Source organism: Microtus pennsylvanicus, chromosome 10, assembly GCF_037038515.1.
Source record: "Microtus pennsylvanicus isolate mMicPen1 chromosome 10, mMicPen1.hap1, whole genome shotgun sequence".
NCBI classification, from domain to species: domain Eukaryota; kingdom Metazoa; phylum Chordata; class Mammalia; order Rodentia; family Cricetidae; genus Microtus; species Microtus pennsylvanicus.
This window is the reverse complement of record NC_134588.1, coordinates 80,944,953-81,016,558: the sequence shown is the minus strand read 5'-3', so window position 1 is coordinate 81,016,558 and position 71,606 is coordinate 80,944,953. Positions and strand designations below refer to the sequence as shown.

The 71,606-nt window shown below is 46.8% G+C and overlaps 2 protein-coding genes across 2 annotated transcripts in view; both read left to right on the top strand.

Annotated features, from left to right (window-relative positions):
• The first annotated feature begins 21,418 nt into the window (after window positions 1-21,418).
• On the top strand, window positions 21,419-55,718 carry Tmem273 (transmembrane protein 273). Its single transcript, XM_075987524.1, has 5 exons — window positions 21,419-21,522; window positions 44,053-44,106; window positions 44,954-45,085; window positions 46,512-46,557; window positions 54,583-55,718. Exons 1-5 carry the CDS (start codon window positions 21,477-21,479, stop codon window positions 54,605-54,607), a joined length of 303 nt encoding a protein of 100 aa, XP_075843639.1. The 5' UTR covers window positions 21,419-21,476; the 3' UTR covers window positions 54,608-55,718.
• Window positions 55,719-69,758: 14,040 nt separating this feature from the next.
• Window positions 69,759-71,606, top strand: part of Fam170b (family with sequence similarity 170 member B) — a 2,129-nt gene continuing 281 nt past the window's right edge. The window contains exons 1-2 of the mRNA XM_075987350.1: window positions 69,759-69,870; window positions 70,983-71,606. The exon at window positions 70,983-71,606 is cut by the window's right edge and continues 281 nt beyond it. Of these exons, the coding sequence (XP_075843465.1) occupies window positions 69,759-69,870; window positions 70,983-71,606 (736 nt within the window). The remainder of the gene's footprint in view (window positions 69,871-70,982) is intronic.

The window sequence follows — 71,606 nt, the reverse complement described above, 5'->3', positions numbered from 1 at the left end:
CAGGAATAGTTCAGTCTGGGATCAACTTGGATCAGTTTGTGCACCCCCTTCCAATAATGTGCTTGATTGTCTAGCTTCTTTGCCCACACAAACTATGCACACATATCCCAATGCACCGAGCAACCTTGGGCTAGCCCTTGCATTGGGCCATACCTACAGCCCTTTCACAATGGGATAAACTTCTCCACCCATAACAAGAAAACTTAGGATGTCTTGTTTCATATGTATCTCTAGTGTTCCCAGGTACCAAAACATAAGGAAGGCTGATCCTGCCTAAACAGATCTGGGTATTCACAATAAGGAAAACCTGTGTCTTCAAGTAAATCTTAAGGAAAAATTCCCTATTGCCTTCTTATACCTATGTATATAATTCAGCATATATGATTAAAATCAGACACATTATGCAAAGAGACATGCAGAGTAGAAAAATTATTGTATGACCCCCATGTCACAATCACACCAGAGAACCATGTTACTATAGTAACCGCCTTCTCTTAAACCCCCTTTAAAAAGTCCCAAGCAGTAACTGGGCCTCTTCAGCATGTTCGCTCATGAGGCTCTCGCTCCTTTGCAGTATCCTCTTATATCTTCTGTTGTTTTGATTTAAATAAAGTTCCTTGGAATTTTTGCAAATCAATGTGGTACTTATTTCAATTCTAAGTAAGAGGCCAAGAACCCTGGAGCAAGCATGCCAGCCCTACAGTCTTGGAAGTATGAGCCATTGTGCCCAGCTGAATTACCCACTCTTATGATGAAGTTTGCACACTGGAGCATCTTGCTAGAAAAGACCCCTCCAGAAGGAAATTTGGCATGCTGAAGAGCATACCTACTTGTTAATAATGGGCACCTGCCTGCCTAACGACAGCCTGCTTACAGCTGTGCAGCCTGCGACGGTTAGGACAGTCAACCTGTTGGGATTTAGATTTACCGTAGACACGCATCTATGAGATTATTTCTCTTAGTTCTATGAGATTATTCCCAAAAGGGCTTAATTAACGGGAGAGAGAAGATCTATTCAGAATGTGAGCTGAGGTCCCAGGCAGAATTCAAAGGAGAAAGTGAAGGGAGCATCAGCACCAATGGTGCTTGATTCCTTGATGGTGGATTCAACGCGCTCAGCTGCCTCCATCTCCTGCTGCTGTGTCTTCCTCGCCATGGTGGCTGTACTCTCAAAGTGAGTAAAATAAGCTTCCGCGCATTGCTGTTGTCCATGGACCAGTGCTAAGCCTTAAACAGATCCTGCCTTCCAGTGTTGGTTTTGGCTTTTCTTTTGCCCCCTTCCCTCTCTCTCCTTTCCCTCCTTCTCTCCCTCCTCCTCTCTCCTCCTCCTCTTTGTACTAGGCATTGCTGTAGTGGGGGGCAGTAGAAACAAAACTGAACATTTCATTTGGGTGTGCTGGGATGTACCCATACCCATAATCCTAGCACTGCAGAGACTGATGCCAGAGGACAGCCGTTAATCTGAGTTTGCGGTCAGCCTGGGCTACTGAGCTGGAGAAATACAGTAAGACTGGAGAGTACATTTCTGCTCCATACAGACCCCTCTGTTGGAAGGAGGATGGGGACTAGGCAAAGTGGTGGGAAAGAAACTCTTTCATGTTTTTCAGGCCCTTCTCTGCCAGCCCCAGAATCCCATTCCCTAGTCACAGTACCTCTAAGGGACTCCCCCATACTTCTTCCTGGTGCAGAAACACTGATCCCTAACTTCTTGCCTGTCACAGATTCTTGTACGCCAGTGACAGGATGCTCACTTGCCTAGGTCCTTGGTTATGTCCCCGGCTTCCTCCCTAGCCATTCAAGTGTCTTCAGACTGGCAGTGAGGTTGGACGGTCTGCCCCATCTTGTCTTTCAAAGCTTCTGTCCCTTTCTCCGCACTGGAGCTCAAGGACAGCTGTGTCAGTAGGTCCTTTCCCTTCAGCAAAGGATGCAGAGAGCCTACCCTCCTTGAGGCAGCAACAGAACACTCTAAGGCACAGAGTCCCTGTAGAACATCTCCACTGTTGCTCTGTACCTCACACTTGGGAAGAGCCAAGTGCCCTTCAGAGGATCCAACACATGGATATTTCAGGGCCCAGAAGATTGCTTCCTTGTAGCTTTGTTAGTTTCAAGCTGTTGGACCAAAGTTTTAACGTGTTTTTAGTTCTTCTCTGTCATAACCTGTTTTGGAGCGGGGACTATTCATTCAGTTTGATTCTTTTTCTCCCTCAGCTCTTGCACAGAGGCAAAGTTGATAAGGAGGAAGTAGCTCTGCTCATCCCCAGAAGACTGTAACGGTAACACTTTAGCTTCTCTCTAATTACAGCCACCATGACAGTTCATATGTTGTAGCAATAAAAATAACCATAAACCTTACATAATCATTAAAGTTAAGCAAACAGCCCCGCACTGCATCATAACGTACAGGTAGTTGCTAATAATCCGGGAACAGCATTGGGGCATTCAAGGAGCAGCTTTCCTATCTCCACAGTTTCTTAAACAACTTCAGAGACATATTTTTATTAAGTATATGCAAGGCAGATGATCTTAAACCTCAAGAAGAGTGTGCATAATAATTGTGTACTCTTGTAATGCTCTCTGAAGACCTATTCAGAGTCCATTCGGAAAGACAATAATATATCAAGAAGTTCTGCAAACTTCCTCCTAATGAAGACGTGCCAATTTGAGACCAAGAATGTGGCCTCCAAGGACAGAATAACCACTGCTCTCTGTCTCTCGGTATTTTGCTACTTTATTTCAGAGTGATTCAAAATCTAATTAAATTTCTAAACTCTAATGAAATTACAGAAGAAAAATCATTTAGGATTATATTATGTACAATTACTCACGGCTGAAAATCACAACTACCCTCTTTCACCGGGATGGAGTCTTCAGGGAAAACCACTGTTATTTATCCACCATATAAATCTGAAGCTTCTCCCACTCTTTACAGGTTGGAGGCAAAACCTAATTAATTAAATGTATATATTCTGAGATGCAATGGATAGGTGGAGAGGGAGTTCACGGGAAGAAAGCATATGAGCTCAAGTCTCCTGATGCAGCATGGGATCTCCTGATGCAGGACACGGGGTGGGTGAGTGTCCTCCAAGGGTGGGATCTCCTGATTTAGGACACGGGGTGGGTGAGTGTCCCCCAAGGGTGGGATCTCCTGATGCAGTACACTGCCCACCACAATTACAGAAAGGCTAGGCAAAGTTGAGGGACTGGGTTACTATGTGCTGTTGGGCTTCAACAATCTTAGCTTATTTTTCCTCTAGAGACTAGAGAAGGAATTATCACCAGAACACTGCTGAGAGATAGTGGCTGGGATTTCTAGTTTGAAAGGGTTCAATGACTGGATCAACCCGGATTCATGTAAATAGACTTTTGGAGTGTTCCAGCAGCGGTTCAGTAATTTCGTGAATGCCTCTGTTTGTGATCTGTCTCTCCATGCATAGAGAGCTGGGATGATGCTCCCATAGCTGCAAATACTGACATCTGCTGCAACAAATTTGACTCGGGTTTCTAGAAACACACACTATGTCATCTGTTCTTTTGTCCTTCTTAAGAAGGACCAAAGGAACAAGTCACAAAACCTTTTTTTAAACATCTGTTTGGAGATATCAGAGACCTACTAAAACAAGGAAAGGGAGGAATTTCATCTATAATGAGAAATAAAATAAAATAGTCTTACATTGGAGGAGATTTTCTTCTAGAAGCATCTCTAGTTCCAGAAGAGGCGACAAGAGGCTTCGGGGTAACGAAAGGGATGGGATTCTTGAGCGCTGCCCTTCCGAACTTGTTGGCCACATCCTTAGTTTCAGGCCAGGATGACAAAGGGAAAGTCCCTAGCAGAAATGGTGACCATGAAGTCCTTCAAAGGCACGAAGTCCAATTCATTTATCGTACTCTGAAACTGTACTTAAATGTTGGAGTCTTATAGAGAAGAGGCAGAAGATGATTAAAGACACAGGGATCCAGTGGGAGAAAGTGTGACCTTAGGATTCAAACTATTTTGCTTTTATAATTTTTTTTTAGTTTAAGAGACTCATTAAAAAACAACCAGGCCCTGAACGAAGTGACTGCGATTACTACCTGTGCACCTGTCATCCTGCAGAGGGTGACTGACCATAACCTGCACACCCGTCATCCTGCAGAGGGTGACTGTGACCGTCACCTGCACACCCGTCATCCTGCAGAGGGTGACTGTGACCATCACCTGCACACCTGTCATCCTGCAGAGGGTGACTGTGATCGTCACCTGCACACCCGTCATCCTGCAGAGGGTGACTGTGACCATCACCTGCACACCGGTCATCCTGCAGAGGGTGACTGTGATCGTCACCTGCACACCCGTCATCCTGCAGAGGGTGACTGTGATTGTCCTGCACACCTGTCATCCTGCAGAGGGTGACTGTGACCATCACCTGCACACCGGTCATCCTGCAGAGGGTGACTGTGATTGTCACCTGCACACCCGTCATCCTGCAGAGGGTGACTGTGACCATCACCTGCACACCCGTCATCCTGCAGAGGGTGACTGTGACCATCACCTGCACACCTGTCATCCTGCAGAGGGTGACTGTGATCGTCACCTGCACACCCGTCATCCTGCAGAGGGTGACTGTGACCATCACCTGCACACCCGTCATCCTGCAGAGGGTGACTGTGATCGTCACCTGCACACCCGTCATCCTGCAGAGGGTGACTGTGACCATCACCTGCACACCCGTCATCCTGCAGAGGGTGACTGTGATCATCACCTGCACACCATTCATCCTGCAGAGGGTGACTGTGATCATCACCTGCACACCTGTCATCCTGCAGAGGGTGACTGTGACCATCACCTGCACACCTGTCATCCTGCAGAGGGTGACTGTGATCGTCACCTGCACACCTGTCATCCTGCAGAGGGTGACTGTGACCGTCACCTGCACACCCGTCATCCTGCAGAGGGTGACTGTGACCATCACCTGCACACCCGTCATCCTGCAGAGGGTGACTGTGACCATCACCTGCACACATGTCATCCTGCAGAGGGTGACTGTGACCATCACCTGCACACCCGTCATCCTGCAGAGGGTGACTGTGACCATCACCTGCACACCCGTCATCCTGCAGAGGGTGACTGTGACCATCACCTGCACACCCGTCATCCTGCAGAGGGTGACTGTGACCATCACCTGCACACCCGTCATCCTGCAGAGGGTGACTGTGACCATCACCTGCACACCCGTCATCCTGCAGAGGGTGACTGTGACCATCACCTGCACACCTGTCATCCTGCAGAGGGTAACTCTGACCATCACCTGCACACCCGTCATCCTGCAGAGGGTGACTGTGATCACGACTTGTACATATGTCACTGTGGTAGAGGCAAGGTTTTCCGTAGTTCTTATAGTACTTGTTGCGAGAGTCCATCATGACATACGGGTGTGAGTTGAAGTAGTTCATAGGCTAAGATTTATTCATGTGTGTGTGTGTGTGTGTGTGTGTGTGTGTTGTGTCTGTCGTCTGTCTGCATGTGTCTGTGCATACCTGCAGAGGTCACAAGAAGACATTGGGGTTTGTCCTCTCACTCGATGACTATTCCTTTAGGCAGGGTCTTTCCCTGAACCAGAAGCTCACATTTTCCCAGCAAGGCCCCTTGGCACTGAGGCGACAGTTGTACGTGCAAGGGATGCCCAGCTTGCTACACAGGTCTGGGATCTGAGCTCTGGTCTTCATGATTGCTCTGCAAGCACTGCGCCCTCTCTCTGGCTGGCACTGAAGGTCGTATCTTAGCGAGGAGCATATCTTGGGGCACTGTAGGTAGACAGTAGACACAAACAAGAACACAGATTATTACATGTACAGAATTCAGAAGCTAGCCTGTGAAACTCTTTCCGAATCTCATGGCTCACATAAGAAAGAAATGTGCAATGGTTTTCCCAGTTTGGGCAGCGCTATGCACACTTCTTCATGCATTGACAGTAAAATCACGCTAAAGAAACTTTTGTAGGCATTATAAAAAATACTGGAAGCTAAATTCAGTCAAAGCAGTGGATATGTATTCCTTGTTCGAATAAACATTGCTATGTGATGACGCATGAGGCAGGTGCATGAAAGAGTTTCATACAATCTCGTCAGCCAGTTAGTCAATGAAAACAGGCACACAGTTTCTAAAGACTTTTACGTTCTATATTCTTTTTTTAAAAAATAATTTGTACCTTTCTGTGGTTTTGTATTTCACTGTGGATAAATACTCACCTTCGAACTTAATTTTTATCTGTTACTTTGCATTCTTCTTAAATCTAGCTTTTACTATTTTGAAATTGTGGGCGTGAGTGTACACACTCATGTCATGATAAGTGTGTGGAGGTCGAGTACAGCCCTTGGTGCTGGTTATTGCCTTCTGCGGTTTTGAGACATGGTCTCATTGCTCACCGCTGGCCCTGGGCCTAGGGAATCCTCCCGTCTTCCTGGAGGAGCGAGGGAACACATGTCTGTCATTGAGCCTGTCCTTACATGGGTTCAGGAGATCTGAACTCAAGTCCTCACCCTTGACCCATTTCTCCAGTCCCCTTTTTATTTTAAACCATTTAGCCACTTCACTTACATTTTATCGTCTCAAGGTTATACAAAATCTGGATCTTTCATGAAGGAGAGCTGATTTTTAAAGAAAAATAATGAGCCAATAAAATATTGTAAATAAAAGAGGGAAATTACCTATTTCTAATTCTAATGAGATCCAGAAAAAAATCCTATACACATGAAAGTATGATATAGAAGCATTTTCAGAGGAGATGGATGGAAGGAGGGAGGGAGGGAGGGAGAGAGAGAGAGAGAGAGAGAGAGAGAGAGAGAGAGAGAGAGAGATAGAGAGATAGAGAGAGAATGTTGCCAGAGAGTTACCTTGAAAACAAGCAAAGGTGTTCCTCAGAAGTGAATGGAATGCTGTCACATGACCTTACAGATGCAAGAGGTCAAGGGGCAACAAAAGAATGATTGGGAACATGATATCAACACCACAAATAGGGGGACAAGGCCACCTGCAAGGCTCATCCGTCCCTCACCCTCTTAGGTCTTCAGGAGTTCTGCCTTCTACATAAGGCTTAAGATCAGGGCACGGAGGTCTTCTGAATGGCTCTTCTCAGTGTTTTGAGCCCTTCCATGCAATTTCAGAGAACTGTCTTATCTGTCAATTACTCAATTTATAAACATGATGGTCACTGTATTTGTTTATGTTTTCTTGAATGTCAACGTGGAGATTTATGTGTCTCTATAAATAACCCCCCCCATTTATTTTTATTTTGACAAATAACATGATAGGGTTCCTTGTAGTTCAACCTGGCCCGGAACTTTCTATGTGGTCAAAGCTAGCCTTGAACCCTTGAGCATCCTATCTCCACCTCTGGAGTGCTGGGATTACAGGTGTGGGCTGCCATGTTTGGTTTAGGACAAAGACTACTAGGATCAGGAGTTGAACCCCTGCCACAGCAGCAAGAGTACAGAACCTAACCACCAGGGAGCATCATTGGGCTATTTCCATGAAGGGCACTTCTAGACTATGAATTGGGTTGCTATTTTGAATAGAATCTTAAAACTTGAATGTCCTTTGAGTTTGTTTATAAGAGCAAATAGTTTTTACAGTGGTTTGTATTCAACTACATAGCTTAGATCCCCCATTTTTGTTTTTATGTATTAATTATGTTGCTTTCTATTCAGATAATCAATTGGTGTGCAAATAATGTCAGTTTGCATCTTCTTTTTAGTCCCAAGGCAAAGGATTTTTTTATTTTGCATTTAAGGACATAAAGAGTTTTTAAAATTTTTTTAGATCATTGCATATTTTTCTCTTTTGATCAGCTAATACAGTGAATTATATTTGCAGATTAATTTTTCTACTTTCAAGCCGTTTTAAAATTCTTTGGTTAAAATTTAGTTGATATTGTGCATCAGGTCTTAAAATAAGTAACAAGGAGACTTCTGGATAAATGATGGATTAGAAGGGGCATCCATGTGAGCTGGTGCAGGAGGAGTGTGGGCTTAAGAAAGGATATACTCGGTTCCAAGTCGAGCCCTAGTAGAAGAGACCAGGAGTTCACAAAGGAAAGAGGACAACTGACTAGTGCAGAGACAGAAGCAGCGTGTGACTGCAGGAAGCACAGACAGCTCCTGTGGAGGCTGTGTGCACAGGAGTGCAGGTGTCTGCTGAAGCCAGAGGAGGGCGCCAGATACTTTGGAGTTACAGGCAGTTGTGAGCCTCCTGATGTGGGTGATAGGAACTGAACTCCAGCACTCTGGAACAGCAGGAAATATTTGCAAAGGCTGAGCCATCTCTCCAACCCCCAGCTAGATCTTTATTTTTCCTCTTAAAAATGTCATTTGATACACAGGCTTTATTTTTTGGGAGGGGGGTTTCAAGATAGGGTTTCTCTGCAGTTTTGGAGCCTGTCCTGGAACTAGCTTTTGTAGAACCGGCTGGTCTTGAACTCACAGAGATCCTCCTTCCTCTGCCTCTGCCTCCTGAGTGCTAGGATTAAAGGTGTGTGCTACCACCACCCAGCTTACACAGACATTCTTAATTTCAGTAAAATACAATTTATCCATTTCTTCCAGTACAATAAATATAAATTCCTATTGCAAAAATCACAATATATTCTTTCACTTTACATTTAATTATATGTAATTATTGCTGTTAGGTTCCATTTTATTTTTGCTCTTTTTTTGTTCTTCTTTTTCTCTATTGTTGGGGAGTGTAGGGAGTTCTTTGGACAGACTAAGTCTTCCGCTGTTGATTTACAGTTTAGGCAGTTCAGCCTTAGGATTTGTCTCTAGCCTATCATGTCTGTTCCCATGACGCTCTTCTCATCATTTGAGCATAGGAACACCCACATCTTTCCTGGACTATGGAGATCAGTGGCTTTAGCACATGCCAACTCTCACCAGATACCATCCCAGCTTCCTACTCCACACTTGAGTTAACATCACTGAGATTTTAGTTCTGAAAACAGGGGTGTTTTACAATCATTCTTTAGATGAAAACAATGTAGAATGAAAATGAAGAACAATTTGATTTTTTTAAAAAAGTAGGAAATACAGATTTTAATGAAGGTGCAGAGATATGACCTTATTCTGGAGTTTTGTTAAGTTCAACCAAATACTCAGAGGAAACGTCTCCCGTGGGACTGGAAATTAGTTTCTTTTAGTCTCTGAAGTCTGATAAACTAAACCAAAATGTCTTCATCTTTTTGGTATGGGTTGCATACAAATGACTAGCTATTGATCCAGCTATATCCATTTTGTTCCATCCCCCAGAATGGATTTTTGAAAAGAAGTATTTATTTTCTTCATTCTTTTGGTAATTGACTAATTGATTGATTTTTAAAGTTGCTTTTAAAAATAACAACAACATTGAATTCCAATATCTTCCTTGGTGTTCTGAATTTTTTTCTGATTATCTTCAGATTTTTCACACCACTGAGACGGTATCTTTTTATCTCAAGGGACATTTGCCTGGTGTGAAGCCCTGGATCCAGTGAGCGTTTGTCTGGGTGTGAAGCCCTGGATCCAGTGAGCTTTTGCCTGGGTGTGAAGCCCTGGTTCCAGTGAGCGTTTGCCTGGGTGTGAAGCCCTGGTTCCAGTGAGTGTTTGTCTGTGTGTGAAGCCCTGGATCCAGTGAGCTTTTGCCTGGGTGTGAAGCCCTGGTTCCAGTGAGCATTTGCCTGGGTGTGAAGCCCTGGTTCCAGTGAGCTTTTGCCTGGGTGTGAAGCCCTGGTTCCAATGAGCTTTTGCCTGGGTGTGAAGCCCTGGTTCCAGTGAGCGTTTGCCTGGGTGTGAAGCCCTGGCTTCAGTCTTCTGTCCCAGCTATTGTTTCACAGGTGTCCCCACCCCCGCCCTGCTGCTTCAGCCAAGATACACAATACAATCGAAGTTTTATCCACAATGTTTATTTCTCTTAAAGCTTCATGAATTATCCTTTTTTGTGATGGGAATAAATTCGTTCTCCTGCCATGTTCTTTAGTTATTTCTTTTGCAATCTTTCATCTTTATTATCGAGAAATATCATGTATCATTTCTGCAAGTATTTCTTTGTTCTCATAGCTTTCTCTCTTTTTCTAATACCCAGTTATAGCAATGTTGGTGTTTTGCCCCAACTTCCTCCACACTCAGTTCTCCTTCCCACAGCCTTTCCTGCTAGCTGATACGTTTTGGAAGAACAAGAGACTCATTCCTCTGAAGCTAATTAATTTTCCTGCCGTGTTCAATCTTTTATTTTTCTCCCCAGAAATGTTTCTTATTTACATGTTTTCATTCCCAGAGGCTCCAATTTTTAGTCCCTGTTTTTCCATTAAGTGAGTTCTTTGACAATTTTATACATATACGTTTTGCATTCTGATGGCTTTCTCCCTGCCCTTCTGAACCACCTTCCTGCCCGTCTTTGCTCTCGCTCCTACTTTTTGTCCCATTTCCAGATTTATGAATCTTGTCTTTGTTGTGTGACCCGTTTAGTAGGTTCACAGGTAAAAACATTAATTCCCATTTTACCTGAATGCGTCCACAGGAAATAGCCCCACAGAGAGGGGCAGGGCCCCCTGAGTCTCTCCTCCATCCTTTTCTGGCTGTCTGTGGGCCCACTCTCATGCAGCCCAAGTCCAGTCACCCGTAGTGGTTGGGCATTGATGGCTGCAAGGGCTTTGTATTGTCTTGAAGACGGAATTTTGCAGTCCATCTTCCTATCTTTCTGCTCAGAAAGGCTCCTGGTCTTTTCTTCTGCCATCTTCTCTGAACCTTAAGGAGATGGCATTTAGGTCTTGTTTAGGGCCAGGCCATCAATAGCCACTGAATGTCAGTCCCCTGTGTAGACTTGGGTCTGTATCCATCACAGTTCACTGGAAAGAGGGGTTTCTCTGTCGAAGGCTGAACATGCTACCGGCGCAAACACACATATATTTATGAAGAGGTTTGAGGCTCGGGCAATTTGACTAAACAACAGTATCAAGCCCGTCCACCCAGTCTCTATGACCTGACCTCTTCTGCCGTGAGTTTGTGAGCAGGTTTCCAGTACCAGGTGTGGACTCTCTGCTGTGGAGAGGGAGGGCTGTTTCTATTCATCTTCATAAGTAAGTGTTTGTTGTACCTAACCTTTCCAATCTCCTTTCTTGTCTCAGGGTGTGTGTGTGTGTGTGTGTGTGTGTGCAAGTGCTTATGTTAGATTACAACTTTTCCTGCTCTGTTATCTCCAGTTGTTCTATCTGTGCCTTATAGAGATGAGGGACTTGTTTTTGAGGATACTGTAATTCATGGTTCTGAAGACAGCAGTGATGTGGGATGCCCCTCTGTATGCTGTGAATATGTATCTCTGCAATTGGCTAATAAAAAAGCTGATTTGACCAATAGCCAGGCAGAATAGGGCCAGGCAGGAAATCCAAACAGAGATACAGGGAGAAAAAGAGTGGAGTTAGGGAGACACCAGCAGCCTCTGAAGAAGCAGGATGCAAGGTAACAAGCCATGATCCCTGTGGGAAAATATAGGATAATAGGAATGGGTTAATTTAAATATAAGAGTTAATTAATAACAAGCCTGAGTTAATAGGCCAAACAACTTGTAATTAATATAAGCCTCTGAGTGGTTATTCGGGAACTGGTGGGCAGGAGAGAAACTTCCAGTTACAATGAAGAGTTCAGGCTCCATGGGCACATCAACGAGGGCTTCATATTGCATGGGAGGATGGGAGAGGGTTGGAAGGGAGGGCAGGGTGGAACCCTTGTGAGAGTGAGCACTAGAGGGTGCAGACGGGGGTCAGGGACTGTGATGCCAGGGACTGTGACTAAGCCATTCGGTGGGAACTATCCCACTCTCATGAGAATGACAATCCCTCTTACCAGCTGTACCTCCTAATACCCCTACCCTGGCAACCAGATTTCAACATGATATTTGTGAGGGCAAAATACACCCAAACAATTGCCCCAGTAACTACGCTGGACCCTACTCTCAGGGCTTGTATCTAGAGGAAGCAAAGCCTCAGAGATAGATGTGTTGGGATGCGGAGGGCAAGCTTCATGAGCAAATGCTTATGGGCAGGCCAGCTGGCATCCGCCTGCCAGTGTTTGTGCCTTCGCTAGAGTCTCCTTGACGTGAACTCATGATCTTCTACCACTGGTCTAGCCATGATGAGCTTTTGCCTCAGCCAAGCAATCGAGTCAAGACAGCAAGTAAAGGGCTCGATACAACTAGCGTTTGCTTTTGCTATGGGCTCCTACAACCGTATGCTGAAACCCAAACACACCTGAGCCACAAGGGTTTCCTGCAGTTTCAGTTTAGATTGGAGCGATCCACTTATCCCCCTCTTCTCTGCTAGAAGCCCCGTGCTGCTAAACCAAGAACCCTGTATTAGTCTCTGCCGGAGCAGTGCTAAACCTGCATTTATTGACGTCTCCTATTGTCTCCCAGAATGGGTTTGTAACATTTGGGTTATATATGAAAACTGAGTTTATTTCCGTAAGTCAACATTGCAAGAAACACTAACAACAAAGATGGCTTACGCCTTGATTTACAGTGTGCCAATCACTGCCTAGGAGGTTTGCTGGTGATTAATTGTCTCATTGTCACCCCTAGGAGTACAGTTTCTATTCTCTTTTTACAGATGGGGAAAAAGAAACCAAGGCATGGAGCAGCGTAAGATAAAGAGCATCTGGCTTCTCCAGTCTGTGGTCTGATTCATTAGTGTTGGTTCTAATACGTACTGACATACAGACATACATACTACAATGCACACACACACACACACACACACACACACACACACACACACACACACACACATTGGAATGTGGGGGGGAGCGAGAGACAGACAGAGACAGAGAGAGATGGATTCAAGCTAAACACTGGTTACTTTTCTTAAAAATTTACCTTCTTCTTCATCTCAAACCATGGCTAGTGTGACGGTCTAGATGCATGGCTTTGACGGTGCTGCTCTGCTCTCTGGGAGCCTCCCTGTGCACTGAGCACACAGAAGGTCTTGCCCCGAAGCCCAGTTACATGTCTCCTTGGATGTAACCCCTTCTACCACGGAATGTGTTTGGGTCTACAGCCTCCCCAAAGTGACATCAGTGGACGACCAGCTCATTGGCTCTCACTGGTCCCTGGCAAAAAAAAAAATGAGGGTGAAAGTAGCTTTTGGATTTGGGTGCTTTCATTATTTCAGGATGAATGGCTTTAATAATGAATCTTGTATTAATACCTTAATGGACTGTATACTTTTTTTTTTTTATCATGACCTGGCCGTATTTGAGGAAATTTAGAATCACAATATTATTCTTGGGTCAGCAACAGAAGTGTGCATAGCCATGAGGGATAGGGAAAGAAATTAAGCCATGGATATGTAAAGGCATAAATATAATTTTTACATTCGGGAAGTAATAATAAAACACATATATATGTCCACACAGTACATTGGGAGCACATTTATGTGTAAGATTCCCTTGAGGCTGCTCCCAAGTGCACTCACATTTTTATATCACCTTATTACTCCTGCTAAGCACACTCCAAGGTCACAGTGCTCTTCCAATGCAAAGGGTAGGGCAGGCAGGCTGTAGCCACCGGCCAATTCCACTTACAATCTTCACTTTCTTTATTTCCTGGAAAGCGGGTCCCTTCCAGTTTGCAGGGCAAAAGGAATCATCTTGCTGGTGATTACTGTACACAAAGATTTCCTGGGAATATATAGCACCCCATCTGTGCACCCCAGACAAGGATCCTATGACAGGCCAAAGGACAGATATTACCAAAGTCCAACTTGGTGAATCAATAGATTTTATTGGGGTTACTTACAGGAGTGTGGGTGAGGGGGTACTTATAAGAGCAGAAAAGACTCAGCTGGGTGCATCACCCGTCCTTGCATGGGTGGACAGCTCACAAAAGTTGGGAAACCTCAAACACACTGCAGGCAGCTCAGTAGATTGGAGAGTGTCCTTTCCAGGTGACGGAAGTCCAGACCAGGCAGCCGGTCTGGTCCCATCGTCTTCTTTCCAGCTCAGCTTCAATAGTTGGAGAGGGACTCCCAGCTTTTATTGTTTACTCCAGCAGTGGGAGGGGGGCTAGTGAACCTGGTCAGCTTCAGGGACTTCCTAAAGCTATTTTGAAATGTTTGTCTTCCTTTTTAAAGCTCTCCCTGCAGGATGGAACATTTCATCCTCTAGGACATGGCTACACAACACATCCTCAGAACCAGCAGTTCAGCTTCTTCTTTAAACTGTTTTTCTTCCAGTGGGATTCATGAGTGAAATCTTGGGAAAAACCTCTTTTTCTGTGGTTTTAGAGAACGGACCCAGGACCTCCTGCACCCTAAGGACTTGTTCCACTCCTAAGGTCCTGTCCTAGACTCTTGGGGAAACTTTCAAAGCAGCCATTGCTTCTTACTGGAGTTACATTTCTGTTACATAACCTTGATATTTGTTCTAATTTTTAATTATTTAATTTTGAGTCTATAATAAATATAGACTTGCCATGTATGTGTTACATGAAATAATTAACCAAAGTCAGACTTTTATCAAATTTTTGCAAGTGAAGTGGGGTGCTAAGTTGCACAGAGACAATGTTCCTGTTCTAGGCTCTGTCAGGAAACAGCAACCTTCCCCTTAAGGGAGCATAGGACAATGTCGGTGTTCCCACTGCACAGTTAAAGGACTTGAACATCACGTCAGCAGCCCAGGCTCTTGTTTGCCTTCTCTGTCTCCTCTCTCAACCTTACTCCCTGAGCGGTCCTCTCTCCAGTTCTGAATCTACCAGTCCCTATGTCCCTATATAACCCCACCCTGGAAACATACACAATTCAAGGAAGTGTTTCTGGACTCTCTGCTGTCTAGCTTGCTCACGTCTATGCCTCATGAAAGTGGGATCATCTTGTCACCTTCTACCCTTTGTTTTCTGACACCATTTTCTGTTTCTGAGGTTTACCCTCCATGTCCTATGTAGCTGCCGTGTGTTCACTTTTACCACAGCACGCCGTTCCAATCTACCCATTCTCCCATGGTTGGATCTTTGACATTCTTTTGAGGTGACATCTTTTTTGCAGCACAAGCCATGCTTTGCACGTGTCCTTTCCCATATCGCTGAATGTCCAGGCAAGAGTCCCTTGGACTACATCCGGGAGGGTGGCTGTGGCCTGGGACCTGCTGGTATTCAGCTTTATCCAGAGAACTGGAAAAGTTTTTTCAAAGAAGTATAGCATATTGCTTTGCTTTCTCACTTAACTCAGGCATTATCTAAGGGTTTTCTTGTTGGCAATCAAAGAATATATAAAATATTACCTCAATGTACTCGTGGGTTTCATGTCTCTAGTCCCTAACCCCTGAGTATAGGACTTTGCACAGTCAGGGTCTTTGGGATTTTTGAGGCCTCTCTGCTTTCCATGAGGACATAGCTTTCATTTATTTAGGTCTTATTTTCTGTTGCACACCAACATTTTCTTGACATTAATCTAGAGTAACAATTGTCGGATCACCATATATTCTATCTGATCCATGTAATATATTCTATATATGTTGTTCGTGATAATGGTATCATTTTTAGTTTTTGGTTGTTTTTTTGTTTGTTTTGAGATAGACAGGGTTTCTTTCTTTTTTTTTTTTTAGACAGGGTTTCTCTGTGTAGCCCTGGCTAAGCTGGAACCCACTCTGCAGACTAGGCTGGCCTTGAACTTACAGAGATCCACCTGCTTCTACCTCCCAAGTGCTTGGATTAAAGGTGAGTGTCACCATGCCCAGTTTGCGGATAATAGTTTTTATAAAAATATTCTCTATGTTATTTGGTTAACAGTGGAGTTTTTTGCTCCTAAAAAAATTTCTAAAATTTTCTTAAAACTCTTTAAAGTTTTTAAACGTAAACTCTAATCAGTAACAAAGCTTTTAACTACTTGGTCCCATCTGTTGAAGGGTGCTGGGTTTTCCTGCTTCCTGTGCCTCTCGTGTGTTTCAGAAAGTTATATTTTCCTGAGATTATGTTCACTTCCCCCAAGTTTTTAAATCTTAAGATTGTTAATAATGCCAGCAGTGCATGATTGGTGTTTCCTGTATTCGCATTCTCCCTTCTTCTTCATATCCTATGCTTGTAAACTCTGTTTTCTCTTTGAATCCATTCTTTGAGAAGTTTGTCATATTATTAGTTTTCTTAGAGAAAGACACTAGAGTTTACCGGTCCTTCCTGCTGAGCCTTTCATTTCTGGCTCATTATTTTATGTTTTCCTAATTTTATTTATTCTTGAGGGGGTGGTGGGGAGAGAAAGGGCGTGTTTTTATCACCTCGTCACACTAGCTCTGCAGCTCTTTGCTTTCTCTGCCCGTCTTTCCCTTTTAGTTTTGGTCTTTTTACTCTACTGAGATAGGATCCTGCTGACTAGCCCTGGCTGGTTTGGTGTTTGTAACCCTCCTGTCCCTGTGTCCTGAGTGCTGGAGGTCACACACTAGCATGCAATCTTTTGCCTTTCTTTTAGGCATTAGCACCGACATATTTCCTTCTAATTATTAACTTTGATGTTCTATGAAATTTGATATGTAATGTTTTTATCACCATTCGACTCCAGCTACTTTTGACCTCAGCGTCACTTAAAAATGTTTTTGAATTTCCCAATCTGCTGAACTTTAGCTTCTCATTACTGCCACAGTCCAGATTCAGTTCTACTGTGCTAAGGAAAAGGACCTTTATGTCACAGTCCTCTGACATTTTTAAGATTTACCTTGTATGTCTCCCTTTTCATTTCTGATCCTATTAATTTGCATATTCTCTCTCTGCCATTTGATTAGTTTGGATAGGGGTTTATCAATCTTGTTGATTTTCTCCAGGAACCAGCTTTTTGTTTCATTGATTCTTTGGATTGTTTTCTGTGTTTTTATTTTGTTGATTTCAGCCCTCAGTTTGATTATTTCCAGTCTTCTACTCCTCCTAGGTGAGTCTGCTTCTTTTTTTTTTCTAGAGCTTTCAGGTGGGCTGTTAAGTCTCCAATGTGTGCTTTCTCTGTTTTCTTTAAGTGGGCACTTAGTGCTATGAACTTTCTTCTCAGGACTGCTTTCATAGTGTCCCATAAGTTTGAGTAGGTTGTTTCTTTATTTTCATTGAATTCCAGGAAGACTTTAATTTCTTTCTTTATTTCTTTCTTGATCCAGGTGTGGTTCAGTAGTTGACTGTTCAGTTTCCATGAGTTTGTAGGCTTTCTGGGGGTAGCATTGTTGTTGAATTCTAACTTTAATCCATGGTAATCTGATAAGACACAGGAGGTTACGAATATTTTTTTTTGTAACTGTGGAAGTTTGCTTTGTTACCAAGTGATTGGGATAAAGGAAGGCTGGATCGGGGAGCATGGAAGCACAATTCTTAGTTAAGGGAGCCACCTTAGGGCTGGCAAGAGACTTGAACCTAGAGTGGCTCCCAGGAGCCCAAGCCGAGGTCCCCAGTTAGTTCCTTGGGCAGCTGAGGATAGGGAACCTGAAACGACCCTATCCTATAGCAATACTGACAAATATCTCGCATATCATCATAAAACCTTCATCTGGTGATGGATGGAGATAGAGACAGAGACCCACGCCGGAGCGCTGGACTGAGCTCCCAAGGTCCCAATGAGGAGCAGAAGGAGGGAGAACATGAGCAAAGAAGTCGGGTCCACGAGGGGTGCACCCACCCACTGAGACAGTGGGGCTGATCTATTGGGAGCTCACCAAGGCCAGCTGGACTATGACTGAAGAAGCATTGGATAAAACCGGAATCTCTGAACATGGCGAACAATGAGGGCTGATGAGAAGCCAAGGACAATGGCACGGGGTTTTGATCCTACTTCATGTTCTGGCTATGTGGGAGCCTAGCCAGTTTGAATGTTCACCTTCCTAGACATGGACTGAGGGGGGAGGACCTTGGACTTTCCACAGGGCAGGGAACCCTGACTGCTCTTTGGACTGGAGAGGGAGGGGGAGAGGAGTGGGGGGAGGGGGAGAAGGGTGGGAGGATGGGGAGGGAAATGGGAGGCTGGGAGGAGGGGGAAACTTTTTTTCCCTTTTTCTCAATAAAAAAATAATATAAAAAAAATTTACCTTGTAGCTCATGTATGGCCATTTTGGGTTAGGTTAGTGGTGATTGTGATCTGGATACTTCTAATCACTAGGTGATGAGCTCTCAATCAATCTAACAGCCCACTTTTGCTTTTGCAAGTATCCCTTAACACTGGCAATTGACGGTTCCTCCCACCTTACACTGAAGGTGTTTGGGGCAGGGCTGGGGACACAGGAGGAGGGCAGGAGATTCTCTGGCATGATGGAGTTGGAGGTAAGCAGCAGCTTGGGCATAGGGCAGAGCGTCGTGACTGCTGAAGTGGTACCCTCTCTTCTGACTCCTGGTGAGGTGACCTAAAGACCTCAGCTAAGTTCCAGCCCATTCCTGCCTGTTGAACCTGACTCTGCGAGCTGGGCCAGGCTTTGGTTCCTACATTAAGAAGTTGTGATACTGAGCCCCAGCTGTGTAGGTCACCAGGTGAGGTTCTGACTCTGCTCTCACACACTCATGAGCTAGTGTAGTAGGAGCCACCATGACACCTGCAACAGACACAACCACAGGTTATGCTTGACAGCCTTATCAGATAGGGCAGCTACTCCTGCTGGGGGCAGTGTGGCACACCAGAAGGGCAAAGCCTCTGTCTTTGGAGGTATCAATCAATCATTGCAGACTCGAGCCCAGCAGGCATCTTCAGGCTCTGTGCTCCATTTTTTTCTCCAGCCTAGCAACCAGCAGGCTTCAGCTCTCCAGCTCAGGAAGTGAGGGCAAGTGAAAAGAAGAAGTTGCCAAAGCTGCATGCCTTCCTGGGTAGCAGGGACAGGTTGTGCCCTGGGAGGAGGGGCAGGAGGCAGGCTGCTGTCTGTGTTAACTTGCCGTGTGGAGACACTTGGAAATTTGAAAATGAGTGTATTTATGTCAACATAGAACCACTTGCTCCATCTTGTTGCTGGGTCTCCTGTCATTGGAGTTGTAGGTGGTGGTAAGCCACCATGTGGGTGCTGGGAGATGAACCTGGGTCCTCTGCAGGGATAGTAAGTGCTCTTAACCACCCAGCCATCTCTCAAGCTCCCACAATATTTTACAGCCCTCTCAGAGTAGGTGAAATATTTTTCCTATGCACCATTAATAAGAAGAATTATTTTGGGGTTCATATGTGTTTAGAGAAACAGGTGTGAGCATTTTAATTGTTGGGGTGTGGGGTTCAAGCCCAGAGCCTTGGGCTTGCCAGGCACATGCTCTACCACTGAGCTTCACACTCAATTCTTGCTTTTATTTTGACCTTTAAGTTTACCCAGAAGTTGAACTTGACTCTGTTCTTGTCTGTCTAGAATCCTTTTTTAAAAGCTTTCTCAGGCTTTTTGGGGGAAATTTTTTCCTTACATTGGGCAACATTTGTAGATGGAAGTTCCTGTCCTGCCTGGTCCCACAGCCATTCAGTCCAAAATAAACAGAGGTTTACATTGATTATAAACTGATCTGTTGTTAAGGCTTATTATTAACTATCTCTTATAACTTAAATTAACCCATAATTCTTATCTATGTTTAGCCATGTGGCTTGGTACCTATACTCAGTAAGGCATTCTCATCTTGCTTCCTCTGCTTCTGGATGATGACTGCATCTCTGCCTTTCCTCTTCCCAGAATTCTCCTAGTCTGGTTGCCCCGCCTATAAGTCCTGCCTGGTTACTGGTCAATCAGTGCTTTACTAAACTAATATGAGTGAAAAATCTTCATCATTCCACAGCAGTAGAGTCTCACCATGGAGCCCAAGATGGCCTGAAACTTTCTCACCTTTGTGCAGCAGCATGACATGGGATTATACATTAAGACCATATAAATTTGCCATTATGTGTGGAGATAGGAAGATAGGACATTTTTAGGCTGCTAAAATGATGCAAGCTGCATTGCTCCTGATGCAACCGCCCGTTCTTTCATGCCTGGAAGGAGAAAAGTGACCACGCCAAAGGATCTAATGGACATGTGTCCACCACGGTAGTCTGACCACCTCAGTGTAGACATCTGGGTCTCCATCAGTAGTAAGAGGCAGGCAGGATGGTGACACAGGCTGCTGACTGGGACGCTCAAGCCTCGCTTTCACACATACCTCTGTGTAGACTGTGGTTTGGTTTCTTCCTCTCTGGTCAGAACTGACAGTCAACACAGGAGGCTGTGATGGGGTCAAGTAACTGTCACATCCTCAGAGAGCACCAGGAACAGGAGAAAGTGCTGCTGTAGTTGGCTGCCACTTAGAGGTTTGACAGGGGAGCCCAATGGATAGGCCATGTTCTGCCAGCTCAGTCGAAGGCTCCACACTTGTTATTATGTGGATTTAGTACCTAAAAAGTAACATTGCTTACCCTCTGTACTTGGATCCTCAAGTCAGCTGGCTGAGCTGGCGAGGCAGCGAGACTTGAGGTCTGGGAGCTTGAATAGGAAGTCCACACTCTCTTCCATCAGTGCAGAAATGTCCCACACTCGGACTGCAGAGAGGTCACCATGTGGGTGACTGTTATGAGCAGGAGTCAGGAATTTTACTTCATACTCTTGCCCTTTAAAGTATGAGGTGGTGTCCCCCACTGATCTATGAACAGATCCTGCTGTTTGCTGTACAGTAAGAAACACACATTCTTCTTCATCATGAGTTCCTTTTAGAAAGCATTTACACCCATGCTTCAATGCTTCTGACTCAGCTCACAACCCTTATCTACTTTCGTGTGGGCATCTAAACTGTCATTCAGGTGGACCTGGTTGCACACATCTGTAAATACAGCACAAAAAGGTCTCAGCGGGTGATCAAAAGTTTAAGTTTAACCTGGGCTACACAATGAGCTATCTCTGGAAAACAAAACGGCACGGAACAGGAGTCAAAGATGTAGCCCAGAGCTAGTCTTGGTCTCACATGCTGGAGGTCCTGGTTTCGACCCTAGCAGCCCAAGAAAACAGCCGCCAAGCCTGTCATTCTCAAAGGAGAATAAAAGGCCTCCCAGATTCTGAAGCGCCCGTGGTGTGGCTACAGAGTCAGGGTTGAAGGGGAGGTTGCAGAGGCCAACACTACTGTTCCTACCCTAGGGCTGAGAGGTCGCTCAAGGTCTGGCTCAAGGTCTGGCTTTTTCTACACAGCAGGCAATGTCCTGCTTTAAGACTTGCCAGCGGGGAGCCTTTGGGAAAGAAATCCACCTGAAGCGATGCTTCAGTCTTAGAGCTATGGAAAGAGCCAGAGTACTTATAGTGACTGCTTCAGCGTCCAGCGGTGGACCCTCATCAGCATATGCTAACTTCGCACTACCCGGCAGACCAAGTAACAGGACTTCCCTCACCACACCCATCCCCACCCACCCCGCCTGCAGAGGGCCAAGAGGAACTGGCTGCAGCTGGAGCTTCCTTCCTTGTCAGTCACGTGGGGCTCGGCTCCCATCCCTGGAGCTGGGGTTATTAGGCTCACTTGGCTGCTCTCTCGGGAGCCAGAACAGAATACCACCATGAGCTCTAGGGTCCCAACACTGAGAGCCCTTCTGGTCCTCTTGGGTAAGTGAAGGCAGGTGGTGAAAATGGAAGTGGGTGTTACCTCAGCCAGCCTAGGAACCTAGTGAGCAGAAGCTGCAGAGAACAGCCATGGGCTTCCCCTCTGAATCATAACACATCCCTCAGGATAGGAGGTGGCTTTGTTGACTCTGGTGGACAGTGAGCAATGTCCCTGTTTCAAACAAGTGATGGCTGGGCTGAGGGAGGAGAGGAGGGGTGGCGTTGGGAGGAGAGCGCCAGGCTATCTAAGAACAATCTGCTTCCACTGTGGCTTTGTTCATCACAAACTGGGATATGCTTCTGACACTCTGAGCTTCAGTTTCTGACCTAATGAAATGGAAGATAATAATGTTTACTTTGTAGACTCGCAAGAGAATTGAGTTAAACTTAAGTGACCCAAATCAAGATAATTGCACAGCAGAGAGAGGCAGATGGTGCTGCCCCAGTCCTGGTGACTTTCTGTGGAGTGGACCCAGAAGCAGCTTTATTTTTAGAAATCACCTTTATTGCTAAGCCCTGAAAGGTAGAAGGATGGAGCCAGTCAGGGGTAAAGTGGTCCCAACAGGAAAGAAAAATAAAATATCCAGAGAAGCATAGAGAGGAAACGTGGAGAACTGGAGAAAAGTTCACCAAGATGGTTAGAAATTTTCAGAGATGTGGACAGCAGTGACGGGGATGCAGAGATGTGGACCACAGTGATGGGGATGCAGAGATGTGGACAGCAGTGACGGGGATGCAGAGATGTGGACCACAGTGATGGGAATGCAGAGATGTGGACTGCAGTGATGGGGATGCAGAGATGTGGACAGCAGTGATGGGGATGCAGAGATGTGGATAGCAGTGACGGGGATGCAGAGATGTGGACTGCAGTGATGGGGATGCAGAGATGTGGACCACAGTGATGGGGATGCAGAGATGTGGACAGCAGTGACGGGGATGCAGAGATGTAGACTGCAGTGATGGGGATGCAGAGATGTGGACCACAGTGATGGGGATGCAGAGATGTAGACAGCAGTGACGGGGATGCAGAGATGTAGACTGCAGTGATGGGGATGCAGAGATGTGGACAGCAGTGATGGGGATGCAGAGATGTGGACCACAGTGATGGGGATGCAGAGATGTGGATAGCAGTGACGGGGATGCAGAGATGTGGACTGCAGTGATGGGGATGCAGAGATGTGGATAGCAGTGACGGGGATGCAGAGATGTGGACAGCAGTGACGGGGATGCAGAGATGTAGACTGCAGTGATGGGGATGCAGAGATGTGGACAGCAGTGATGGGGATGCAGAGATGTGGACAGCAGTGATGGGGATGAAGAGATGTGGATAGCAGTGACGGGGATGCAGAGATGTGGACTGCAGTGACGGGGATGCAGAGATGTGGACCACAGTGATGGGGATGCAGAGATGTGGACCACAGTGATGGGGATGCAGAGATGTAGACAGCAGTGACGGGGATGCAGAGATGTGGACTGCAGTGATGGGGATGCAGAGATGTGGACTGCAGTGATGGGGATGCAGAGATGTGGACAGCAGTGATGGGGATGCAGAGATGTGGACAGCAGTGATGGGGATGCAGAGATGTGGACAGCAGTGATGGGGATGCAGAGATGTGGACCGAAGTGATGGGGATGCAGAGATGTAGACAGCAGTGATGGGGATGCAGAGATGTGGACAGCAGTGATGGGGATGCAGAGATGTGGACTGCAGTGATGGGGATGCAGAGATGTGGACAGCAGTGATGGGGATGCAGAGATGTGGACTGCAGTGATGGGGATGCAGAGATGTGGACTGCAGTGATGGGGATGCAGAGATGTGGACAGCAGTGATGGGGATGCAGAGATGTGGACCACAGTGACGGGGATGCAGAGATGTGGACAGCAGTGATGGGGATGCAGAGATGTAGACAGCAGTGATGGGGATGCAGAGATGTGGACCACAATGATGGGGAGAAGTGCTGCTTTGCAGATTGGATGTCAACTGTTTTTCTTTGGAAGGCAGCTATGCTCACGTCTAGCAGCACACCATCTTTGTTTCTATGGAAAGACAGCAGCCTTATAATTTAAGAGGTGTTTTCCAGAAAACTAAACAAAAACGGAGAGTCAAGCAGACTGCTTCCTAAGTAGACAAAGATTCCCACAGCTGCCCTCCATGTGTGCCCGCACCAGGCAGGGGCAGCACAGACCTAGATCTTGGGAATTAGCATGTCAAGACAGGCACTCTCATCTACATGTGGGCGTGGCTCCCTGGTAGTGACAGTGATGAGATGGTAAGAACCAGCAAGCAGTGAGTGAAGGTTCTCAGGACAGCTAACTCGGTGTTCCTGATGAGCAGAGGCCAGAGCCAGCGGAATCTCTCATTTCTGCTTTGGGCCGACAGAAATACAGACCGGTTTGCCCCCAGGGAACCGGGAAGGGAGTTGTGAATTTAAGAAAAGCAGTAAATAAAGTAAAATTCCATAAACAGGGAATTCATTGAAGAATTGCAGACAATAGCTTTGGGGATACTCAGCTGGCAGACCCTAAAAGAAGTAATAGCATGTGGCAGGTTTTGGTGCTTTTGGGTTGTGAAGTACGGGCTAACATTTACCTTGGCTTAGTCAAGTCCTCAGCTGCGTGGAAACACACCTCGGGTACTCAGTCTCCTCATCTGTCAGAGGTAGCTAATGGTCCATCCCACTTCCCACTGAAGTTGAGAGGATTAACCCTGTTACCGCCTTCTGTCTTCTTAGCACAGTGTCTCGTGGTGTACACACAGGATCAGGCATTAGGAAGATTTACTGATTCAACTTCATGGAGGCATTTGGTGGGTGGAGAAGAAGCTGAAGCTGTTCGCAGCGTTTGACCCACAAATTCCAGGTCAAAGAATTTACTCTAATAAAATAACAGGGTAAAAGTTTCCCACAGAGGGAATCTCAACGAAGGGAATGTCCGGATGGGATTGGTCAGTGCCCTGTCTGTGGGAGAATTGTCTTGGTAGTTGATGATCTCACAGGGCTCCCTGTAGGTGGTGCTACCTCTGAGCAGGTGATCTGGGCTGTGTCAGAAAGCCTAGCAAACACCAGGTAGAAGTTAGCCACTAAGCAGCTTGTTTAAGTTAGTAAGTTGGCAGTGGTCATGGTGTTCATTACAGCAACAGAAAAGCAAACTAGAGCATTGTCTGAGAAACATTCTGAAAGTCACCTTATTCAAACAGGCCGTGCCATTCAAGGGTAGTATGTGAAATGCATTTGTGTGTGTGCCTTCACAGAAAGGTCTAGTGTTATTTTTCTGTCTGTAATATAAACATCTCTCATATTTGCTTTAGAGTCTTTCATTTACGACCTCTTTGCAATGCTGCTGCCATCCAGTCCCCATTTAATAGTCACGAGAACTGCCTGTTCTGAGCCCTGGTTCTAGATCTGTCTATATTTGAACACTGTAGTGCAGGTTTGATAAATAGCTCATGACACTTGGCCACGTACGGTAAGGTTGCACAGAATCTTCTTGACCCTGGTCACTCCTTCTTGCTCTGCAGCTTTTCCTCACAAGCATGATGAAGCCCTCTTCCTGAGGCTTAACCTGTGTCATGCTTCCCTAAGAGCTGCCCACGGACCTTTTTTGCCTCTCAAATACAACCCAACAGGGGCTGCCCTTGTAGCCAGGCCCATTTGGACGGACGGACAGAGAAGCACACGATGGTGAAGTGGCCTCTCAGAGGTCACAGAGCAGGAAAGTGGCCGCTGAGTTCAGATTCAAAATGGGGCATTCTGACACCTCCAAGCTATCCTTTCACAGCCTACAGCAACGGGCCTCTGAGCTCAGAATGGAAATGGGGTCACCATGAAAACACCCCCATGGTTTTTAAAACGCGTTGTTCAGATTTCCATTTCAAACTTAAAGAAAAGCGCGAACAATAAGAAGTACGCGTATACTCAGAAGGGTTGACTGTTGAGAGCAGTTCACCCCACTTTCTTCATCGGGGTTTCTTTCTGTGTGCCCTGTTCTATAAATCATTTGAGGCCAGGCTGCATAACATCAGGGTTCTCTTTAAACCCTAGATGCATCAGTGTGTGTTTCCCAAGCCTAGAGACAGGCTCAGCCGTGTGGGTGGAGCTGGAGGGACATCACGTGACATGAAGAAGGCGGGGCACAGGGACCAGATGCCACAGGTGACCACACCTGCAAGCTCTGAGAGAGTCTTCCTGAAGAGCAGAGCAGTGAGGGCTGAAGAAGAGACACAGTGCGTGTCCAGGGCAGGAAGTGGTGCTGGTGTTCTTACCCTTTCCATGTTTATGGTTCTGAGTGTAAAACTATGCTATGAGATTTTGTGGTCTCAAAGTATGTGGCTAATTAGTATTCAATATTCCTGTCTCTTTTGTTTACTCTTTATGTACCTGTGATATGAAAACTATGAAGAGACCCCCCCCCTCCCGCCTCCAGGGTGCAAGCAACCTGTCTCTAGTTTATTTGGAACATTGCTGGGCTATTTTTTATACCATTTTGGAAGAACCCCTTGGCCAAGAGTTTTAAAATGCTAAATTTCAGAGCTCTACTGCTTGAGTTTATTTTATTGTAACTCTGCTCCTTAACTTTCCCCAGGGAGCTGTTCACTAATGTGAACCAGAAATCAGTCTGCGTATGTACCCTCACCAACCCTATAGCTCTCAGTAAGTGAGTTACTGACAACAAAACTTACTGCTTCGTAAAGACAGTCATCTCAGTTCCTTTTCCCCAGGGCTTTAAACCTATTCTTTACCCTCAAAGAACCAGGATTTCCAGCTAAGCCTTTTAGAACTAAATAGAAGTCTTAAGTTTTATCCTTTATGACTTGTTTATGTTTAGAAGTAGCCTTGTAGAAGATGCAGTGTGCCTGACCGCATCTCTGAGGAATTTGGCATATTCAGTTGAAGCTGTGCATGTATCATGGCTTTTCCACAGTTCTGAAGCAACGGGTTTGCATGCTGATTAAAATCAGACCCGGTTGAAAGTGTAAGCAATAGCAGCAGGCCCATAACTGAATGCTGACATTCTAATGCATGGTTGAAAATTTTTGTTATGAAGTAGTTACTAGTGATTTTCTATATGCATTTATCAGTAATAAAGCAATAAATATGCTCCAACCAATAGCTTGATTTTATTGTTTGAATTATTTTTATTTTCTAATTAAAGATTATCTTACTTCCCTTTCACCAATAACTGGAGCCCCTACATTCTATAGTGATGCAAATAAATTAGGAAAGGCAAGTTACAAATCAGAAAATTCAAGTAAAGTGTATCAAAGCCCTTATTATTCTGTTCAAAAGTCAGAATTATATGTTGTTCTTCTGGTACTAAAGGATTGAAAAGAATCTCTCAACATAGTTACTAATTCACAATTTGCAGAAACCGTTGTTTTGTATATTGAAACCGCTGAATTTATGCCAGATGACACAGAATTGACTTATTATTTATTCAGTTACAAGATATAATCAGGAATAGGCATCTTCCCCTATACATAACACACATCCGATTTCATATGGGTCTGCCAGGTCCTTTAGCACAAGGTAATGCAGAAATCGATCAATTATTGATTGGAAATGTACTGAAGGCCTCAGAATTTCATAAAGAAAACATCATGTCAAGGATTTTTCCATTACATGGCAACAAGTCAAGGAAATTATAAGGAAATGTCCTACTTGTTCTTTATCCAACCAAGCACCACTACCAAGTAACCCAAACGGTATTCAAAGGAATGAAGTATGGCAGATGGATGTGTTCCATTTTGTAGAATTTGGAAAACTAAAATATGTACACCACACTATTGATACCTATTCAGGTTTTCAATGAGCAACTGCTTTGAGTTTGGAAAAGCTGATTGGATAATCACATATTTGTTAGAAGTTATGGCCATCATGGGTATACCTGCACAAATAAAGACAGACAATGGTCCAGCATATGTTTATAAGAAAATGGAACAGTTTTTTGCTTATTATAATATAAAGCATATTACAGGTATACCATAAAATCCTACAGGGCAGGCAGATCTACAGAAAGATCAAATCTAACTCTAAAGGATATGTTAAATAAACAGAAAGGGATGATAAATACCCTTAGAAGTAGATTTCATAAAGCATTATTAAATTTGAATTTTCTAAATACTAATGAGACCAAGATGAGATAGATGACGGAGTATTTTCTCTGAATTTGTCAAATGCAAATGAACTAGACATTGTTGATGAATTTTTGACTGTATATATTGTATATAGTCATGTACTTATTATATGTAGTTTTTCTTTTATCAGTTATAGCCTTCTTTTTATTTTAGACAAAAGGGGGAAATGTAGTGATAATTCATTTGTATTTTAATAAATAAAGCTTGCCTGAAGGTCAGTGAAAAGCAGCCACACTAGTCAGCCATAAAGGCTAGTCAGTGGTTGCACACACCTATAATCCCAGCAATCACCCCAGTTAGCCATAGAGGCTGGGCAGTGATGGTGCACACCTTTAATCCCAGCACTAGAGAGGAATATAAAGTGGTATGAGACAGGAACTCTCTCTCTTTCAGTCTGAAGATTTCATTAAGGTAAGATTCTCCAGCGGCTTGACTGTTTTGCTTTTCTGATCTTGAGGTTGAACCCCAATATCTGTCTCTGGGTTTTCATTAGTTGTGCTACACAACAGGGTGATTGCAATCTTCAGCAATTTGTGGAACATTTCAGAATAGCTAGGGGAGTGTTGAGTTTCCAGTTATAGGGACACGAGAAGAGGGAAGAAACTGCCAGTTTTCCCTAGCTGACCATTGCTCATTGTACGTGTATGTTGAATCGTTATACTGTGCCCTATAAAGACATGCAAACGTACCGTGTCAATTGAAAATGAAGACTGAATCATTCCCTTACATAACTATAATATAGTCACAAGCCTTAGGAACTGTAATGCTAATAAAATACTTTAACCATCTGTGAATGGCATTTCAGTATTTCCCACGATGGTTGTTACCACCTTGATGTAGGGGCAGGTACTGCCTGGAGTAGCCATATCACTTTAGCCTCCTTTAGGCTGAGGTACACATGGACTTGGTTGTTCAGTCCAGCGATGTTTTTGTCAAGCCAACACGGTCACAGCAATGCTCACTTTGGGGTTACCTGATCCTCCATAATGATTGCATTCAAATGACCCATTTTTCTATTGAAAAACAACATGGCAATGCTGTTACCTTCAACTTCATGGGTGGAGGTACAGATTGCATGAGAAAGGCTGAAGCACTGTTGACCTTATATTAAAAGACCCCAAACTAGGTCTTGGACTGTGGTCATCAAAACTTCTACTTAAATACTAGATGGTCAATATGTTTAGGTTGTGCTAAATATTGACTGAAGAATACCCATTGGTAATATCTGGTAAGAAGTCCTCAGCATTTTATCATCTGTGTTCTCAGAGTGCCGCCATACGAAACACTCCCAAGGATTTAAATTCCAGCAGAAACGTCAGCCATCTGTCTTTGTTTTAATGGTGTTGGAGCATCTGCAGAATTCTATGTATTATTATAATCATGAGACTAAAAGGAATACAATATCACTTTAATTACATTCCAGGGCCTAAAACATCTTTCACTGAAGGAGCCAGAGTTATTGAAAGAGAGAGGCTTTCTCCACCCACTGCCTTAATTTATAATGAAAAGATGGCAGAGGCCAGGGTAAAGAGAATTAAATTCGTTTTTATCTTACAAAGTCAAACTCATCACTTTATTCCTTGGCTCTTAGTCCCTGAGATCTTTGTACGAATCTTTCCTGACAGCTTTTCCCTTGCTCCAGTTCCTTGCCAAGACGATGCTTTAGATTCTGCGGCGAGGAGATGTGTGTGAGAGAGAATCAGTGTGTTTGCACGCCTTTGCTGCCAGATTATCAGGAGGAGTTGAAAGGGAGCCATCCACCAGGGCCTCTTAGCCAGTGGGCGGGTGGGAAGGGAAGAGCCTGGGACAAGTGGGCAGAGCCAGTTTATCCACAGAGCAAGACAGCAGGACTAGCTTTGGGGAGTCGTCCCCTTTTCTAACCCGTTTACTCCCCGGCTTCAGTTTTTTCCTTTGGAGTTGGTTGCTGGGTTTTACTTTTGACTTTCAGGTGTTCTTTGAACCATATAGAAGTGTGAGTACCATCTTCCAAATCCATGACTGCAGAAAATATTGGTTATTTTAAAGGCCCCCTTTTTTTTTTAATCTTTAAGTTAAAAACTTGAGACAAGTTCTCACTACGTAGCCCTGACTGGCCTGGAACCTGCTCTGTAGACTAGGATAGTCTCAAACTCATATAGAGATCTGCTTGCCTCTGCCTTCTGAGTACTGAGAGCAAAGGCAGAACTATATCTGGCCTTATTTTTTGTTTTTATGTGTGTGTTTCTGTGTTTATCTACATGTGTGTATGACACATGTGTGTTTGTGTCTACAGAAGCCAGAAGGGGGTGTCAGATTTCTTGGGGCTGAAGTTACAGGAGGTTGTAAGTCACATGATATGGGTGCTGGAACCAATCTGGAGTCCTCTGGAAGTTCAGCAAGAGGTCTTAACTACTGAACTATCTCTCCAGCCTGGACGTATCTAATGTTGGTGAAGTTTAACTTTCTAGTTTACTTCTCTTTGACAGGCTTTTCTTTTGATAAGAACCCTGAGAAATTTTCACTTTAAGTCCTCAAGATTTCCATCCGATTTTGTACGGTTTCATGCTTTGCATTTGAATCTGTTTTGTGTATGTGGGTTTTGTATGTATGTATGTGTTCGTATGTGTGTATATACAAGTGTGTGCAGATGTTCAAGTTATATGTGTGAGCTAGAGGCCACTGTCATCATCAGGTGTCTTTCACTATTACCCTCCATTTCTTTTGGCATAGGGTCTCTTACTGATCATGAAACTCATCAATTCAGCTAGGCTTTCTGGGCAGTGAGCTCCTAGCATCCCCTGTCTCTAATTCCCCAACTCTGGGATTACAGGTATATATCACTGTGCCCAGCTTTGGATGTGGGTGCTGAAGGTCTGAACTCAAGGCCTCACGCTTGCATCTGAGAACTTTATACACTATGGTACCACCCCAGCCCCCATGATGCATTTTGGTCCTTTTGTGTGTGTTAAGAATTTATATCTAGGTGTATTATATTTGCTATTGTATTTTGTTGTTATTGGGGGTTTTTTTTGACCTACAGGTCTCTGATTGCTGAAAAAAAAAACCATCCTTCCTCCATTGACCTGAATCAGTTGCTTTGTCAAAAAGCAGATAGCTGTACTTGTGGAATTGATTTTGGTGCTCCTTTCTGCTGATACATGTCTGTTTCTGCCATGGGAGCAGCCTCAAGTCCCAAGCTACAGAACATCTTTAGCTTGTCCAGTAGTCCTTTCTAATTATTCCAGCCAGGTGAATCTGAAAAGTCTTTGGATATCCACAGAAAAACTTACTGTGCTTTTTGATGTGATTTGCATAAATGTGTAGAACAATTGTGAGAAATAGGACATCTTTTTATGTATGTATCTTCTAGGAACTCACTAATATTCTTGATTTCTCTCCTCAGTGTGCAGTACATGAATGAGTGTGCATGTTTAGACTCACGTCAGAGTGTTCTCGAGTGATTACCAATTATACTGTCTTTCAAGTCTTTCCTTCTTTGCATAGTTGAATGTAAAGAAGCCCCGTTGTTTGCATGTGCGGTTCTGAGTCTCACCACCTTGTTGAAGTCACTTATTCTATGAGTTATTGTTTGATTACTTAGGATTTTTTTCTGACCGTTATATTACATGCAAATGAGGTCAGGATTTCCTTCCACCCCACCCCATGTTCACTCCCTATTCTTATCTTGCTGGCCCAGCTAGGGCTTCTAGTACGGAACTGAAAAGAAGCAATGACAGCAGATCCCCCTACATTCTTCCTGATCTAAGTGGACCGCTACCTTACTTCTCACCAGTAAGAACAGTGGTTTTTAACCTTCCCAATGCCGTGACCCTTTATAATACAGTTCTTCACGTTATGGTGACTCCTACCATAAAATTACTTCATAACTGCAACCTTGCTACTCTTATGAATCATAATGTATTTATCTGATATTCAGGATATGTGATATATGACCACTGTGGGGAATCACAACCCCCAGGTTAAGAACTGCTGATTACAAGTGCTGTCAGCTGACAGTAAGCTTGCAGATGGTCTCTGTGATAGTGAAGAAGGTTCCCTCCATCTCTGCTTTTAAGAGATGTTTTGTCATGGATGAGCATAGCATCATAGAACGTGGCCTAATGTACTGCCTTGCGTACATGGTCATGTGACTTTTCTTCTGTAGCCTGTGGGTATGGCAGGTGACACTGACTGGTGTTCAAATATCGAATCAGTCTATGTCCTGGAAAACTCCACTCAGCCATGTTTAATTTTTACATTGACTGACAACGGTCAGGGATTTTGGTAACCGTGCTCACGAGGTTCCGTGTGCTCTTGTGCTGCTGGTGTATGGATTTAATAATTAGGATGAGGTGGACTTCAAAACATGGGTGGAGCATTCCTTTCTCTTCCATGTTCGGGAATAATGATAAAGAATTGCTGCTAATCTTTTCAATTCTTGCTAGACTCATCTCACAAAAGAGTATGGATATATGTGTTCCTTTGGGGGAGTTTGCTAAGTAAGTTCAATTTCCTTAATGTATCTCAAGGCTATTTAGAATATATAGTTCATGGTGAGTGAGTTTTGGTAATTTGTAAGTTTTGAGAAATTGGTACATTTTTCTAAACTGGCAAAATTTTATATGTAGAACATTTCATAACACTTTCTTGTTGTTGTTGTTATTATTAATTCTTGTTACTGTCCATTGTGACCATCAGCATCATCTTTGGTGCCTCGGACTCTGGAATGACAGTCCTAATTCATGCCTTACTTTGGCAGTGTGTGCTTTAGAGTGTCCTTTGTCAGTCTTGTCAGGATTTCTCAACTGAATCATATTTTCAAAGAAACAATTTCTTCTTTTACTGATTTTCAGTGTTGCTTTTCTGTTTTCAACTCAATTTCTCTCCGATAACCACCCTATCACCTAACTTTCCTCTACTTGCCTTGAGCATCTTTCGCTGTCTGTCCTTGAGTTTCTTGAAATGGTAGATTATGGACTAAAGCCTTTTTTCCCCAAGAATTTAGTGATGTGATTTTCTCTCTTGGGCAGTGTTAGCTATGGTTCACATGTTTGGGTGTGTGATTTTTTTAAGTTGACAAATATTTTATGTCTTTGTGAATTCCCTTTTATACACACATTTTTACTGTCTTTCTTTTTTTGCGTTTAAGCTTCTTAGTTTCTGTTTGACTCTCCCTTCCGTCTTGTTTGCTCTCTCTTTCTTCATACAGGCTCTTTGTATGCAGCTCAGGTTGTTCTTAAACTTACGGTGCAGGCTGGCATCAATCTCGAAGTCCTCCCATCTTCACCTGGAAGCTGGAGTTAGGGAATGTGCCGCCGTGCCTGGAGGAGAACTGGCTTTCCTTGGGACTCTTACACCTGTGCTTCTTAGTGTTTCTTGGCTCCTGGGTGAATTGTTTACTTTTCTTGACTCTGTGACCTAATGACCACAGAAAGCAACTCATGAGATAAAGGATGGATTTCGGCTTACGATTTGCCAGGATAGTGTCCTTCTTGGCAGAGTTCATGGTGGGGGGATCGTGAGGCTGACCAGGCAGTGGAGAGACCAGCTCTCATCTGCCATCACCCTTTTTCCTATTGTTCCCCAAGTCTGGGCTCCCAACCCGTGGGGGTGACCCCCACTTCAGGGTGGATCTTCCATCTTCAGTTAGCCTTCACGGGATACACCATCACAGACACACCATAGTACATCTCCTAGGTGATTTTGAACCCTGCTGAACTTGTGACAATGAGGGTACCTTTAACTGCAGCTTTTACTAGTATCTGATCTGAGATATATATCATACAGGAAATTCAAGGGAATCCACTTTCTACTTATTCCAGGAATCTTGGAGTCCTGGGCACCCTGCCTTCTTTCTACCCTTCAGGTCCCACTAGCATTTGTTTTGAAATATGGTACAGAGAGATTTTAGTTATTTTAGTGTGAGGAACTGGAATAAGGAAGCACATTTCACCTTCCCAGACTCAGAGGAGCACACTTGGAGGGGGGCTGATTTGGAGTAATACTATCCTAGAGGGTGTTGGTGTTACCAGATCTCCATCAAATATCCTTGATACCAGAGGATCCTGAAGGGAAGAAATACCCTATGGGGGGTGGGGTGGCTGAGAGGCTAAGAGCAGGTTGCATAGATCAGTCAGCTTTCTCGTCAGCTCCCAAGCTAAACTGTCTGCGCTTCCTCCTAATCTCACATCCAGACCCTCATTTATCTACAAGAATTGCTTCAACTGATCTTTTTATTACATTTGATTCCATTAGATTCTCAGCAGGGAAATCTGGGTTTGCTCACTCCTAAGGGTCTGCCTGGTGCCCAGCTGCGCCAACCCCAAGACTGGCCAGAACTGTGCAAGAGCCATCAGGGCCAGCACTGGCCCCTTGAGACCCAATTGCCCTCCTCGTGCATGCTTTTCCACAAGAAATAGTGAGCAAGCCAAGGCTAAGAGTGTGGCCGAGAGGTTGTTTCTGTCACAGCTGATAGCCAGTCAAGATCTAGCTTCACTGGAGAATAATGCTGGGCAGGACGGGCACACTGTTGTGTGACAGCAGCCATCAGTAGCTAAGCAGAAATAGAAAGTAGGAGAGACTCAGTGAAGAGTCTTGAGCTGCCCTGGGGCACTGAACATCAGGGATTCCTGTGACATTGACAAGCCCTGACCACTGAGCCATGTGTGACCCCTGATGATAGGTCAACTCTATATGGTCTGCTTCCCATGCTGGTGTGAGACTTTTGCAGAGCTGGCTGTCCCAGGTTCATACCTAATATCATTCATATGCGGACATGTGAGCCTAACAGTTTCTGTCTCCTCCTGGACCCAGAGAGGACTGTGTTCTGAGGTCCCAGATACTGTAGGCACACATACATGCACACACACACACACACACACACACACACACACACACATGCACGTGTATGTATGTACAATGCAAAGGTGTTTCCTCTTCTTGATCTTGCCAGGAAATATTTGTGAAGTTCAAGACTTAGGTCAGCACTCAGTTGTGGGGAAGGGCATGTGTGGGTATGGGAGCCCCCAAATGCAAGCAAAGGCATGTGTGAAGACAGGAGAAACCTCAGCATAGTGGTTGCCCTGGAGACGAGAGAGGGAGGGATAAGTTGCTTTTATTTCCAGCTACCAGCAGACCAAATATCCAGAAAACAGGGTCTCTTCTCCCCAAATGATGGAGATGGAACATGATTTAGCATCAGCCAGAAGTCTAGAGGAAAGACAAACTTGGGCAAAGGATTCTGTGAAGTATCTACGAGCAGTATGCCCCATCTCCAGTCCTGAGGGTCTGGGGTCCCAGGCAACTGGGACCAAGCCCCGCTTCTTTCTGCTCTGCCATGCTGCCTCTGGAAGCGTTACAACAAGACTTCTTTCTTCAAAAGGGGACTGTGGGTTTCTGAGTGAAGGGGTAGGGTGAGGCAGGCACAGCAAGTGTCTTGAATTATAACTTAAATATTTAAATACGGGACACACCCTGAGCTCTGCAAACATCAGGAGCTGCCTTTGCAGAGACACCTAGAGCAAGATGCCCAGGGCATAGCAGGGCTCACTCAACAGCCTCGGTTGGTAAACAGAGGCAGATGCGGATCTGGCAGCCTCGCCCTGGGACTGCTATATGGGCTGCTAGCGTCTGCTTTCTCTGCAGTGTCATGGCCCTTCGCGTGGGCCAGGCCAGCTGTCATGCCACAGCTCTGCTGCCCTGAGTCTGTGCTTCCCTCAGCGGGTCCCTCGGGACTCTCGCAAAGCTTCCCAAGGCTGAAGAGTACAGTATGAATATTGCATGAATAATAATAACCCCACCACTTAGCGGTTATACAGCGCTTCCCTCTTTCCTGATACTTTACCATCATTAATTAGTTATTCTGCACTGAGGCTGCTTGCCTGCTCACTGCCAAGAACAGCCCCACAAAGGCAGCTCTGAGCTGAAGCTCCAAGATGGGGTTGCAGGCCTTTCTCCTCTTATAAGTGTTTGCCCTTGTTGGGAGCACTGTTCTTCCCGGTCTGAGGACTCCCTTGAGAGCCCCATCTTTCTCCCACTAGGACGGAAGAAGACAGTCTCTAAGTGGGTAGCTTGTTTACAGGTGCAAAGACAGCTGTTGCCTGCCTCTCACTCGGGGCACACATAGCCAGGAGATTCACACAGCCACACTCTGCTGGTGGCACCGAGCTCAGCACACCACCACGCTGAGCCCAAAGTCACTGATAGAGTGGTGGGCAGCAGAAGGGGAATTCCAGATTCTGAGTATCCTCCATGTGCCTCTCTCTACCTGTAACCTCCTCTCCTCAGGTCACAGGGAGGCTTTCAGGCACTCACTAATGAGTTTGGACATGTAATATACCTTTTCCCTAGTGAGTGTGGGCCTGGTGAGGGCCAGAATCCTTTGGAGGGCACTGCCTACCTTGCTAACATTCACCATGCTCCCCTTCTCCTAGTGTCTATCCCCCCAACCCAGGCTTGCAGCCACTCCCTTGCCAGGTGTGGTTAGAACATGTCTTTACCTCCTGGGAAGAATGCACCCAGACCCTCCCAGGACTCCCCAGTTTTGCAAAAGTTCTCATTCAGACTCAAGCCAGCTCCCACCTTCAGCCCCTCCATTAGTCTGAGAAGCTATTGATTGCTTTGGCTGCTGTAAGCTGAGTGTTTGGATCCCAGTGTGTGAATCTTTAAGAATTAATTAGCCAAGATTGCTCGGGAAAACAGTATGGGCCCAGGTTTTGATGTTGTCTGGTCACCCACTGTTATGATTCCCCTCTTAATTATGGTACTATTTCTGGAAGGCGAAGGCGCTTGCTAGTGTTTCATGGCCTCCTCATCAGTCTGGTGGCCCTCTATGGCTTCTTGTTTCTCCCTCCTGCCCAGGGCAGCCATGTCCTAGCTGGGCAAAACACAGGCAAGACCATGCCCTCCGGCCCTCAGGACTGCAACAAGGAGACCTGGGGGACTGTCCAATGCTTGTTTGAGGTCACCATGACAACCTCTAAGAGCTAATACCCCATTGAGCTACCTCTTTGGTTCTCACACTCCCAGCCCCTTCTCAAGCCTCCTGGCCCTCATCCTTGCCTCCTCCTCTGCCCTTGTCACTCCTCCTACCCCTTTCCACTGTCTCCCATTAGTCCTCCTATCTTTAATTAAACTGTAAGCTTGTAGAAGTTTCCCAACACCCCAGGCAGGGTTGAGTGTCCCCTTGGCTGTCTTTGCTGCCCAATCACTGAATGTATGGACAGACAGTTCCTGTGTGTGACCATACCCCCACCCTGCCCATCTTCCTGAGTGTCAAGTTCAAGGGCTTGGCTAGGTGTGTGGATTAAGAGATTGCTCTGAGTCCTTGGGAACTCTCTTGCCACAGGTAGGGCTCCCTGGGTACCAGGGACAGCCATCGTGCCCCCTTGCTGCCTGTAGCCCTCTCTGCCTGTGTGCTCTGTTCTCTGCTGTTTTCTCTTGTTCTGATCTGTACCGCTCTATCTCCAATCTTGGTCCTTTCAGAGAAAGACTGGGGCATACCGAGGCATGGGAGGATGTGGGGACATCCTGTTTACTTAAAGTTGAGGGGCTAAGTAAGGTCTGGTTGTGATACGAGAAAGGGTGACTCAGGAAAAGCTGCTTCTGGTGGTTTTGGGGCTCGTGATAGGGCGCCTGAGGTTTCTGTAATTTATGGCATCACAGAAGGTTCTAGACCCCAGTGGAAGCCACACAGACACGGGGAGTGAAGAGCCCACATAACTCTGGCCAGACAGTATGTCCCCAGTGTTCTAATGGGACAAAGGTCTCAACATAGCACATAATGGCAGACGAGTGTCATTGTCAAGTTCAAACAGCCCCGTGGAGGGCTAAAAGGGACAGGGCTCCTGGCCTCGTTTTTTCTTAGATGCCCACCTACTCATGAATAGGCAGAAAGGGGAGGAGCTACTGCCACACTCACACCGACCTAAAAGGAGTGCTTTGTGCTGGGCTCTGTTTTCCGGCTCTTCCTCCCTGCACTTCTGGTGAGTGCTTCTTACACAGTTACAGGGTTGTGTGTACCCATTTTCCCAGGAGAAAAGCAAGGCTCAGGTTCGAACAGTGGCATGAAACCCAGCTAGACTGTCCCTTTAATTTCGCACTCCCAGGGTCCTTTCTGAGCCTCCTTCAACTGCTACACAGTTCCTGTCAGGTACCATCATGGCCCAGGCTCCCGAAGATTCAGTCCACTGCAGAAGATGGAGGTGTGCTCCGCAGTTGGCGCCAGCCTCAGAGGCGCATGCGCAATTCTGTTGCTCTTTTGTCTCTGTGGTTGAAGTCAACTTCGCTTTTTACAAACCTGATCTTATCACTCTGAGACTTCAAACTACTTCTAGGTTCACACGGAGTAGCTTTGGGTCAGCTCACGACTCTGCCTTTTACTGTTGTTCTCTGCCAATCAGGAGAGGAATCCAAATTCCAAGGGGGCTCAGGTACCATCCTGGCTCCAGGGAACATAGCTCTCCTTGTATTATTGGAACCTCTGTGCCACAGAACAAGTCCCAAGGGGAGAGGTCTGAGGAGGGTACAGGAGTGATTCTGGACCAACAGAGCCAATAGGAGACTTCGAGCAGACTTCTCGAAGTGGTTTTGTGCTAATTGTTAGAGGCGGGCGATGGGGAAGCATCGTACAAGGCCCTGCTGTAAAGGCCCAGGGGGCATAAGGGCTTGCGTTGCTTGCATGCTCTCACCAGGTTTCTCTGCAGCTATCCTAAATGGTTTCCTATTTCAGCCAGTGTTCTCCGTTGCCACCTCACTTGACAGCCTGCTTTTCCATAATGATGATACATCAGGACTGTTCCCTTAGTTAGTGATCGCTGTGGTTCACAAGGCTGTCCTGGAGCCAGTTCCCCTTCTGCCATGCACACAACAAAAATCATGTAAAGTAGCTCCCTCAGAGGAACATCAAGATGCTACTAGCGATCAAAGATGATGACAGACATTTATTCAAGTCTCCTTGGTCATTTTTTGGCAGCTCATGATCTCCTCAGGGCGCTTTGGATTGGCCTGATGCCGGTTATTTGTTGGTGTGTGGACTCTTTAATGGCGGGGTGGATGCTGGTCCTAACATTTGAGGCCCATTTCCTCTAGTCCGGAATGTCGGAATTCATGAGATCTAAAGTTAGGACCCACCACCCACCCTGTAATGTTTAAGTACCCAGATGAATGTGACCAGGCATCAGTTGACAAACACTTAGGGTGGCCACACCTATTTTTAGCTCAGATACTTATAGAATGACACATGGCGACCAGCCCACAACTGGGAATCACACACCCTGATTCTGCCCAAATAAGGTGGCAGGGAGCGTTAGCCCCCAGCGAGGGTGGCCCCAACAGGTGGACAGCACAAAGAGGCCTGGATGCCAGGGATGGGCTGTTAGTGGGTCAGATTCCAACAAAGATGGGCAAGTCCAAACCGTGCCTTGGGCTCACTCTTCTCGGCTCTCCCGAGACGGTCCCATCCTTTTCTGTTTGAGATTAGATTGACAGGGCCATCTACTCTTGTCGCTTCCTCCTTTTCAGTGCTGACAATGAGATGAGGGACTTCGTGCATGCTAAGGAACCGCTCTGGCACTCAGTTACCTATGCCCCTAGCTCAAGAGCCATTGACTCTTGCAGTATTGGAAGCCACGTGCAGAGCGATCCCCAGGCTGGAGAGCTGCAGAGGGAGAGACTACTTGTTCATGCCCTGATCAAATTTCTCTGAAGTTGCTTTGAGAAAGGCAAAGCATCAGGTCCAGTTGGGGTGTGGAAAGGACAGTGAGTGTCTTGATGTAAGTTTCTCTGAAGGAGACTTCTTACATGCAGCGTGCCACCTAACTCCTCTTGGAGGCTGTGTGGGCTGCTTCTCCGGAAGTCTTCCGTCTCTCAGCAAGTCCATCTAGAAGGCATTGGCAGAGGCTATGCTTACCCTGTGCACTCAGCTCTTCAGGAACAGTGCTGGGGCACAGTGTGTGTGTGTGTGTGTGTGTGCATGCACCTGCACGCAAGAGTATGATCACGTGCACAGCCAGGCTCATGGGACTAGTAGCAGGTGCTATTTGCCTTAGGGACAGCAGTCGTGACACATACAGACATCCAGGCCCAGCCCCTCTGAACTGCTGGAGGGTCTTAGAGCCTGTACCCCAGTATTATGCCTTGCCTCTACATTATAAAAACTCCTGCTGAGAATTTCTGCTTCTGCTGGCTTTCCTCGGGCTTCCTCCTGGGGTCTCACACATCCCTGTGCAGAGCAAGGCATCTGTAGGTCCTCTGGCTGTGCTGGAAGACAAGCCCTGATAGGGCCATCCATCCTCCAGCTACTTTGCAGAGCTAGGGGCTTGCCGAGGGTCTACAGCCCAAGAGGGACGTCCCCAGCTCATGACCCTAGCAGGGGGCAGCTTGGCTTGAGGATGGATTCTCACCCGGGGGCTCATTAGAAAGCACGGTTAGACCTCCGGGTGACACAGTGAGAGCAAAGAGCTAGGGCGGATTGGGAGGATTTTTTCTCCCTGAGGAGGGGAAAGGCTGCCGCCGAGTGGCCAGAGGGCTGGCTAGCAGGACTTATTGCTCCAGTGCACAGCTCCATCCAGATCCACTAAGTTTGTCTGCTCAGCAGTAATGCAGACCTCAGGGAGGAAGTCCCCAAGCTGGAAGCTTCAGAGACTAGCGGAAAGTCTCAAGGCTTAGAGGTGATCTGAGCATAATACAGGGAGGGTGGTGTCTCAGGGATCTGCAAAGGGCTGAGCGGAATAAAAGGACCCAAGGAAGGAGCCCAGTGTTCAGGACAAAGTGAACCTGGATAGGATTGCTGACTAGGACGAGAGCTAGGGAGAGCAGATCCAGGCTGCTGTGGTGAGGCTGGAGCAGGGCTTGGGGGCTCTGACCCAGGGTTTTCCCTCCTTTCTCTCTTCACTCCTCCACAGTGGTCTGAGGCACTCTGTCACACCTCTGGGTCCTGTGGTTCTGGCTACTGGCTCTGCAGCTGGCTTTCTCAACTGTGCCCATATTTCCTTGTCAGTTTCATCTGGGGCTGGGGTAAAGTGTTCACGACAAATGCTCCCATTAAGAGCTCTGGTCACCAAGGAGGAGACCCAAAGATGGGAACCGGAAAGCTGATGACTGGACAGCAAAGGCAGGCTGACCCCTAGAGGCCTAACATCCCTAGAGGATGCCCTCGCCGACTCCTGTGTTTTGTCCAATGCAGACAGAAAGAGGCCCCGCTGTCAGCAGAGGGTGTGACTCAGTGTGAACAGGGAACACAGTGGTTCTGAGGCTAGAGTATCTGCTAAAACCCTGCTCTCATCTATAGCCCTTCTGTGCAGTTCTGGATCTTTCGGTCCATGAATGGTTCAATCTAGCTGGGGCAGCAGGTTTCATTGAAGGAAATGTTAATGAAGTAGAGTTTATTGGGGGCTTCACCCGTTAGAGAAAATCAAAGTCATTATGTGCAGAGTGTATGCATAGGTGTGGGCTCACGTGTGTGTGTGTGTGTGTGTGTGTGTGTGTGTGTGTGTGTGTGAGTGTGTAAGCTTGAGTTCCAAAGGAAAGGGACATCTGTGTGTCTGCACAGGAGCTGTGGTCAGAACAAGGCTGTGTGCTTTTGCTTGGGAATCCCTAGGCTTCATTCACCCATCAAGCAGGTGAGACAAAACTTCAGAACCAGGGGTGCCTGGTAGTCAAGATTGCTCGCTGCTCTTCCAGAGACCTAAGTTGAGTTTTCAGCACCCAAGCCAGGCAACTCATAACTGCCTGTTCCCCTGGCTCCAGGGGATCTGGCACCTACTGGGCTTCTTTAGCCATACATACTGACAGATGCATGTGCCCCTACATGGACACACACCTGCACACAATTAGAAGTAAAGCCAATCTTTAAAAACAAGTCCTGGACTGCTATGATGATCCTCTCCCCACTGAACAGAGAACACAATTGCCCTTAGTGTAGTTCTGGCATAACACCCTGTGCTGAGTGTCGCTGAGGGTGGCCAGTGGTCTTGAGTAAATGGAAAAGGCCTTTGCTGGTTGGGCAAGCAGAGTCTCTGTCCCTTTCTCCCCTAGAAAGTCAGGGCTCAGGAGGTAGTTTTCTGGGAGCTCAACAGGCAAGGCCCAGCCACTTATCCTCTTCCATGGAAGACCCACTGAGGTGCGTGAGTGGACACTAAGGCCGTTTTGGCCATTGGCCATTGGCCTTGGCCATTGACTTGAATGGCATGGAATTATGTCCCCGCTGTTGTTAGTATTTTTCTCTGGAGTTCCAGCCATCTGAAGTCTATCATACCCTGAAAAGCTTAATAGGAAAAAAATCCTGAAATAAACACTTCATGCATTCCAGGTAACTTTTATATTGTATCATCATGATCATCCTACTTTATTATTGGCTACTATAAATATTTTTTTGTGTCTAAGTATGTATGTAGGAGAGAAGGTGGATGCAGGGTTTGGGTGTCCATGGGGAGTCTTGTACCATATTTCCCACAGGTATGGCACACAGCTTCTGTGCTCCTGGGGAAGCCTGCCACTTTCTACTTTCCTTGGTCTTTGGGCACATTTTTAAGTCCTCAGTATCTCTCAGGCCCCTCATTCATCAAATAGGGCCCACGTCACAGAGTGATTGTTGTATTAAATATATGACCAACTGGATTGCACACATCTGCTCAGAATAAGTGACTGAGGCTTGACCACCGTTCCCCAAGGCCCACAGTCTTATATAGATAGATGGTCTGTGGTACCACCAGTTTACTAGTGAATAGGGACTCCAAGTCCTGGCCAGAACTGACAGAATTATGAGGAATCCCTGTATGGTGGTCTTGCTTTATCGCCTCTATCAATAATTTATTCATTCGTCAGGTATTTGTTAATAATTCCTATATTTCAGATGCTGTGTCAAATGCTGGACACTCCTGTGCAGACAGTGGGAGAACACCAGGACACATTCTGTGGGCCGGTAACTAGCTAAGAAGCTACTAGCATGGTATCCGATGCACAGAAGCAATTATGTAAATGTTGAGTTAGTACTGGCTTGGTCACTTAGGCTGGGGAAGCACAGAGCCATGGAGGTACAGAAGGGGTAGCTCACTAGGTGTGGGGAGCCAGGGAAGAAATAACATAGTCAAGACCAAATGCGAGCAGAGAGGGGAGGAGGAGGGACCAGACAGAGGGAGAGGCCCAATGGCAGAAGACTGCGTAGACTACAGGAGGGGATGAGAATGACCAGGAAATAGGTTGGGATTAGCATAGGGGTCTATTCCTCAGTTTGGCTTTGGGGAAAGTTTGAACCCCTCAGCCAGGCCCCAAGACCCTGTGGCAGTCAGAAACCCACTGAGCTCTTGAGAGTAGTAGTCAGGGGGAAGCAGAAGGGGAATCAAGTCTGACAAACAACATCCCAGCTGCCCTCTGTCCCCACCAGTGTTGGGCCCATTTTTGCTATTTTTAGTATGTGTGTGGGGTGTGTGTGTGTGGTGTATATGTGAGCGTGTGCATGTCTGCTTGGCTGTCTGTGTGTGTATGTGTGATGTATATGTGAGCGTGTGCATGTCTGCTTGGCTGTCTGTGTGTATGTGCGATGTATATGTGAGCGTGTGCATGTCTGCTTGGCTGTCTGTGTGTGTGTATATGTGAGTGTGTACATGTCTGCTTGGCTGTGTGTGTGATGTACATGTGAGTGTGTATGTCTGCTTGGCTGTCTCTGTCTCTGTGTGTGTGCTGGGTATTGTGTGTGTGTCTGTGTGTATGTTGGGTATTGTGTGTGTGTCTCTGTGTGTGTGCTGGCAGTGTGCACACATGCACTTGTGCATATTTATGTTAAGGCAGAGGAGGACATGGTGTGCATTGCTCTATCACTTTTTGCCTACCTCCATGAGACAGGCTGTCTTAGTGAGGGTTCCATTGCTGTGAAGAGACACCAAGGCCACAGCAACTCTTATAAAGGAAAACATTTAACTGGGACTGGCTTACGGTTTCAGAGGTTTAGTCCATTGTCATCAGGGCAGGGCATGGCAGTGTGCAGGTAGATATGATGCTGGAGGAGGAGCTGAGAGCTCTGCCTCTTGATCCTCAGGCGACAGGAAGTGAACTGTGTCACTGGGCATAGCCTGAGCATAGGAGACCTCAAAGACCACCCCCACAGTGACATAATTCCTCCAACGAGGCCACATCTCCCAATAGTGCCTCTCTGTTTGGGGCCCATTTTCTTTCAAACCACCACACAGGGTTTCTTAATGAACCTAGAGCCATGCTGGTAGCCAGTAAGATCCAATAACCATCCAGTCTGTGGCAACATCACAGGCACATGTGTGGCCATGCATTCTCTCCCTTTTAAAATGTAGGTGCTGAGGATTGAACTTGGGTTCTCATGCTTGCGTAGCAATTGTTCTTACACTGAGTTACCCACCCCACCCCAGGCCCAGAGTGGGTGTCTAACAAGGCTTGGACTTGTTTTCTTCAAGGTGTTGGAGGAGCTCAAGTGCTGGCGACGGACAAGTCTGCTGGGACTGAGATTGGTAGGTGGCCTCTGTGTTTGTTTTGGTACAGAGTTGCGGTAAGACCCTATAAAGAATGCAGGTAGATTCTGGTGTTCATTCTTGCTAGCCATCACATGTCTTGCCCACAGGCCCACTTAGTGGCCAAAATAACTCCATCCCGGGGACACAAGCCATCAGGCCACCTCTGTGCTGTCTGTCTCTGATCGGCAGCCTTAGCTTGTCCCATGCCTTATCCTGTATCTATGGGCTTACCACGGCAGCCTCTGCCATTCTCTCTGGTCCTCACCTCTTCATCAGCCCCCTTCCCACAGTGCCCGTCCTCCCTACACTGAGGCTTGTCTTCACCAGCAAGGAGCAATGCACATATCACCTTCTCTAAGAAGGCCCTAGTCCAGTCCAGACCACTTGTGATGTGACGTTAACGTGAGCCCTTTGCCTGACTTTCTCAGCAGACTCCAGAGTCCTCTAAGACAGTGTGGAACCTTCCCCATTGCTTTCAGGTTCATCACATAGCAACGGTTTTCACGTCCTCGACAGACAGTCAATGAATAAATTAAGGGATAAGTGAGGTGGACGGCAGGAAGTCAGAGGATTAAGTTGCCCACCACTAGAGCTCAAGGGGCCAGGTCCTGCTGGACTTGAATGACCCTTAAAGATGGGAACAGTTCTGAGAGCTGGAGAGACCAGGGAGGAGGCTCTGGGGGTGGGGAGGGGCTGGGGATGGACAATGGAAAACAAGGCTAGCACAGAAGGTGGACACTGGAAGGTTAAGGGCCAGGAACATGAGCCTGGACTGCGTGTAAAGCCATGAAAAGCCCCTGGAGGTTGGCAGCTGAATTGAGTTCAATTCTTCCCTGTGCTTTAGATTTCAAATACGCCCTCATTGGCATGGCCTTGGGAATCGCCATATCTGCAGGTTTCCTTGCCCTGAAGATCTGTGTGATCCGAAGACATTTGTCTGATAGTGACTCTGCAGACCTGAAGAACACGCCCCAGGGTAAGGGACCCATGAAAAACAGAGCCTGCACTGCTCTGTGGAAGAAAGGACTGTCTGTTGGTCCTTTGTGTTACTGTAACAAAACATCGGAGGCCATCAACTTAAAGAGAGGAAAGGGTTCGGTTTTGGGCTCACAGTCTGTGGATTTTGGTCCATGGTCTATTGGTCTTCTTGGCTTGTGGTGGTACTACATACCATGAGTGTATAGAGGGGGACGCTGGTTCCTCTTGGAGAGAAGAAGCCAAGACTCTGCAATTCCTCTCAAAGATGTGCCCCTAAGGCCAAAGAGCTCCCAGTAGGTCACACCTTTTAAAGGTTGTCCTCCTTCCCAATAGCACCATGTACTGAGGGATAAGCCTTTAACACGGGCTTTTAGAGAACATTCTAGACCTCAGCTATAGCAGATGGCATCCTGTGAAGCAAACCCAAAAGCCCACAGCCCGGGAACTCCCACCGAGAATAAATGGGGCCTCTCTGAGTCTGTTTTTCCGCTGCGCCCCTGCCTAACCCTCTGTCACTATGTAATTCTGTAGTCAGTTTGGTATGCTGAGAAGTAAGCTATCTGGAGAAAGATGGAAAGAGCTGAAGTTACTTCCAAATGGAACTTCTGTTTCCCTGTCCCCGGGATACGGTCAGATAAAATTGATCCCAGGAGGGCCTGAGGTGGTTCTGAGCTCAGCTGGTTGATGAGGAGGTCATACCCAGAACAGGGAAGAGTGGTTGCATTTGATCCGGATGTGGCTGGGCTTGTGCGAGTCTGTGAATGGCAGCCTGGCACATCCTGCTCTGTGTCAGGGAAGACCTCCCTGCAGGGTCTGGGCAGTTTCCCTATGAGTTATATAGCAACATGCAATGCTTATATACAGCTCTCTCTCTCTGGAAGACACACACAAAGCACCTTGAAGATAACCAAGATGATGGTGCGATTTTCTGTGGAGGACAAGGAGGAAGGAGGCTCTTTTCTCTTCCAAAATATGTCATGACCTGTAGAGATACATGGGAAGGGTGGTGTGGGACATAAAGAAATGGCCATCACTGGTCACAGGCACTGGCTTAGCTTTGATTTTGTTTCCTTACCAATAAGAGTAAAGGAAGCTGTCTCCTTATCCCACAGTCCTTGGCCTCCATTCTCCTGAGAACTCTAGCCCCTTTGGGAGGTTCAGGCTGCATGTGGAGAGGGGATGTGGGCCTTGGGCGGTATGGGGAGCACCCAGTCATGCCTGTGCACCAGCTAAGGGGCTCAGGGACTGACCATGGACAGAGAAGTTCCAACAGCAGTAAAATGTGCCCTGAACCAGTTCCCAGTGAGTGGCCCACCCTAGAGCCCATCCACTGGGCTGAATTTGATACCCCACTCCCACAAGCATGCCAACTAGGAAAAGGAGCCATAGGCTCTCCTTCCTAACAATCTATTCTATCTGTTTAGACCCCATGCTACAGAAGACAAGAAACCCCAGGAAGAGAAGCCCCAGGTAAGTTTACTGCAGACTAGTCAGTATGTACCATCCCTGACCCCAACTCACCATAGGGGACAGAATGCATTCTGCTACTCTTCCTTTCTTTGGACCAATAGGGGTCATGAGAATAGTGGCCACAGAACACAGCAGCCAAAGGGGCCCAGACTCGTCTTTGCATAGCGTGGCTTAGAGTCCTTCTCAACACTCTGCTCAGAACCATCCGTGCATGGTACTTAGAATAAAGCCGGCAGCTCGTCTGTGATCAGAATCTGTCCCAGGTTAAATTCCCCCACTGGCATCCAGCAGCTTTGCTTTTCTGCACGGAGCCCATGTCTTCTTGGGTCGCCTGCCCTTTGCCCTCACTGTGTTCTAACAGAGACGCCCTTTGCTCAGGTGGGTGCAAGCCTTGCCCTTCATTTCCTTTCCACCTCTGCCTCAGTGATTTGAGATAGCCCGCTTTAAGTAGGAGCACCCCACACTGCCCTTCTCTTTCCTTTCCGTGTGTGCCTGTGAATGTGTTTGTGTGTGCCAGGCTTACACTGATGCATGTGCACACGCGTGGATACCAGACGCTGATATTGGGTATTTTTCCCAATCATGGTCCACCTTGTCTTTTGAGTCGAGGTGTCTTACTGAGCCCAGAGCGTGTTGATTTGGTTAGGCTGACTGGCAGCAAGGTGCAGGGATACCCGTGTGGCCCCCTCCCCAGTGCTGGGTTACAGACGTGTGCCCCGCTTTTGCATGGGTGCTGGATATCAAACAGTTCTTCCTGCTTGTTCGAGAACTTACTGACGGCCATCTCCCCATCCCCGGCTTTATTTTCTCGATGCCTCTTTTCCATAGATGCATGACGTATCACACGTCATTAAACTCTGGGCCTTTTGTTTGTTTGTTTACCTCTCGGAAGTGTAACCTCCTTGAGACCAGGCCTGTCTTTCCATCGCTGTAGCTCCAGCAGGTAGACCAGTGCCTAGAACAGAGCGTGAGCTGTGATGAATGAATGAATGAATGAATGGCCATGTGGCCATGAGACAGGTGCTGGGTGGCAAGAGAGGGAAGACGAGGTCCCTTTAACGACAGGGGTCACAGGCGACAGCCCTCTGAGAGTGTTGGGGCAGGAAGGGCCTGTGTGACCTTGGCGGTGTGGAGGGCTGCTCACTCAGTGGGAAGTAGATTATTGTGTTAGGACACAGGGAGGAAGCAAAAGGAGCCCAGGAGCTCTGAGACAGGAGGACCCCAGTGGGCCATTTGGCCAGAGAGGGAGTCTTATGGTGAGAGCAGATGCTTTATTAGTCCATGGTGTGGGGAGGGAAGATGTTGTAGAGGTTTCAACTCCCTGGGGCGTGAGAGCCTTGGGTTAAGGGAATGACCCTGAAACCTTGTCCTGAAACTTCCTGTCTAGCACTGAGGTCTGGGAGAGGAGAAGGGTGCTGGATGATCACAGCCATCCTCTTGGGGCTAGGAGGAGGGCCTGTGCAGATGGTTGCCCCTCTGGAAGTCTCCCAGAGCTCGGACTCTCCTGGGACACCCACTGAACCACAGCCAAGAGTCTGCAGAAAGAAGACAAAGTGGAAAAGTTCTGGACTCTTTGAGGCACGGGGCTGTAGGGGGAAAGAGGGCTGTAATAGCTGTTCAAAAAGGAACCTTCAAAAGTAGCCGCCAAGGGCAGTGAAGGAAGGGGATGAATGACTGCCGCAGAGGGAGGTGACCAAGTTCCTCCAGCTAACACGAGATGAAGTCTGGGGATCCTAGCCAACCTGAGACCTCAGGAAGCAGCTGAGCACAAGGAGTCAGGGCTCACATGCAAGCTGGCCTCACCTTCCGCTCTGCACTAGACTTTTAGACAGCATCTTCCTCTGCTCCAGAGCTTGTCCTCACAGGAAGGAGGCTGGCATTGCCCTGGGGGCAGCTGTGGCACTTCCTCTTGCCACATTTGGAGTGCTGGCACTAGTTAGAGACCTTGGACTTGGACAGCCTTCCTTTAGGACTGTGGAGAGTTCGCAAGGGATGAGCCTTTGGCCATACGAAAAGAAAAGCTGTGGTCATTTGCTCAATTAAAGCTGGGAGAACTGGGCTTTAGCCAAACGAGAGTCTGGTTTTCCCACAACCCTTCCTTTTGACAGTGGCCAATCTATTAGCCAGTTTAGCTCATTTAACAAAAGCAAAATCCAAAACACTACTCTGTGTTAGCAGGCTTCAGTGTGTTTGATGGTTGCCTTCTCATACTGCTTTGCGGGGGTTCGAGAATGGGAAAGCCTGCATATTGGGAGCAGATGCTGAGGGTCACGATCTTGCAGTCCTGGGTTAAACCCTGCATGGGTTGGCCACTCTAGATCTAGAGTCATCTCTCATCTTCTCTTCTGTCCTCTTTCTGTTTGAAAAAAAGAAATCTTGAAATCCACAGAAAATCCGAGAAGTTGCAAATAAAATTTATCTGCTCCCTCCATCTCCTTTTCCTTTCTTCCCATGGCGTCTCTCATTTCGAACTGCCTAAGTTTAAAATTGTATAATGTCCCTTTCTTTCTTTGGGGGGGGGGAGGGCGGGGCGTTGCCTATCTTACACTGTCCAGTTCATACCTAACTCTAGCCAGGCTCGCTGTTGGTGATGAGTCTTTTGATAGACTGGCTAAGGAAGCCATCTCTTGCCCTCAGCGCTGTAGAGACGCTTTATCAATATAGTTCTTTGTCAATAGCGAATGTGCTGAAGACTGGTGCTTGTGAACATAGCCTGACCCCCAGTGATCCTCACCCTTTGATCTCACCTATTCATAGCCCATGTCTAAGTCAGCTGTTGTCATTGGTGGTTACAAAAATACTGAGTGCACAATCCTGGTGCCTCCTCTGCATTTAATACCTGTCATTCTCTTTGGGGGCAACTGGGAAGGACTTTTTATACTTCTCTCTTTTCCCATATTTTATTTTTATTGATTATTGTTGTACTAGACTTCAATACTTTTTAATCTATCACCGTCATAATTCTTTGTTGCTCAAAGTATCCCAAGTTGAGTAAATGGAATGTATTTTATTTTAAAAATATTTTATTTGTTTTTTTCTGTCTTTCTTGATCTCATCCATCTCCCCATCCCTTCTTATTCACCTTCTGTCCTTGCAAACCCCCCTTCTTATCCACCAGAAGAATAAGATCCTTGCACCCTCCCCCCTGTAAAATAACATAAAATTTAAGAGAAAAGAAAAAAAGAAGAAAAATCTTGTCGTATACCATTTAGTCCATGTATCTTCACTAGCAAGTGTCACTACAAAGAGTCATCAACCTGGTTCGAGGCCTCTGGTTTCTGCTACACTATCGATGCTGGGCCCTCACTGCTTCTCCTCTTGGATATCTTGTTTTTGCCTTGTGTTGTGGAGATCCTGCAGCTTTGGAGTCGTAGGACTGGCCCCTTCACGTACTCTATATATCACGTATATGTATATCATAATGGAGTGGATGTTGGGATGGGTTAACACATAGCCCTGGTTCTGGGTCTGGGGGTTGCAGGGTTGGTCAGCCCACCAGCTCTCTCCAGGGTGAGCTCTCCAGTGTTGCCCCTGCTAGTTTACCCTATGCAGCAAGGAGCAAGGAGGGAACAAGTTTTCCTGCTTTCAGGCCCTGAGGCTTGCCTGCCTTACACATACCTACATAACCAAGGCCAGCTCTACTGTGTTGCCCAAGAGAGCTGCAGGGGCCACTCTTCTGATTGCTGCAACTGGTGAGGGGCAGGGACAGCTCTCCTGCTCTCATGACCTCAGAGACAGCCCTCCCAACTACCAAAGCCTGACAGGAGCTGGAGAGGGGGAATGCGCAAATCATTTCTTGAAGACAAATGGGCCTCATTGAAAACATCCTGGCTGTTCTGAAGCACCTTCCAGATTAAACACACACACACTCTCACATACATATATACACAGGCACACATACATAGACACAAACACACATACACAAGACACACATACACAGATACACATAAATAGACACATACACATAGACACATATACATACACATATACACAGACACACATACATGTGTACACAGACACATACTCACATACATCCACAGACACATGCTCACACACATCCACAGACATGAATATATATATACACATGTAGACATACACAGATGCACAAATAGACACATATGCACATATATGCACACATGCATACACACACACACAGTATCTCAGGTTCCTTTTCAACCTCTGTCATCCAGAGTTATCCCTCAGCCCTTTCCTTGAGTTTCCTTCTATTTTTATGGGGTTTGATTTTTAGAAATCTAAATTTGGACAGACTGTATCACACTCATGGCCACCAGCATGCCATTTTCCCTGGATTCTTTCCATGTATATGTGTAAAAGGCAAAGGCAACCCTCTGAAGGTCTCCAGAGCTTCCCTGTCTGTGTTTCTGTGTTGCCTCCTCTGACGTGGAGAGCCTGTTTCTCTACCAGAGCAGGATTTTTACCCTTTTGCTCAGTTCCAACCATCACACACGATGCTACTTGAATCCCAGCAGCGTCCTGGTACAGGCTGCCCAGCAAGCACGAAGAAATCTCTTCAGCGCTTTTTGCCTATAGAGTGTTGCTTTTCATGTGAATATAGCTAGAGCAATATGTTCAATTTAAATAATAATTTTCTCTGTGTGATTATTGCTGACATTTGATACAGAATTAGGAATACTGCTCTCATGGCCTAGGGGAGCTTAATGTTTTATTTAAAACCATTAGTTTATTTTTGAACAGGTAAAAAAAGACCAAAGTCAAAGATGAGACTGTTTAACATGAACACAGAGAATTCTTTCTCTCCAGACTGTTGCTATGTCTCTGCTTGAGGCTGCCATCTCAGTGGCTCCTGGCTGGCTAAACCCCTCCCCTTGACTCTTCCACAAAAACGTATTAAATTTTTGACATTCACATATAATCAGTTTTAATTTTATATTTAATCATGATATTTTATGTTATGTATATATCAGGTTATATTTTACATCTATTCAGATATATTTTTGTGATATTTAAGAATTTTTTTGCTTAATTCGCTAGTATTCATTCTGGTGTGTGAGGTGAGCTATTGATACAGTTTGGTCTTTTACACAAATAACAACATCATTAAAAGCATTGGTGCATACCTTTCATCCCAGTGCTGGCAGCGTTGCCAGTTAGAGTCCAGCCTGAACTAGATAGTGAGTCCCTGTCTCAGAAATGAACGATGGTGCTGGAGAGATGGTTGGGCAGGTAAGTGCTGGCTGCCCTTCCAGACAACCTGAGGTCAGTTGCCAGCACCCATGTCTGGTGGTTCACGACTGCCTGCAACTCTGTAACTCAAGCTCCAGGATGATCTGATGCACTTTTCTGACCTCCAAAGACACACACGTGTGTGTATACATACACATATATACACCACCCACAAAATAAATCTTAAAGAAGAGCAAACCAGAAGACAAATGGCAGTGTTGGTCCCACCCTCTATTCCCATCATCTGATTTGCTCTTGGTTCCTATGCATGGCTGGATGTTTCTGGACTTGGCTACCTGTGGTCAGTAATGGGCAGGTACCACACTGTGTTTCCAGATGTGCTTTGCCATCTGTCAGGCTGTCTCCTCCCGCCCCCCAACAAACCCACACTGCACTTGCTCCTCAGGGAAATGTTTGCTAGTTTAGTTCTAGCAGCTTTAAGCAAGACTTTGCAGTCAACTTCAGAATTTTATTATAAAAACAAATGTCTTGGTATTTCATTGGGGATATATAATTTTTATACATTAGATTGGAGCTGATTAATTTCATTGTAACATTAGCCAGAAATTCATGGGAAAAGTCTATTTTATTTTTGATTAGCAAATGTGTTAATCACAACTCTTAGTGGGTTTAGTATGCTGCCTCAGTCCAGGCATCTGACATGTAAATCCAGCTTTGCCCTATCCCAACCTCTAGTACTCAGTAGTCTGTACTCAGGCTGACGTTTTCCACACCACTTTTTTGTGTTCAAGAACACGTGGCAGCTTTCTGTGTCTAGCCCACTTCACTCAACACCATGCCCTCCAGCTCTGTTCACGTTTCTGCACACCACAGGTTCTCTTCGTTCTTTATGGCTGCATTCTCTGTGGATATACATACCATGGTCTTGCTATAAAGACACTTAACATGTCTGTTCTTGTGTGTTTCAATGAAAGCCCTCGGGCTTTATTCATAAGGTTCTTACCTTTCTTGTAAATTTAATCCCAAGTATTTTAAATACCTTGTATGTTTACGGTCTTTCGTGTTACTTCACTGACCTGGTCAGTGAGTATATATTACACTGGATGCCCTCATAGATGATTGGGTCATTTGGCTTATTTTTTTTTCTTTGGTCCCTTTGAGTTTCCATGCACCCCCTCATCTGCCCAAACTTATTCCTTCTTTCCCAGTTCTTATGACACTAATTGTCGTTCCCTCTTCTCTGATACATCTTAAATTGCCACTGTTATGTGATAGGAGCCACGGAGAACTACCCGCCTACCCACTTAGCATCCACTGAACAGCAAGCTGGGTTTAGAGTGGGCTGTCGGGGAAGGACTTTACCCACGACATTTACTGGGCCACTCTCTCATCAGTGAGACATTTCTGACAAAATCTAAGACCCATTCCTATTTTTAAAACTCAATAATAAGTGTTCCAGGCTCGCCTTGGCTCACGAGACACAGAAGCACAGATTGATTTTATTTATAGATTTGTTTTTACTTATTAACCTACATGTGATTTTTTTGGACCCATGGTAAAAATATTTTAGCCTAACAATCACTCTGATTGTGTCGTGTCCAGATTTTTTTGTTCTTTCTCTTCATGCTATCACATGGCTGGACAGTCTAATTCCGCTACTTACCCAGCCAGCTTGTGTTGTTCTCTAGTCTGCTTAGTTTGCCTTTTACTGCAGTCTGTGCCTGGCTCCTAGGAGGCTGTTGACACCCACACATTTGTGTAGTCATGACTCCCGTGTCCTGGTCCAGGAGGCCCTTCCCTAGCTCAGGGTTACCATGGCAAGGAGGCTGTCCTCCTTGTCTACTTGGGTCATCAATATCTTAAGCACTTTTGCTGAGTAGGCCCAGACACTGAAAATCCTCTCCTCAACCCTGAATGGGCCTTTTAGCTTGTGGCTGGTTAAAATCAACAGATGGAGTGAACTCTGTGCTTAGCCTCTGACGGTCTAGACAAGGTCCTACAGAGTCCGTCTTCTTCTGAACCATTATCCGCTTTAGGGAGACACAGTAGCATTAGACAGCATTGGATGCCTCTCTTAGATTTCCTTCTCAATTGCCCCTGCTTCCTTCATTAGATCTTTCTTTTTTAATGGTTTAATTAGTGTATATTAATTTTAAAAACTAATGGGTTTCTTCCTGACTGATCACCCCCACCCCACCCCCCATCCTAGGTTGTTTTTTAGTGCGGTGGTGAAGGACCACAACTAAAAGTAACACAGGGAGGAAAGGGTTCGTTTCAACTTACAGCTTACAGGGCATCATGGAGCAAGGTCAGGAGTTTGTGCCAGGGCCTGATTTGGTGCCTTCATTTTTTTTTTTTTGTTTTCCTGTTTTGAAAAAAAAAATCCATAGTCAGTGCCTTCTCCCCCCCCTCCCCCCCGGTCTCTGTTGGCACAGAAGCAAACAACTCGCGATGTGGATCTTAGGGCCCTGTCTTGCTTTGCTCAGCCTCTGCCCAGATCTAAACACGGTCTTCATATACAGTGACGCTTCCCCCAAATAGCCCAATCAACCCCGAGGAATGAGTCCCGGGCACTTTCTGATTCACTTTGGTGAATACTGGAGTGCCCAACACTATATTGACGTGAGTGGAGTCTTGTGGCCTTGGGTCCGGCTGGCAGACACGACCTCATGGCTGGTATCTGGCTTCAGCATGGACCGCAGGCATCCTTCTGTGTCATTCGAGGAGAGGCCCCATGGTGCTGACACCTGCCGCTGAGCTCCTCACACCTGCTCACTGTGCTGCCCAGCAGGTAAAGCCAACTGTAAGGCCATTGTCACTCTTAACAATGAGGCTTCCAATGTTTCTTTTTCTTTCTAGAGATGCCCAGGTGATCGAGCTGTGAGTGGCCAGCTGCATTGGGAGAGGCTTTAGGTGTTTTGGGTCTGAACACCCGAGGCTGGTGATGGATCATTACATGGTCAGGTACTAAAAGGACTCCAATCAACAGCACCTCTGTCCTGAGGGACGATATCATGCCTGTTCTGCAGGAGTGTCCGTACAGGGGGAGAACATGACTCGGCAGCAGGGGACAAAGAAACCCCAAATCCATAGTTCCCATCCTATGTGCTTGTGTGGGAGCTATGCAAGCTTGTATGACAGGATTGTGTCCACATCCGTGGAGAACCATCCATCACACACGGATCGCAGAAATGGGAACCAAGCCAAGACAGTTTCCTCAGCACCACGGGGTTATAACCCTCTAGACTCAGACCTCACAGTCTTAGCAGCCAGGAGACTCCCACTTCTAAGATGAACCACGTGAGCATTCAGGGGAGCATGGAACTGATAAGCCAGTGTCCAGTGCTATCAGTGAAAGGCTGTCCTTGTAAGGGAGGAGAGGACAAACCAAGCCAGAGTGAGGGGAAGAAAATCAACAGCCCTGGGAAAGGCCTTGGACCTGAAGCGCTACAAATGAATGCGGGTGTGGTCAAGAGCAAGCTGGCCTGGCGCCTCACAGAGAGCACAAGAACGCAGGCTGGCAACATGGCCCTCATACAGTGAACACAGGGCTTGCAGGAAAGGCCTCGGGAAACAAACCCTGGTCATGCTCCTCTTCCCAGGGAAGATCAGGGCACGGGCTCTGTGGACATTCCCACGCTGCCATCATTTCTGGTTTGGGAGACTCTGCTTTTCCATTCTTCGAGAAGACAGGTGGCCGTGTGGACTGGGTCTGCTCAGATGGGGTTCCCTCCATCATACTATGCTGGAAGATGAGCTGGCTTTTCAGAACCAAGTGCCCCATTACAATAATGTCTGGAGTCCCAGGGCGTCTTTTGTCTGACTTGACAACAGGGCTACTCATTAGCAGCTTTTGCTAACTGATCACCTCAAGCAGTTACATGCTACTCATAAGCATTCTTCCGTGTTTGCGATAGAATAAATCATCGTGTACGGGAGCTGGTAATTGATTTGCTTCTCTTAGCAGCATTTTAATTAAAACATCTGGTTTGTGAATGGCAGAATCACTTGTGAGCGAAGGTGAATGTCTTTGGATTCTCGGTCCTTGTTTCATGTTTTCCACACACGCCATGGGGTCCTCCCCACCACTGCACCTCGTGACATGTTTTCCAGACATGGGTTTGCTTTGTCTCCTTGCCCCACATAGAATTTAGCAAACAGAAGCACAGTCATGTGACACCCGATTATGGGGAAACTCTGAGGAATACACCCCTCCGTGCTGCCAGCCTTGGGTGGGCACCACGCAGCGTGCTTTACGTGAGTCAGATTAAGACGGCTGTAAGGTCGGTAGATGATGCAGCCTTGTGGTACACTGTCACACATGCAGGCCGTTCTTAACGGAAGTGCCATTGCACTGTTCTTATCTGACCAACAGCATGTCCCCAGGTGGCAAGGGACTCATGTCATGGACGGGGAACCATTGGCCATGATACCTCTCTGGCTTTCTCCCCAAACCCCAATTCAGTGGCTTCCATCTGGAAGTTCTTAATGGAAAACTCTCAGGCTCTTCTTGAGAGCAGCTTCCCGAGATGCGACTCTAAAGGACGATACCTCTTGACAGCCCCCTTCTCAGGAGCAGCTTCCAGGGAGGACAGTAGCTCTTGGAGGTATTGGGGACAACCACTATGAGTTGCTGTGCTGAGTCAATGTCTTGGCTAGGGGCATTCATACTTGGTTGTCTCATCCCCCCCATCTGGGGACATTGTAGCAGAGGCCATGGATGAGGTAAACCTTACTTTCCTGGCCTCAGAGACCATGGAGCCCCTAAAGCATATGTAGTCTCCTTGATATCTCCCCACAGGATGGAGAGCACCACACTTAAAGATCAAGGACAAATAATGCTCAGTCTAGCTGTGGTGTGGAACCTGTAGGACTTGGTACCTGGAGGAAGAGAAGAGAAGGTGAGAGAAGTCAGCAAGTTAAAAATTAGCGATAGATAATCTACTGAGAAGTTAAAAATATTGAGATTCAATTCCTAAATAGGCTCAAGACATAAAATGAAACGTGTACGTTCATGTATGTTTTCTCTGTGTACTAAGAGCCCACACAGGTGACGCAGGAAGTGTATGAGTGTCTTGGGTTCTGCTCTAGATCCCTGCACAGCATCAAAGGCTAGAACAGTGACACAGAGACAAGTTACACGGGCGAGGTGGAAGTGTCAGGCTGATTTCCAAATCAGTCAGTGCCCTTCTACATCCCTGCCCCTTCAAGCAGGGCGATAATGTAGCTGGGGATGGGATGAGGGAATGGAGGATGTTGATGAGGATGGGTAGGTTGGGGGAGAATGGAAAAGAGAAGAAAAAGGAAGATGGTCCCACTCCTAGAGTCAACAGTTACCAGCGTGGGCTAGACCCGACCTAGCTCGGAAAGGTCTCCAGCTGAGTCCTGGATTTTTAAGCCAACGCTTCGGAGCCCAGCATGGGGCTGGCTGCATTAGGACAAAGTGAACCTCACACTTCCCACAGGGCTTCTGTAAAAGTTCTGTGGAGGTTGTGCCTGATAATGAGAGTTAAAAACATGTGGGATTTTTATTCTGGAATATGTTTAGAGATCCCTGAGAAGGTCCAGAGAGAAGGGGATAGAGAGGAGAAGCAGACTGGAGATGATGGAGGCGGTGGGATTGCTAAGACAGAGGGATGCTGAGCCCAGCAGAGCCACAGCATAAACAGAGAAGTGGCCGGTGAGGGCAAGTCTGAACGAGGGGCTGCCTGGGCTGCTCCGAGCACAGCCTAAGAGCCGATTCTTCTCCTCCTGGGCAATTTGTCACAATCTCAGATTTGCCATACTAATTAATCAACCTTCAAAAATAGCCTTTTTCAGAAGGGTATTGCTATCGGATGACAAGCAGGTGGCTCATCTTCAGGCTGTGGAAGCAGAGCACAGGATCCCAGCCTCCCTGGTCAGTGGATCATAAGTTCAAGTGCTCACGGTCCTGAGTTTCAGCCAATGCTCTCTTTCTTTCTCTGCAACACATCTTTGCATAGTTAAAACAAATCTTCCACAGCATAAACAAATGTAACACATCTTAAACTAATATACCACAACACTACTACACAAATATATATACACAATACACACTGACACACATACACACAACACACAATATACACAATATAGACAAGAATAATTCATACAGATTCACAACACACACATACAACTCATGCATATACACACACACACAGAGTGATAGGCACACACACTGTAAATGCTAGAACAAAAGTATTTCCTTGGAAGTTGCAAGACATTAAAACGTAACACAGGATTCTAACACTGGGGATGATCAAGTTATGCCTCAATTCTAGCCCTTTGCCAGTGCCCGCAATATACTCTGCACACGAGCGGTAGAAGAGCCTTTGAAAGAGGCCAAAGGGCCTCCCAGAGCTGCTGAAACCAGGGAAAAGCAGAGAATGGAGCCTCAGATGTACCCAGTGTCTTCCCAAAGATGCACCCCAGTCACACAGCACATAGGGCTGGTGTGGGCCTTGATTTCCTGTCATCACAGCCCTTGGGATTTGGGGAACGAAACCAGAAATGAAGCTGACTTAGGGATGGAGTAGGTCTGCTTTCAAGTTCTCCTTCAGTTCTTGGTTGACTCCCAGCCTCAGTATGCACGCTGGAGGCTCAGAAGAGCTGAGCAGAGAGGTGAGTGTCTGGCCTACAAGTGACAGGAAGGAGGGCAAGATTCAAATCCTGCCAAGTTCAGGGCTTTGGGGTGATTATTCTAAGTGTGTGTCAAAGCACCTGGACCTTTGGTTTAGCTATTTTGAATAAACACAAGGGTTTGGTAGTGGGTGAGATTGCCTTTTAAATTAGTGCTCTCTGAGCAAAGCAGATTTCCCTCCACAGTGTGTATGGACCTCATTGGATAAGTGGAAGGCCTGAATACAGCAAAAGAATGATCTCTCGAGCAAGGACAGATTCCACAGTAGACTCCTCAGACATGTCGTACACCTCGGCTCCTTCAGGGTCTCTGGTCTGCCAGCCCACCCTGTGGATTTAGTAATTCATAATTGTTGTTTAAGCCACCCCTCTTTCTATACACAAAGCCCCATGCTTCTGTAGAGTCTTTACACTTATTAAACATAGGAGGTTTCTATTCAAAACAGTAACAGGCTGGAAACAATAGACCAACAAAACCTAGGGCTAGAATTGTGGCAGCTTCCCAAGGATTTAACTCGCCAGACCGATGACCTGTGTCAAGGTATGAACTTGTAAAGACGACGGGCAGAGTGACTCTACACGGAATATGATGTCACTGAAGAAGTATTGCCTACAAGAGACAGGCACGCACTATGTCAGGCACGGCAACATTTGGTGACAGGATACGGGAGGGAAAATTCAAGTGACGACACTTGATTCTAAAGGAAGTTGAAAATAATACAATCACTTCAGGAAAAGTAAAGGTGAAAACAAAGCAGCCATCGCTTCTTTCCTCACGGCTGAGTCTGCACCCTCCACCCCTTCTTTCTGTGACGATATACCGTGGTACCCCTTCTTTCTGTGACGATATACCGTGGTACCCCTTCTTTCTGTGACGATATACCGTGGTACCCCTTCCACATGGTCACACGCCCGTGGACCCTTTCCTCTCGCTCTCAGAAGCATTCTGACTTTCAGCCACCTGCCATCTTTAATTGATTTAAATGGTTTCCAGCACTTTCCTTGGTCACGGGAAGCCTGGGTTCCGTGGCTTTTGCATCTAATACCGCCACAGAAGCAGCCTCTTCTCTGGCCTCTGAATTACAGTTCAGGTCTGGTTCCATGGACAGCGTAAGTTCTCCTCTGCTCTCCTTTCTCAAGAGCCGATAACTGGTGATAGCTTTATTCCCTTTGGTTCGATATGTGGCCGTGAGGATGGCTGAGATCCACATAGGGGTCTCTGGGCTCCGTGTCTAGGCACTGAGCTGGGGAAGGCTCTGACCTTCCTGGTGGCTGCAGATCTACACCAGTTCAACCCTCAAAGCAGTTAAGTTACGGAGAGCTGGGTAAACACTTTACGCTCCTGAACGGTGAGGGGCACAGGACTATGCCGCCAGAGCGAGCACCGTGCAGCCTCAGGCAAGGTGAAATGATCCCATTCCGTAACTTTGTAGTGAATGAGTGTCAATAACTAGAGAAGAGAGGCCGTTGGGAAGGGAAAGGGAGAGATAGTCACAACAACCTGAGGTGGAGACAGAAGGTAACTTTGACTTCAGGGACCTGCAGGGTATCCTCAGAAAGCCACTGGAGCTAAGGGGACCCCCTCAGTCCCCTCCCCACTCTGTCTGAGAACCTGTGTCTGAATCGTCTCTGATAGCAAAGAAGGGGGCAGAAGGAGAGCATTGCTGGGTCACGCAAGTGGAAAAACAGGCAAGGACTCTAGGATATTCGTCTTCCAGGAGGGAACGTCTTCTCAGCTAAGAGTAGTTTACACCACTGTCTATGGCAATTTTAGATAAAAGCTGGACGGTGGCTCTAGCTTTTTAGGCTGGAAACAGAGACTCCCCCACTTATGCCAGACTATGACCCAATAAACCCTGCTGAAAAATGAAAACGCCACTAAGTCACAGGTGCGTTTAGTGCACCTAACACGACACGCGCCAATTTAGCAATCCATCGCACTTCAGAGAAGTGGACTGTCTTCGGATGCTCAGCTCCAGAGGAGACCCAGGCAAGGGGGTGCAGCTCACCATTGTGAAGTCACTAAAGTATGAGTCCAAGTGTCTCAGACTGGGATATCAGCAGCACATTGTCTGGCTTCAGGCCAGCTCTCCTAGAGGCTCCCTTGTCCAGGGGTAGATGGCAGAGCTGTGTTTGGGGACAGGAGGAAAGGCAGGTACTAGAAAGCCCCTGGCAGCAAGACAACTGTCTGTGATGCTGACACGGCCCTTTCGTGATGATGTCCACTTCATGGCTTAGCAGCTATTTGAGCTCAGAAAACAAGGAAGAAAATGTGTGTGGAGGGGTGTGGAGAGAAGTGTATCCTCTCAGGGACTTTCATGTGTGTTCAAGGTCATGTGTTCTCGTTTCCTTTCTGTCACTATGATAAAATGCCTTTACCAAAAGCAACTCAGGGAAGAAAGGCCTGGTTTTAGCTGGCGCTCCCAGGTGACTGTCCATCACTGCAGGAAGTCAAGGCAGGATCCTGAAGCAGCTACTCACGCCCAGAGCCAGAGCAAAGAGACTCTAAGGCATACATTCCCCCTACTACTCAGCTCACCCCCTCCCAAACCCAGGGAACAGCCACCCATGTCCATTTACCCCAGTGCCTACTTAGTGGTAGGGGTGTACTGCAGCTTTGCTGCCCTGTTAGGGTAAGGCCTAGACAACGTCTAGATCTGTGCACCTCCTCCAGGCAGCCAGAACAATCACCCCTCGGGTATCTGAGCGGGTCCTGCCCAGCCTCCCAGGCAGTGTTGAGTTCTAGGCCATGCTCTCCAGTCCACACAGCTGGAGAGGCTGCTAGGACATCCAGAGCCTAACTGGCCAAGCCTACCCCTGGGCGTGGCTCTTCCTGCAGCCCAGCTGGTTTCCATCACGTTTTCCCCCAGCATGTCCTGTCTTCATTTGTCCTTGTTTATGTGTTCTGGCAAATGCATGCCACGGCTTTCCCACAGGGCCCTATTCTTGCCTGTGAGGTTTTAACCCTATGTGGCTGGAACATTTTAACCCTTTGTGCCTGGGGCAGGTTTTCTCAGCCCAGCTCTATTAGCTGCACCCAGGGATGGAGAGCTGTTCTCAATCACAGGGGGTTAGTACGGGTTGAGGGGCCTGTGGGAGGGGCTAGTGTTGAGCCTCAAGTAGACTAGGGTCTCACAGGAGGCTCTGCAAATCTCACTTATGAGCCTGTATCTTTTCCCCAACCTCATAGCATTTAAACAAAATAGAAGTAATGTATTGCTTATTTTCTTAAAGAAACAAAAATTTCTGGTATAGACCCATTGTTTAGGACAGGAACCTCACCCAGGCAGAAACAAGCAAAGGCAAACTGCCAAAAATCCCTGAGAAACAACCAAAAGTAAAATGTAGCCACTGTTGAGTTCTGATTACGAACACAGTCCTCAGCTGAAGCTAAACTGTCCCCTCACCTTCCAAGACCAATTCAGCCAAAATTTCAGCATGGATGGATGCCCAAGGAATCCCATCCCTAACAGAGAAACCATGGACAATCAATGACAGAACTCAGTTTTCTTAAGGGACACAGTCTCTAAATGATTCCCCATGATCCAGGCATATACAGGCAACATTAAACAGATTTATTTGGTTAGAAAAAAGAAGAAGAAAGAAAAAAAGAAAAGAAAAGAAAAGTGGCCTGGTGGTGGTGCACGCCTTTAGTCCCAGTACTCAAGAGACAGACACAGGCAGATCTCTGTGAGTTTGAGGCCAGCCTGGCCTACAGAGCAAGTTCTAGGTCAACCAGAGCTACAAAGAGAAACTCTGTCTTGAAAAACTAAAAAAGAAAAAAAAGCACCCGAAGTTGGGAGGAAATATTGGTGAGAGGTATTGGGCAAACTGCAGTGAAGGGAATGAGGGGGATTTCTTCAAAATACACTGCATGCAAGTATGGGCTTTTCAAACCGTGAGAAAATCAAGTGAGTTCTTAAAAAGTGAGGCCACCAGCCCACGGCAGTTTCTCCTGCCATCTCTGTATCATGTCAGGATGGCACGGAAGCACCAGGCTGTTCAGATCCCAGCTGCCGAGCTCCTGAGTCCAATAAGCCTCTTTTGCTTATAAAATACGCAGCTTGTGGTATTTTGTTACAGCAAAATGAACAGAGCAGCCATCTTTCCCCATGAGTACAAAGCTGAATAGCTATATCACTGGCTAGGGTTCTTTCTCCCTAAGTGGTGTTGGTTGGCTCAGGTGATGCAGGTAGATGGTGGGAGGGGCTGATCCCTGTTGTTAGGGATGTGTGGGATCCCAGTTCTCCCTGTCCATGAGGTTCAGGTCATGAGCACCAACAGCAACTAATAGCACCTAGCATCAGACTCCCTAAGGAGGAAAATTCACAGGTCACCCTGCGGAGGATGCAGCTGACTGAAAGCCCTGCTGCATGCTTCAGATTCCTTTCTTGGGAACTTCCTGGTGGGCATTTCACGCGATCTGATCCAGCCTTCCCAGAAGCCCCCACTCCACCCTGCTGCATTGCTGAGATTTGGAGTCTAGGCTGGGGTGGGACAGAGCTGTGGGATCCCTCTCCCGCTCCTTAAGCAACTGCACCATCTCTCTGAAGAATGGTGTGAGAAAAGCGCCGTCTTAATGCAGATCTTTGAAAGCAGAGGAGTTGGGTCATGATCCCGGAAGCTGAAAGTACCGGGGCCAATCCAGAACTTCAGGTCACCTTCCTGCAACGCCACCCGTATGTCTCGGGCGTGAGCCAAAGGCGCAGCGCAATGCACGGGAGGCCTTGGAAGCGAACCAAGTCAGCCTTCAGGACTGTCAAGTCCAAGTGCAAGATCATTCCAGTTAATTTAGAAATAGCAGTCTGGGAGCTGGGGCCTGGCTGAGAGGGAAGACAGATCTATCTTAGCGCTTCTGGCAGCGTGACTGTCTAAGAACACAGAGGGTGTGGTCAGCTGCTGGGCGTCAGCTCCTGGGTCACGTGCTGGAGTCCAGCTGTTAGAGAGAGGCACTTTTGCCCACAGCAGCCTGATGACACAGCAGAGTTTCATTGAGCTTGGACTGCTGGGCAGCGGCAGCGTGAGGCTCTTGGGTGGACTTGTCCTGCCTGAGGCCTCAACTGCTCCCTGCTCCTAGATAGAGAAAGCCCAAGCTGTTTGTGTGGCAGCCCAAAGGTGGAGGTCATAACCTCAACAAACTGTGCTCAAGGAACAGCTTTCACAAAACCAGAAGGACAGACGCTAAACTCTGTGCCGTCTGTTTGCGCTTGCCTTTTGAGACCTGACTCTTGTTGCTTCATTGCTAAGTGACTGAGTTTTTCCATGTGGGTCTACCAACTTTGTAAAAAAAAGAAAAAAAAAAAAACAGCTCCGAGGCAACATTTCTCTGCTGGACCCTCGACCTGTCTGAACTCCCTGCCTGGCACTTTCTTTGTCCACATAGCACAAGGGTGAAGTCATCTTTAATCCCTTCATGGTGAAACACAGCTTCCTCCAGTTTTTTCCTGGCCCAAACCTGGCCCAGTTTCTGGTGCACTGCCATTCGCCTCTCTCCCTTGGGTGTTAGGTCTTGCTTTGAGGAGGGGACTCAGGGGACCTTGCTGCTGGGAGGCATTTGCCTTTCAGTGGGAAGAAAAGGTCCCTCACCCCCGAAACACCTTTACACCATGGCTTGGCCACAGGAATCCCACAGCCACAACCTGACACAGGCGGCCACACCAGGCACAGCACGGCTAATTCTGGCTCTGGCTGTGTGGGATGGTGGGTGAGCTGAAGCTCCCGCAGCCTGTTTCAGAGCACAAGCCTCCCTGGAATTAGAAGCCAAGGCAAGTGTGGAGCCTCTGCTTCCTGCACGGTTGTGGCTGCTTTGTTTCCTGTTTCCTTCTCAGCTGAGATGATCCGAGGCAGGGAGGAGCAAGGAGGAGCAGGGAGGAGCAGGGGTTGGAAGAAGAGAGGGCTGGAAAATACTGCGGGCTTTCTGGACCAGGCTTAGTGCTCACATGCAATGTTTGCAGCGCCTTGGCCAAGAGACGGCCAGAGCTAAAAAAATTGCTGTGCTGGGCCTTTTGGGCTTTTGCACACCACCCCTCCTGGCTGCCTCAGAGAAGCAAGGAGGTTCCTGGCAAGACCGGAGACCCAGCTGGAAAACTTTGGAGCTGAAGTGGCGTGGAGGGGAGACAGTGGAGGGGGTTGGAGAGGATTGAGCAGAGCCATGGGGGTGTTCTCTGCTCAGTGTCTGCATGGAGTAAGTGGGAGTTCACACACACATACACACACATGGACAGGAACAGTTCAGAGACCCTGTGCCGGTGAAGGACAATCGCATGCTGTCTTTAGGGTGTAAGCAACCTAGGAAGAAGCCACCTTGTGTACCACATTAGGACAGAGCCCCTGGCCTTGCACACCTAGGGGATCAAAACCCTTCCACAGACAGCCCTTCCACATGTGCCTCAGTCTCCCTCTGGAGAAGAAGTATGAACAGTGCCTTCCTGCTGGGGCTAAGGACAATCCTTAGCCAAGGTCACATGGCGATACTGGGAGGAGGAGAAGATCCGACTACAAAGTCTAGAAATCATTCTTTCGGCTAGGAAATGTGAGGCTGAAGACAAAACCAAATATCTATAAATCATGTCTGCCAGTTGGTAGTTTTCTATGAGGCGAGGTCGCTGAAGTCACTGACAGGAACCCTGGGTCTGAACACAGAGGTGTACTGCTAGGGTAGCAGAGGCGTCCTCCCAGGCTGCCCTGGAACACCATATTGATCACCTGGTTCTTAGTGGTTACCTGGTTCCAGAATTCCCTGATGGGTCCAGGGAGGCCCACAGAACCAGATGCTGGCCAGTGAGTCATTTTATCCAGACATATTCAAACACTGCAGGGAAAAATCAATGCCTACTGAACCTTTGTAGCTGGGTAACATACTTGCCCTCTAATACAGTGGAAAACAAACAAACAAGCTCACTTATTGGGGGCAGAGAATTCAAATAGGTCAAGGAGAAGATGTCCAGTGTTCTGCCTGGACCACTCCACAGCCGGACAGCAAAGCCGTCTGAAGTTACTCTGGTTCTAGCATCTAGTGATTGACAGAGACCCACAGAGGAGGCTGCTGCCTGGAGTGTCTGTGTGGCCTTCTCCTGCGGTCTGAGAGTTCTCGGAGCATGGTGGATGACTGGAAAGGAGAGTGGGGAGGGTGGAGAGGAAGCCGCCGTCACTAGCCAAGTGCCGCCAGCTGGCATGCTTCTCTCCCCCGCAGTGTGCTGCCTAAGACAATTATAGAAGCTACCCTGGCCCAGGATGCAGGACCCTGTCACACTACGCAAGAAGAGCATGCAGGTTGAAACTGGCATGGTATCTGTAGTGCTTGGAATTAAAAATGCTTTCTGTAGGACCATGTATTCAAACACTTGGCCACAGTTGGGAGGGACCTTTGGGTTGTCTTAGAGTTTCTGTGGCTCTGAAAACACCATGGCCATAAGCAATTTGCTTATACTTCTGTGTCTGAGTCTGTCGTCAAAGTACTTCGGGGACAGGAACTCCAGGCAGGAGCCTGGAGGCAGGAGCTGAGGTACAGACCAGGCAGGAGCACTGCTTTCTTGGCTTGCTCCTCATGACTTCATCAGCTTGCTTTCTTACACAGCTCAAGGCCACAGGTCCAGGGGTAGCACTGCGCTCTGTGGGCTGAGCTCCTCCCACATCTATACCTAAATTTCTCAGACCTGTTTACAGACCAGGCTTTTGCCAGGTTGACAGAAAACTAGCCAGCGCAGAGGTTGAGACTTGCTGGAGGAAAAGGGTAGGCCTGGGACCCATATGTCCTTGATCTGTTTCCTGTTCTTTCTCTCTGCTTCCCCTGAGCTGTACATGCTGTCATGCTTTCAACTCCTATGGGCTCTCAGCCCCTGGAACTATAGATACACCAAAACAAATCCTTTCTTCCCTAAGGTCTTGCTTCTGATCGTAATATTTTATCGTGCCAACAGAAAATTCACTAGTCCGCTATCTGTGGGGAAGTCAGTCTCACAAGGTCCAGTACAACTTATTCTTTTCTGAAGCGGGCTGTTCACACTCAGGTATGTTGTTTTCAAGTCCTTTTTGTGCTTTTATATATATTCAGAGCAGAATCCTATTTGGTACTTTTGTGGAGAAGGGCACACATTTAGTTTTTATACAAATGAGATCATCACTACATTTAATTGCTGGGAAGTGAAGCTCTCGTTAGGGAATGGTATTACATAGCCTGGTGGCACTGTGATTTATCTGACCATTTCTCTCTTTTGGTGGCTTTCAGAATGTTTCCTGTTTTGTTTTTTTCTGTATCACTAGCCAAAGCTGAAGTCAGTATTTCTCTACGTCATTTTACATAATGCAGTTGTGGTTCCTTCCTAGGAAAGAGATGATGTTAGCATCTACAGCGTGGAGCATGCCCACTCATATGAGGGTAGCATCCACAGCGTGGAGCATGCCCACTGACATGATGGTAGTATGTACAGTGTGGAACATGCCAACTCATATGAGGGTAGCATGTACAGTGTGGACCGTGCCCACCAATACAAGGGTAGCGTCCACAGTGTGGATCATGCCCACTGACATGATGGTAGTGTGTTCATTGTGGAACATGTCCACTCATATGATGGCAGTGTGTATAATGTGGAACATGCCCACCGATACAGGGGTAGCATGTATAGTGTGGAGTGTGCCCACTGATATGAGGGTAGCTTCCACAGTGTGGAGCGTGCCCACTGACACCCACAGAGTGCTGCCATGGGTGAAGAAGAACTTCTATATGAAATGTTAAGTTTCTATATTAACGGGGGTGTGGCTGCCCCCTCATCTTCACCAGCACTTGCTATTGTCAGTCTTCCTCACTTTGCCTCTTATCCTCAGGAACTGATACAGTAGACAAGCAAGCTTTGAAGCGGCTAATGACGGCTAGGCGGAATGGCTGCTCACTCATCTCTTAACTTTCTCTTTAATTCTGGGGGAAATGCCTATTAATGTCCTTTACATTTTGTTTCATTTCGCTAAGACATAGAGAAAAGCAACTACAAATTGAAAGTTTGTTTTTTTTTTTTTAATTTTTTTGAGGTAAGATCCCAGGCTAGTCTTCAACTTCTGATTTTCCTGACTCTCTCTCTCAAATGCTGGGACTCTAGTTAGATACCACCTACCACTGTAAATAGTAAGATATTGGTTAACCACTAAGTGATAACAGAGACCTGAAAGGGTCCATGCAGATGGTTCAGGGGATGAAGGCAACTGCTACCAAGCCTCACAACCTGTGTTTCCAATCCCTGCGGCCCACTAGGTAGAAGGAGAGAACTGATTTCTGCAAGCTCTCCTCTGACTTCCAGACACATGCCACGACACATGTGCACTCCTTTCCCTGCTCCCCACTTGCAACACAAAATAAATAAGCAGGTTGTAATAAAAATCTGAAATAAAAAAGACACGTGGTGCTTGCGTGAACAGATTCCACTTAGTAAAGCCTCCCTAAAATCGCACAGAAATTATTTCTCTCTGCTTACACTCATTCTTAAGACATAACCTCTGAGTGGTCTGAAGAATATTGTAATTGTTTCACATGAGACGAGACCTAAGCTCATCTTTTTACGTACCGAATACAAATTTTTAGGATCATTTACGGGCTGAGCCTTCTTTCCCACCAGGCGGTTGTTTATTTGCATTATCGCTTAAATGTTCTAATTTTCCTCTGCCATCGATTCAAATGTTTGCTAGTGCCTTTGTTTCTTATAAGGCATGCCTTTCTCTTTATACAGAAAGAAAGGGCTGGTTGTTTCCTCTGCCAACTATGAACTTGCTGCAGGTGTGACTTCCTGGCTCAGTAGGAGTTTGCCAGAGGATGCTGAATGTGCCGGTGATGGTCTCACAAATCCATCACCTTTTATAACCGCTGGGAATTTAGAATTCAAATTAAAGCTAGTGAGACTGAGCAACAGGTGGCTGTGGTGCCGGAAGTGTATGCAGAGTGAGGACGTGCCTGAAGAAAAGGTGATTCTCTAAGGCTTTATGTCTGGGATCTTCAGAGCTTTGGGGTGCTGAGAGCAGGCAGCTGCAGGAGGTAGGTCTTAGCTTCAATCAGCTAAGGTCAGCCCAATGTCTTCATTATTTACTCACCAGTTTGGCAAGTACTTCTACAGCACGTGTTAATGTGTTGAATATTGCTTAAGTACGAACCATACGAGAAAGATGAAGGACCTCTCAGAGTCTGCATTTGAAGAGAGATTGGATTTGTTGTGTAACTAATCCCTCCACCCCCACACACACTCAGGACGCTAAGATGGAGGGATGGGTACTTTGAGGCCAGCATGGGCTGGTTCAAGGTTGACTTCAGCTACATAGGGAGATCCTATCTCCAAAATGAAATTGTGTGTGTGTGTGTGTGTGTGTGTGTGTGTGTGTGTGTGTGCAATGTCATCAAGAAAAACAAAGATCTTAGGGCCTGGGACAGACAGGAGTGACAAGGTCAAGAGCCCTGAGCCCAGAGGAAGAGGTTCCAGGATGTGTGGGCAGCCAAGAGGAGGTGAAGCTGCAGGAAGTGGCCAAGGCGCGCAGAAAGGGACAGAGTAGGACTACTAGGGAGCTAGGAAGTGCTAGGGAGCCTACACTGGCCAGGTGGGCGCTGTAGAGACAAGCCTTCTGACAAACTGCTTCAGTAGTGCGGTTAGGCCATGTTGATGTTAGGGGATGGCTGTCCATTCGTGAGCATATCTATGATTCGGTTCATATAGTGTGAGATCATGTGTGTGGATGTGTGTGTGTGGCTCAGAGTATGGTCCTCACACGCTGAGTATGTCAGTGTGGATGCTGTAAACTTATATATATATATATATATATATATAACGTACCTTGTCTGTGTGGATGTTCACATTTATGTGTGTAAGAACCTAAGTGCTTGTCTGAATTCTTCTTTTCATATGTTTATAGATATTTTGCCTGCACATATCTCTGCACTTTATGGGTGCCGTACCCGCAGAGGCCAGAAGAAGACATCAGATTTCCTGGGGCTGGAATTACAGATAGTGTCATGTGATTGCTGGGAATGAAATCCGTGTGCTCTCAAAGTATAATCAGTGTTATTAACCTCTGAGCCACCTCCCCAATCCCTGGGCTTGAGTCTTTATGTTTGTACACAGGCTTGAGAGAACGTGCCTGTGTTTGTAGTTGTGTTCCCGAGAACACCCCAGACAGCGATCACAGAGGGAGATGAGCTCACACTGGGGCCCTTTCCTGGTAACCTGACAACAAAGGACTTTACCCTTGTCAAAGGTCACAGAACAGACCCATGTCACTGATGACATCACAGAATAAAGCCAGAATCCTAGTGATCATGTGGTCACTCAGGCTGGGGCTGGTTGGAGGGCTTCAGCACAGCCCACACCAGCTCTCACTGAGATTCTGGGTGCTGGTTTGAAGTCATGAAACACCATCTTATGGAACGCAGGGGAGAACAGACACCAACCAGTGGGACCACAATCGGCATGGCCAGCCCAGAGTCCACAAAGGAGAACACGGGCGTATGCTGGCCAGGTGCTCAGTAGATGGGGAAGGTGCAGTTTGGTCTCTGATGTTATCAAAGAGCCGTGTTGATCTTATGAAGTAGATGGGGGAAGAGCGGTGAAGAAAGAGATCACTGGGGGAAAGCTGGTTCTTCCTAGGCTGCTGTGCATCTAAGGAGTTATTTCAGGAGATGTGTAGATGAGAATGTAACTGTTCTCCTTCATATATTCATTTCAATGTGTTTGAAAAAAATATGTCAATCCTGTAGTAATATAAACATTCCTTTATAATCTAGAACGCCAACTCAGTGGCCACCAGGATGTGTCTTTGGGAAGCATTTTAGGATAAGATCTGCTCTTGGAGTCAAGAGACTCGCCAGGCACACACATCCTCTTTGCCTCAGTTTCCTTATCTGCTGGATAAAACTCTAAATAGATTCCTTAGGCTTGTTTTAAATCTTAAGGACTCAAGGCAGGGCATTCACTTGGATGGTGAAAGGGACATGATGTGTGTGTGTCCAGAGTGGATGAAAGGCCCCCTGGAGGAGGCAGAGAGAAGTCACAGAGAAGAAGCTGGGGCTTCACCACTAGCTCCATTCTTGATTTTCAAGAGTTTTATTGAGCTGGTACTGCATACACGATGTGTACCGTAGAAAGAACTGTGACGATGTCCATCTGAGTGGCAGCTGCAACCAAAGCACACAATGTAATCATGATCTCAGACGTTCCCGCAGGCAGCCGTATGTCTTGTCCACCCCTTTAGCTCTTGGTAATAATTATTCTGTCCCTAAGTGGACTCGTGTGGTGGCTTTTCCCATTTAGCAGTTGCATTATCTCTTGTGTCTGTTCTGCACACATCCCTGGTTCATTTATTTTATCCATGAATACAATCGCATCCTGTGGTTGTACCACAATCTACTTTTTTGGTCTCCTGGGTGCTGGCCTTTTACACATCAGTTGATTAGATTCACACACTCTTTTATCGTTATCTCCCAATGAGGTAGCATTATGGTCATCTCTGATGAATAGTAGGCACCTTTCCCAAAGCCACCAGAGCCTGCATGATTCTATTTGTGGCTTCTCGGGAAAGTTACCTATGATGACTTTTGAGAGCACTGATGAAACTGCCCTTCCACTTCTCAGGAACCATGAGGAGGAACGAATCATCTCCGAGGCCAGGGCCTGCCTTCCTCCCAGAGGACGACATCTACTTGGCAGCCCGGACACACAGGATGCTGGGCTGGAGCAGCTCTCCATCATCCCAGTCGTCCTCAGAGTACCAGTCTTATTCTCAGTACCAGTCCTGGGCTTCCAGCAGGAGCGAGGAGGAGCAGAATGCCCCACCCGAGAGCGTGTGTGCACTGTACACGCATGTGCAGACCGTGCGTGGTGTGGCAGTGGCTTGGGAGACCGACGATGGCTTCGAGCCCGTCACCAGGAAGCCCCTTATCCGTGAGGCTGAGTTCATCAAGCGACAGCGGCGGAAAGGTTCCTCCTTCGAAATGGCCTCCAACACAGACCTGCGCTGGGAGCTGGAAGCCTGCAAGCACTACTGCCCCGAGCCTGAGGACCCTGTGGACTGCTGCTTGCAGGAGTTGCGAGCACCGCCAGACTGGTTGGTCACCACCAACCATGGCCTTCGCTGTGTGGCCTGCTGTAGAGTCTTCCCCACGTTGGAGGCGCTGTTGGACCACGCCCAGCATGGCATCCGCGATGGCTTCAGCTGCCAGATATTCTTTGAGGAGATGCTGGAAAGGAAGCGGGCCC

Bases quoted from the DNA above. Each gene is read 5' to 3' on its own strand.
- Tmem273 (XM_075987524.1), top strand. From the start codon at position 21,477: ATGAGCTCTAGGGTCCCAACACTGAGAGCCCTTCTGGTCCTCTTGG. The intron at 21,523-44,052 runs GTAAGTGAAGGC...GTTTTCTTCAAG, and splicing joins AGCCCTTCTGGTCCTCTTGG to GTGTTGGAGGAGCTCAAGTG. The intron at 46,558-54,582 runs GTAAGTTTACTG...TTTTCTTTCTAG, and splicing joins CCCAGGAAGAGAAGCCCCAG to AGATGCCCAGGTGATCGAGC.